General features: G+C 38.3%; 2 protein-coding genes and 3 long non-coding RNA genes across 9 annotated transcripts; 3 read left to right on the top strand and 2 right to left on the bottom strand.

The window, feature by feature from the left end:
* Window positions 1-15,521: 15,521 nt before the first annotated feature.
* LOC121769369 (protein TWIN LOV 1-like) lies at window positions 15,522-18,999 on the bottom strand. 2 transcript variants are annotated; one of them, XM_042166157.1, is made up of 7 exons: window positions 17,926-18,998; window positions 17,416-17,623; window positions 17,240-17,304; window positions 17,047-17,126; window positions 16,807-16,862; window positions 16,658-16,721; window positions 15,522-15,935 (listed from the first exon to the last, which is right to left on the bottom strand). In XM_042166157.1, the coding sequence occupies exons 1-7, from the start codon at window positions 18,491-18,493 to the stop codon at window positions 15,789-15,791; spliced, it is 1,188 nt and encodes a 395-aa protein (XP_042022091.1). In that variant the 5' UTR covers window positions 18,494-18,998; the 3' UTR covers window positions 15,522-15,788. The 2 variants fall into 2 exon arrangements, 1 of the variants encoding a protein (XP_042022091.1); XR_006043539.1 differs by having other exon boundaries at window positions 15,851-15,935; window positions 16,827-16,862; window positions 17,926-18,999.
* A 23,296-nt stretch (window positions 19,000-42,295) lies between these two features.
* LOC121767222 lies at window positions 42,296-45,730 on the bottom strand. Of its 2 annotated transcripts, XM_042163446.1 has the most exons (8): window positions 45,000-45,719; window positions 44,788-44,843; window positions 44,215-44,377; window positions 44,006-44,094; window positions 43,425-43,557; window positions 43,139-43,231; window positions 42,929-43,031; window positions 42,296-42,816 (listed from the first exon to the last, which is right to left on the bottom strand). In XM_042163446.1, exons 1-8 carry the CDS (start codon window positions 45,177-45,179, stop codon window positions 42,509-42,511), a joined length of 1,125 nt encoding a protein of 374 aa, XP_042019380.1. In that variant the 5' UTR covers window positions 45,180-45,719; the 3' UTR covers window positions 42,296-42,508. The 2 variants fall into 2 exon arrangements, with proteins under 2 accessions (XP_042019380.1, XP_042019379.1); XM_042163445.1 differs by having other exon boundaries at window positions 44,788-45,730.
* Window positions 45,731-57,332: 11,602 nt separating this feature from the next.
* LOC121767293 lies at window positions 57,333-69,220 on the top strand. Of its 3 annotated transcripts, none has more exons than XR_006043063.1 (3): window positions 57,333-57,554; window positions 57,670-58,844; window positions 69,197-69,220. It is a non-coding gene; the product is annotated as an uncharacterized LOC121767293 (long non-coding RNA). The 3 variants fall into 3 exon arrangements; XR_006043062.1 differs by lacking the exon at window positions 69,197-69,220 and having other exon boundaries at window positions 57,670-58,507; window positions 58,742-59,079; XR_006043061.1 differs by lacking the exon at window positions 69,197-69,220 and having other exon boundaries at window positions 57,335-57,554; window positions 57,670-57,770; window positions 58,255-59,079.
* Window positions 59,519-62,275, top strand: LOC121768329. The gene is made up of 3 exons (XR_006043352.1): window positions 59,519-59,751; window positions 61,561-61,620; window positions 62,227-62,275. It is a non-coding gene; the product is annotated as an uncharacterized LOC121768329 (long non-coding RNA).
* LOC121768327 lies at window positions 65,894-68,625 on the top strand. The gene is made up of 3 exons (XR_006043351.1): window positions 65,894-66,148; window positions 67,911-67,970; window positions 68,577-68,625. It is a non-coding gene; the product is annotated as an uncharacterized LOC121768327 (long non-coding RNA).
* Window positions 69,221-72,089: the final 2,869 nt, after the last annotated feature.

Below are 72,089 nucleotides of genomic sequence, written 5' to 3'. Positions count from 1 at the left end.
TCTACGTAGACGGGTTTCAGTCACTTAACGACGGTTTACAAAGCATATCGGCTAGGTAGTAGTTCTTAATAGATACACGTAATGTACAAAGTCTATTATATAATGGTTTTTTAAGGTTATGTAATGCATCATTTGGGATTTGTAATGCATATTTTCACTGACTAGTTGAATTTAGGTTTGGCCGTGTTTGATATATCAGAGCACATTTCTTGTTTTACTAAAGGGTTTAGCAATCCCTGAGGCTAGGGTGTAGTATGTTCGAAGTCTTAAAAACGTCGTCAAAGTACACGAGCTGCAGTCATTCAACTAGGGTTTACAAAGCATGGCGGCTAGGTAGTAGTTTTTAACTGATACACATAATGCACATATTATATTATATAATGGTTGATTTGGGTTCTGTAATGTAGGATTTGAGATCTATAATGTACATTTTTACTGGCCACTTTAATTCAAGTTTGGTCGTGTTTGCTTGTTCGGCGCTTGTTTCTTGTTTTACCAAAGGGTTTAGCAATCTCTGAGGCTAGGGTGTAGTATGTTCTAAGCCTTAAAAACGTTGTCGATGTACGCGAGCTGCAGTCATTCATCTAGGGTTTAGACATAATATTGGCTAGGTAGTAGTTTTTAACTGATACACATAACGTACATATTATATTATATAATGGTTGATTTGGGTTCTGTAATGCAGGATTTGTGATCTATAATGTACATTTTTACTGACCAGATTAATTTAAGTTTGGCCGTGTTTGATTGTGCGGCGCACGTTTCTTATTTTCCCAAAGGGTTTAGCAATCCTGGAGCTAGGGTGCAGTATGCACTAAGTATCAAAATTATTACCAAAGTCCATGAGTATCAGTCATTGAACGAGGGTTTAGATATCATCTCGGGTAGGGAGTAGTTTTAAACTGACACACATAATGTACATATTATATTATATAAAGGTTGTTTTAGGTTCTACAATGCATGATTTGTGATCTGTAATGTACATTTTTACTGACCAGTAAAATTTAAATTTGTCCAATGCTTAAAGAGATGGCGATGGAGAAAGAGACGCGGAAGGGCAAGAGGCCAGCTTGACTCAATTTCGATACACATAACATCAATGTATTTTTTTTGTACTGAGTAGTCTTGTGATTCGAATGGATCTCATAGTATTCCAAGTGTCAACATTTACCACATCTTGTTATTGCATTATTACACTGTTTTTGATCATTATTGGATTAAATCTGTTCAATTACTCTATAGACTTGGGAGATTAACTCAGTGAAGTACCAATTTGCTGATTGATACTTCATAATGACAACTATATTGCAAATAATGATAACTTATTGATACATAATGCACATCCTCAATCAAATAATGTACATATGTTTATTCCATTCACCACTTTTCCCACATCAGCCAGTAAGCAGACCCATAATGCAATATACTTGACAAATAATGCATCCCAGAATATAAATAATGTAAATTATTAATAGAATAATGTGCCGATTGATACTTGGGAGATTAACTCTATATAGTTGGGAGATTAACTCAGTGAAGTACCAATGTGCCGATTGATGCTTCATAATGCCAACTATGTTGCAAATAATGATAACTTATTGATACATAATGCACAGCCTCAATCAAATAATGTACATATGTATATTCCATTCACCACTTTTCCCACACCAGCCAGTAAGCAGACAAATAATGCAAAATACTTGACAAATAATGCATCCCAAAACATAAATAATGTATATTATTAATCGACTAATGCGCACAGTGATACTTCACTGAGTTATTTAAAGGAGTTGGCAGCGGAAGCGTGCGCTATTTACCGATCATATAAACTTGATCTATTTAGCAGATTATTTAGACAAATTCTATTCGCGTAATTATCACATGTATCATGCTCATAACTTGAATTAAAAACATGCTTTAGCACATAAAAACCCTAAATCATGCTTACTACGGAATTAGCCAATTTACCTCGTAGATTCAATCTAGAATCGATGATGGCTTGCTCCGTCTCCACGTGAAGATCTTCAATACAAGACCTCGGATCTTCTGACTGGTGTCCCGGACTATACGCTGATATTTGTGTGGGCAAATCTCACCAACGTACTAGGACTCGAATAATGGAAGACAGAAACTGCTCACCGAGGGAGCACAAATTTCGAGCTCTCTCTTTCTAGAGGGGGACGAAAATTTTGTATATTAAAAAGTGTATCTTATGTCTCCTTTATTCTCCTATTTATATAAGTCACATATTGGGCCCAGTCAGGGATCTAAGGAAGAATTTGGAACAGGCCTCACCCAATTAGCTTTTTACTAATTAAATTGAACCTACAATTTAATATAAGCTTATATTAGAATATTACGAGCAGCCACTACAGAAGTAATATTGCACTGCCTTCCAAATCCGAAATTACAAGTATTCCGGGTTTCCTTTAATTGCATTTGATTTATTTCCCGCGCTTAAGATAGAAACATCCATTAATTAATTAATGTCTGCTATAGACTTAATTAATTAACATATTTCGAATTCCAAGAGTGGACTTAGCAAGAAACTCTTATTTATTATTCATAGAGTAATCAAACTCCAACTAGCTAGGTTTCGAATAATAAAACCTCGTTTCGAGCTCCTCTTGTGGATGTTATCAAACGAGACTCTCCTCGCGCACGTTTCAACAAAATAGCAATCCTAACACCGCTAGATAATGATCACCACTACCCAATATACCTGGACCATTGGGTTACGAAAAACCAGCACCTTTGGTAAGTCAAAGTAGTGGATACTCAATGTAGCGTGCTCAATGCTAACGTACATTGATTAAGAAATTAATTATCAAGACCTCGTCTTTCAGTAGATAGCATAAAGACTCGTCTTGCTGTTAGATCCATTCAGTGCTATACCACACCAACGTCATCTTATTTTAATAAGGCTTAGAAATAATCGGACTGACAATACAACCTTTCGCGATAGGTAGTCTAGGGCTATCTAGGTTGTGAAATTCTTATTTTTCTTTGTTTAGAACTGACCGTGTTACCTTAAATTGGACGACGCCCACAACCGGTCTACTAAAACAAAGACTTAGACTTTGTTACGTTTGCTTATACATTTAAATATGCAATAAACAACCATTAAGTGTAAAACATAACAACATTATGATAAAAATAATCTGTTGCATTTATTGGAAAATAACCATTAGAGTTTTACAGTATGCAATCACTCGAAAGGTGATTTCTAGTATACAAAACCCTAACAATCTCCCACTTATACTCAAAACAGCTTTCGAGTATACAAAATGGTAGTGCACACGTCTAAATTTCTCCCACTTATACTGAAAGCGAGTTGAGGTCTTGAGTCGAACTCTCATCCCTTCAACGTGGCATTCGAACGGTTTCACCGCCAAAGCCTTTGTAAAAGGATCTGTCAGGTTGTTCTCTGACGCAATCCTGGCCACTTTTATGTCTCCTCTCTGCACTATATCTCTAATGATATGATACTTCCGCTCTATGTGTTTGCTCGCTTTGTGAGCTCTTGGTTCTTTCGAGTTTGCCACAGCACCAGAATTGTCACAATAAATGGTGATGCTCTTGGGCAGATTCGAAACCACACCTAAATCCATAAGGAAGTTCTTGAACCATACCGCCTCTTTTGCAGCCTCCGAAGCGGCCACATACTCGGCTTCCATGGTCGAGTCCGCGATGCATTTCTCTTTCACACTCTTCCAAATTACGGCTCCACCTCCTAAGGTGAACACATATCCTGAAGTAGATTTTCTCGAGTCCTGATCAGCTTGAAAGTCTGAGTCAGTATATCCCAAAGGACAGAGCTCGGCTGCATTGTAAACTAGAGCATAGTCCTTAGTCCGTTTAAGGTACTTGAGTATGTTCTTTACGGCAGTCCAATGTCCTTGGCCCGGATCCGACTGATATCTTGCCACCATGCCAACAGCAAAGTAAATATAAGGTCTAGTACAAAGCATAGCATACATGAGACTTCCAACTGTCGAAGCATATGGAATCCTTCTCATTTCCTGTATCTCAGACTGCGTTTTAGGGCACATCTCTTGAGATAAATGGATGTCATGTCTAAAAGGTAAGAAACCTTTCTTGGCATCCTGCATGCTAAAACGACTAAGTACTATTTCGATGTAAGATTCTTGAGATAAGCACAACATCTTCTTCTCTCGATTCCGAAGAACCTTGATCCCGAGGATGTGTCCCGCGTCTCCCATATCCTTCATCTCGAACTGGTTCGACAACCATGTTCGAACTGATGACAACATCTTTTTATTGTTTCCAATTAGAAGAATGTCATCTACATATAAAACTAAGAACACTACATTCCACTTATCAACTTTCTTATACACACAGCTTTCACTTGGGCACTTTTCGAATCCAAACTTGCAAACAGTTTGATCGAAACATTGGTTCCACGATCTAGATGCTTGCTTGAGGCCATAAATGGCCTTCTTAAGCTTCCAAACCATGTGTTCTTTGCCCTTTATGGCATATCCTTCGGGTTGTTCCATGTAGATGGTCTCCTCAAGACTGCCGTTGAGAAACGCAGTCTTAACGTCCATCTGCCATACATCCCAATCCATATAAGCTGCAATAGACAACAGTATCCGGATCGATTTGAGCATGGCCACTGGGGAGAAGGTCTCATCATAATCGATGCCTTCCTTTTGGGTATACCCCTTGGCCACTAGTCTTTCTTTGAAGACTTTAACTCGTCCATCAAGTCCACGTTTACGTTTATATATCCACTTGCTCCCAATGGCAGTACAACCTTTGGGTAGGACGTACAAATCGTAGACGTCTTTGTCTATCATAGATTGTAGTTCCGAATCCATTGCTTTCACCCATTCACAATGATCGACATCTGACAGCGCTTCCGCAAAGTTCCAGGGATCTAATACATTGCTGTCCGAGGAGTGATCCATAGATTCTCCTGAACCAATGTATATGTCGGGCTCATGTAAGACCCTCCCACTGCGGCGCGGCACTACAATATTTTGTGTAGAAGTTGAAGTTTCGGAAATTGTTTGTACACTTGGTACTTGTTCTTGGTTAATGGAACTTGTGACAGAAGTTAGCTCATCAAGAGCCACTTCACTGTTGGGTTTATGATTCATTACATAGTCTTCCTCTAAGAATGTCGCGTGAGTGCTCACAATGACTTTCTTATCTCGGAGACTAAAGAATTCATAACCTTTCGTCCCTTTGGGGTATCCTATAAACAAACATACCTCCGTCCTAGATCCTAGCTTAGTTGGATCCTTTTCCAATACATGAGCCGGGCAACCCCAAACCTTGAGATGTGCTAGATTGGGCTTACGCCCAGTCCACAACTCATATGGAGTTTTAGGTACGGATTTTGATGGTAAATTTTCTAAAATGTGGCTTGCAGAAACAAGGCATGTCCCCAAAATGAAATAGGCAGACGTGCATAACTCATCATCGATCGAACCATGTTTAATAAGGTCCTGTTCCTTCTTTCAGCCACGCCGTTCTGCTGGGGCGTGCCCGGCGCAGTCAGTTGAGATTCAATTCTCACTTCCGATAAGTAGTCCAAAAATTCGGCACTGAGGTATTCGCCTCCACGATCAGATCGTAGGCATTTGATATTCTTCTCATGATACTTCTCCACAAGAGTCTTAAAGTCTTTAAACTTGTCAAAAGACTCTGACTTGTGATGCATCAAGTAGACATATCCAATTTTCGAGAAGTCATTAATAAAAGTGATGAAGTATCGAAAACCACCTCTTGCCTCAGTAGACATTGGTCCACATACATCGGAATGAACGAGCTCAAGTACTTCCTTGGCCCTATTGCCCTTAGCCTTAAAAGGCCTCTTGGTCATCTTGCCTTCTAAGCATGACTCACACTTATGAAAAGGTTCCTCCTCTAGACCTTTGATAAGATCTTGTTGAACAAGAGAATGGATCCTCCTTTCATTGGCATGACCAAGTCTAAGGTGCCGCCACAAGTACGTTTCGTTCATCGAACTTGAAGGTTCCTTTCGTTTCTTTGAAATTTTTGATGTTGTATTAAGTTCTGATTTGCGATTATTAAACTGTGTAGAAGTGATTGTATACAGATTGTTTTCCATGATACCACGACAGATATAAGAACCATCTTTCTTAATAACACAGTTGTAATTAAAAGAAATCGAATATCCATCATAAACCAATTTAGAAACTGAAATTAAATTTCTTCTAAAAGAAGGTATCAACAAAACATTCTTCAAAATAAAAAATCTATCACTATTAAAACGCAAATAAATGTCTCCCACTGCAACGGCTGCCACTTTGGTAGCGTCGCCCAGCTGGACTTCGATCTCACGATCATGTAGCCGTCTTGTCACCTGCATTAAGTCAGGATCAAAACAAATATAATCAGTGGCTCCTGTGTCAATAACCCAAGTGCAAATTGATGTCGAAGTCAAACAAGACTCGACAACTAGAGCCTGGTGCATACCTGTAGCCTTGCCCCGTTTAGGACAGTCTGGCTTCCAATGCCCCTTCTCTCCACACTTGAAACATTTCCCCGTGGGCTTCTTGTTAGCCCTCTTCTTCTTCTTTCCCTTAGCTATCTTGGCTGGTCCTGAGTTCGGTGCCTGCCTTTTTCCTTTGCTAGGCTTTAAGCCAGAGGAACGAGGCGCCGAAATCATCATGGTCGCCTTAGCCTGGACCATAAGGTCCTCTGACGACTGAAGTTCAGTCAACAGCTCTGCCAAGGTGTAATTCCTTTTGTTCATCTTGAAGTTGAGCTTGAACTGTTAGAAGCTAGGGGGAAGACTTTGAAGGATGATAGTCACCTGGGACTCGGGATCGATCGTCCCTCCCAAGAGCTCAATTTGGTTGAGGTGGCCCATCATCTCAAGGACGTGGTCCCTCACAGACGAGCCTTCCTTCATTGTCTTCGACATGATACTCCGAAAGGCTTGAGACTTAGCCGTTCGATTTTGAGTACCAAAAAGATTCTTGAGATTCTGCATAATCTCGGCGGCAGTTTCCATAGCAGAATGCTGATGCTTGAGTACTGATGACATAGAAGCCAACATGTAGCACTTAGCCATCTCATTCACCTTATGACACCGTTTGTGTGCATCTCTGACTCCTGCCGCAGCGTTAGCCGGCGGCACTGGAGGTCGCGGGGTGGTGAGCACAAAGATGTACTCATCTGCTGTGAGAACGATGTCCAAATTTTGTTTCCATTCTATGTAATTTTGGCCCTCGAGTTTATTTTCTTTGAGAATTGCAGAAAGAGGATTGAACGACATATTGACGATTTGATTTGCACTGCAAAAACAGAGTATTTTACTATTGTCATAAACTTATGTAAGAAGTTTGATTAGATTAACCATAAAACTTTTCAAAATCTTACAACTGTAAAATTAAAATTTTGTACCCTCCAGAGGAAGTCAATACGCATTAAAATCTTACAATTTTACTGGTCACAACACCGACGAATAGTCCAGAGACCACAGAGTGGCATGACCGCTTAATGTTGCCTAAGCAAGACCATCTCTTTAGCATTACAGAGTCTCATTTCTACAACACACTCCCATAACAATGCTCATGTGCTGCTAACAAGATCAAGCTATCTCATAAATCCTGTGTGAACTTCTGAATCTCGTACTTTCTTAGGATTATTGTCCCCACAGAGCAGTCGGCGATAATATTGGAAACTACATTCTAGTTCATACTATTTATATTTGAGAAGTCCGCCCTCATGAACTTGCTATTTTCTTAGGATTATTGTCCCCACAGAGCAGGTGGCGATAATATTAGAAAAAGGCTTCATAAATTGCAGACCAATTGATGGAGACCATATACAAATGTTGAGTTCGTAATTATAGCTTATATATTTTGGGTTATGGTTTTTCTTTAATTATCCTTAGCCTTAGGGCAGAGAAAGGCTTTCATTAAATTCTGTTGGTATTTAATTTGCTGGATAATTAACTCTTTTATTAATTGGTATCTTCCTTTAGGAAATTATTGTTCTTGAATATAATTCTTATCCATGTCTACTATAAGATATGTCTAAAATAAATAAATTATTTAATTCTTAATAAGACATGAAAAATTAAATTCAAATTAATTCTGTGTTCAAAATTAGGAAGAGATATTTCATTATTTAATGTATTCATACATATCTATCCTTTTTAGGATCTTAGATATATAAATATTAGGAAACTATTAAATTATTCTTATCCATATCATCTAGGAATCAAAATAATATTATTTATTTCCATAGATATAGAAAATAATAAAAATATTCCTTAAATCTAGACAAATATTAGGAAACTATTAAATTATTCTCATCTATATCATCTAGGAATAAAATAATATTATTTATTTCCATAGATATAGATAATAATAAAAATATTCCTAAAATCTAGACAAATCTTCCAAAAAGATTTTTTTCCATTAAATAATAATATTTTAATGTTATCTTTTAATAAAATAATTAAATAATCATTAAAATAATCCTTCATCGTTATCTCATCGTACGAGGTTCGAACGAACGATGAACGACGAAGATCCGACGAATTCGTCATCGAATCACGAAGCACGCAACGTCTCGGACACTAGCGAGCGCCCGTCTCGGTCGTCTCGACCGTCGGGTGCCGACGCGTCTCGGCCAGCTGAGCACGTCGGGTGACGCGGTCGTCGGCCAGCGGCGCGCACGACGGTGGCGCTGCTCTCAGCCAGTTGCTATCGCCCGTCTTGGCCTATCCGAGCGACGATGCTCCGATCGCAGTGGCACACGGTGCGCAACTCGGCGCGTCCGTCTCGGCCAGTGGCGACCGTCGGTTGCCGACACTTCTCGGCCAGGCGCGCACGCGGTGGTGCGTACCTCTCGGCCAGCGTCTCGCACGGTGGCGCGCCCGCTCTCGGCCAGCTCCGACCACCCTTCCTTCCGCCTAGGGTTCCAGCTCTCGACGCCTGGTGTCTCGGTGGTTCTCGGATGAACCACCACTCCGTGCCAGCCTTCACGTCGGCCTTGGTGCGGGGAACGCCTGGGGTTTTGCGGTCTCGGCCAGCGTCGCGCTCGACTGCGCGTCGCCCCGTGATCGCGATCCCTCGGCTCCCACTCAATCGACAACCCTATTTCACGATCGCGCGTGGTGCAATCCATCTCGGCGCAAGCGCCGACGGTTCGCACGTCTCGTACGATCGAGTAATTCAAGTTCTTTGATTCGATAGTTCTTGAGTTCATCATGCATAATTTATTAAACAAAACACCAAGAACATGCTTCGCAATCAAATAATACATGCATACATGAATTTCGCGAAATTTAAATCCAAATAATCAGAGCCAAAGACTGGCTCTGATACCAATTGAAGGGGTTAGCAGCGGAAGCGTGCGTGATTTACCGATCATATAAACTTGATCTATTTAGCAGATTATTTTGACAAATTCTATTCGCGTAATTATAACATGTATCGTGCTCATAACTTGAATTAAAAACATGGTTTAGCACATAAAATCCCTAAAGCATGCTTACTACGGAATTAGCCAATTTACTTCGTAGATTCAATCAAGAATCGATGATGGCTTGCTCCGTCTCCACGTGAAGATCTCCAATACAAGACCTCGGATCTTCTGACTGGTTTCCCGGACTATACGCTGATATTTGTGTGGGCAAATCTCACCAACTTACTAGGACTCGAATAATGGAAGACAGAAATTGCTCACCGAGGGAGCACAAATTTTGAGCTCTCTCTTTCTAGAGGGGGACGAAAATTTTGTATATTAAAAAGTGTATCTTCTGTCTCCTTTATTCTCCTATTTATATAAGTCACATATTGGGCCCAGTCAGGGATCTAAGGAAGAATTTGGAACAGGCCTCACCCAATTAGCTTTTTACTAATTAAATTGAACCTACAATTTAATATAAGCTTATATTAGAATATTACGAGCAGCCACTACAGAAGTAATATTGCACTGCCTTCCAAATCCGAAATTACAAGTATTCCGGGTTTCCTTTAATTGCATTTGATTTATTTCCCGCGCTTAAGATAGAAACATCCATTAATTAATTAATGTCTGCTATAGACTTAATTAATTAACATATTTCGAATTCCAAGAGTGGACTTAGCAAGAAACTCTTATTTATTATTCATAGAGTAATCAAACTCCAACTAGCTAGGTTCCGAATAATAAAACCTCGTTTCGAGCTTCTCTTGTGGATGTTATCAAACGAGACTCTCCTCGCGCACGTTTCAACATAACAGCAATCCTAGCACCGCTAGATAATGATCACCACTACCCAATATACCTGGATCGTTGGGTTACGAAAAACCCGCACCTTTGGTAAGTCAAAGTAGTGGATACTCAATGTCGTGTGCTCAATGCTAACGTACATTGATTAAGAAATTAATTATCAAGACCTCGTCTTTCAGTAGATAGCATAAAGACTCGTCTTGCTGTTAGATCCATTCAGTGCTATACCACACCAACGTCATCTTATTTTAATAAGGCTTAGAAATAATCGGACTGACATTGCAACCTTTCGCGATAGGTAGTCTATGGCTATCTAGGTTGTGAAATTCTTATTTTTCTTTGTTTAGAACTGACCGTGTTACCTTAAATTGGACGACGCCCACAACCGGTCTACTAAAACAAAGACTTAGACTTTGTTACGTTTGCTTATACATTTAAATATGCAATAAACAACCATTAAGTGTAAAACATAACAACATTATGACAAAAATAATATGTTGCATTTATTGGAAAATAACCATCAGAGTTTTACAGTATGCAATCACTCGAAAGGTGATTTCTAGTGTACAAAACCCTAACATTATTCTCCCATGGAGAAAAGCACTTAAAATGGTAAAACCACACGACTGATAATGACAAAAGCAGCAATTCACTCATATACCCAATAATTCTCATAATGCGTATTATATTGCAAATAATGACAACTACTTGATAACTAATGCACAACCTCAATCAAATAATGTACATACTATATTGCAAATAATGAACATACTATGACAAAATCAGTTTGTTATAGCAAAACGCACTTAACCATTTGTTCAAAATATACCACGCCACAAGTTGGTTGTGTCCACTATCCAACATGAGTCTACACAAATTCCAACTGTTTAAATAATCAATCCAGCAATTAATTGTCTCATCAACCTCCATCACACCGGCCTAAAGGCTCACTCACTCCAGCCCATAACTTTCGACCCACTGTTCAAAGTTGAACTTGGCCGGTCGTTCTCTCCAATACCTTGTGGCTTTAGACTGGTTTGTGCCACCTTTGGTGTTGTGTGCACAAGTAAAGAGCGTCTTTGCAAACCTGATCTGGGGCCGTAATTGGGCCTGACTCGGCCAATCGTTCCCTTAATTTTTGCGCAAGAGCAACTAGAATTATATCATCGACTGCGTCGTCGATGTCGAGCCGTAGCTGCTTCTCTAATATGAATCATCAACATAAAACATCAGAAAATTAGCATTAAAACAGAATACAACATGATATGAGCTTTATAATGAATAATACTAACGACAGCATGCATGCACTTATGAATTCAAATAATGCGACATTTGAAGTTCACTGAATTAATTCACATATATACACAGTACTCTTCATAATGACTACTATTCTGTAAAGAATGACCAAAACTTGACCCATAATTCGCAAGACAAATCATATAATGCACATATTTATATTGCATTCAATAATTTTCCCACACCACCCAGCACGCAGGAAAATAATGTACAATACTTGCAAATTAATGCAGCAGCACAGAACATGAATAATGTAAAATTTTTGATAAACTAATAATCAACAATTTTCATAATGCATAATATATTGCAAATAATGACACTTATTTGTATATAATGCACAACATCGGGGCAAATAATACACATAGTTCCATGCAACACTTTTCCCACAACCTCCAGTAAGCAGATACATAATGCAAAATAATTAGCAAATAATGCATCCCAAAACTTCAATAATGGATCATTTTAAACAACAAATGCGCACTTTGAATCTTCACTGAGTTGATTAACCAATATACACAATACCTCACATAATGCCTAATATACTGCAAATAATGACAATTACCTGCTACATAATGCACATATGTAATCTTCAATTAGTTGATTAACCCATATATACAATACCTTTCATAATGCATAATATACTCCAATAATGACAATTACCTGCTAAATAATGCACTACCTAAACCAAATAATGCACATATATAATCTTCACTGAGTTGATTAACCGATGTACACAATACCTCTCATAATGCATAATATACTGCAAATAATGACAATTAACTGCTACATAATGCACTGCCTAAACCAAATAATGCACATATGTATCTTCCAATAACCAATTTTCCCACAACAACAAGTAACCAGGTACATAATGCAAAATATTTACAAATAATGCATCCCAACACATCAATAATGTAAATTTTAGATTAACTAATGCGCACAAAATTGTCATGCAATTACATATGTCTGCGCTTCGGATAAGATACCTGAATCCATCATTCTAAACCCAAAACAATGTATGCGCTTCAGATACAGAGAAAACCTTGACCAAACCAACTACTAATTTATGAATTTCGAAAGTCGCAACCTAGTGGATGTTCAAATCTCTGCTTTTCGTGTCTAAAAATTCATGAATTCGGATTCTAGTCGGCCTTTTCACACATACCTTGTCGACTTGGTGAATACGACAACACCGGTGTTGCCGGTTTGGGTTCGATGTTTGCACTGGTGGACGGTGGGTGACGGGATCTGGAGAGTGATGACAAATTTTTCGTCGGCTTTCGACTCAGAAAACGGCGGCGGCTAGGAAGTACAATAATTAAACAAATCACCAAATCGAGAAGCACAGAATTCAGATCTCAAATTCTAAACCCTAAAACTCAACGTATACAACTTATGTTACCCTAAAAACGAGAAGATACAACAATTACGAGCCGCGATCCAAACATAATAAAACAATTTACAACATATAACTGAATCTAAGGATGTAGAAACACAGAAATCGTACCTTGAATTGAAGGAGAGATTTGGAGAAAATAATTAGGGATGGAAGGTAGAGAGTGTTGAATGAGAGAGAATTAGTCGATCAGATTGCTTAAATTTCGGACCTTCCGTATTCTGGCGGTTCCAATTTTCATTTTTTGACTAAATTACCCTCATAATGCACAAAATCAGTCTTATAATGCAACGCAGATTATAAAAACAAGCATCCATCCGGACCGTTGATGAATTAGATCCAACGACTCATATTTCGAAGAATAAAGGATCTAAGGGATGAATAGGAGAATAACGCTCCCCTATATATATATATATATATATAGAGGTTCATGATAATCTACAAACCCTCTATAATACAAACTATACAAACTTTAGGCGTTGACATTGTTGACATTCCCTCCATTGACAGAATTGTATTAGGCGTTGACATTCCCCCAGTGACAGAATTTGTATTAGGCGTTGACATTGACATTCCCCCAGTGACAGAATTTGTTTTAGGCGTTGACATTGACATATGAATCCCATTGCTAACTGTTGATTACTTACAAGGAGTGTGTAGGATTAAAATTTATAGTTTGTATTATAGATATGAGTTTGTATTTGATCACACCTATATATATATATATATATTATAGATATGAGATTGTAGTTTGTATTTGATCACACCTCTATATATATATATATATTATTAAATGTGTTTTAGCTATAGGAGTTTAGGAAAATGTACAACGACAAGGTGATGGAGAAGGCTCTCTTGGGAGAGAATCAACGCAAAACAACGTAAACTAAACGAGTTGTGATATGGAGCGTGATTGAGACAGTCTACGGCTACGCAAAGCACTAGACACGAGTGCATTCGAAACTCGCTAAATTTGATGGAACTTTCAATGGCTATAGTTGGGATGATATTCACGTTAAGGCTCACACCATGTTCTACAATGAAGAACGTAAACAATTTTAATACGAGCAAGTGTTTGTAATTGTTTGAAGCCATTCAATTTTTTCTGGTGGCGATGCATTCCATCAATGGGGCTTCTTGGTATAGATTTTATTCCATTTTTGTGCTTATAAGCATAAGGAATATAAAGGGAATGAAAATATTATTCCTTGATTGATTCAATTCCTATGTTTGATAATTATAAATAATATACAAATGAAATGGAATGAAATATGAACGATTAATATGTTGATTCCACCAAAAAAAATATTTATTCAAAAATACTTTTGCCAAATACTCCATTTTTCTTCTTTGTGTAAATGTCGTGTTGTATATGTACGTGTGGCGGTGTCGGTCTGTGTGTATATGTGGTGTTGTGTGTGTGCATATGTGGTGGTAGTGTGTGTGTGCATATGTGTTACTATGCATGTGTGGGTGTGGTGAGTGGGTGTATGTGTGTGCGCATATGTGTTAATGTGTGTGCGCGCGCGCATATGTGAGTGTGCATGTGTGTGTGTGATTTTTCAACTATTAAAAAATTTAAAATTTTAATTTTATTATAAAATTGTAATGATATTAAATTTAAATATAATATAAATAATATTTATATAATTTTGTTAAAATTTAAAATAAGAAGAAAGAAAAATGAAATGGAATGGTCATTCCTTAACTAAATGGATGGAATGGTTATTCCCATTCCAAATGAAATGGTGATTCCTAAGAAAAAAATTTATCAAGCAAATGAATGGAATAGAGGTAGAAACGTCATTTCATTCTCACATTCCATTACATCGTACCAAGTAAGGCCTAAGTTCTGGTCCCTTGTTGGATCATATTAGTAAAACAATAATGATCAAACACGTCGGCAATACCTGATATCAAGCGCCAACTATGTATCAAGCTTTTAGAGAAAAAAGTTATATATTTAAACTATGCTTTTTATTTAGTAAATATAATTTTATTAGTGTATAATCTATTAATTTTAAGACTTCAAAGTTCAAACTATGTTTTTTTTTCATTTTTAAGAATGATGTAATTTTTTAAATTCTCATTTTGATTTTCAAACATCGCAATGTAAAATACAGAATAATAAAATTAAAATTTAAGTTGTATAAAACGAGGCTAAAACATTGTGATTGTATTTTCAATCTATGACTAAATTGGACTTGATAACTGAAAACTACAGAATAATAAAATTAAAATTTAAGTTGTATAAAACGAGGCTAAAACATTGTGATTGTATTTTCAATCTATGACTAAATTGGACTTGATAACTGAAAACTAAGTGAAGTTTTGTCAAGCAGTAGAGAGGTTAATGCCTGAGGGCAAAGGTCTCAGATTCAAGTCCTCCGTGACACGACCTTTAAATTTAAAGTTATTTAACCATTCTAAAAAAATATATAAGAAAAGTTTTGACTGAAATGTGATTAAAAATCTAGCCATCAATTCTACCACATTTAGTTCAGACTCAGAATTTATAGTCGTGCATATATGTCATGTATCACATTCATTCCTCCATCAATCATTAAGGGCATAAGGTTAATTAATTAAGCAACAACCATGATTAGCATATTTCGTTCGAATCAGAATTTATTTACTTCTTTGTGTGCATTTAGCTAGAATAAAGGCTTAGCAAACCACACTATTTCTCAACATATATCACATAAAAGAGAGATGGATCACACAATTTCTAACTTGTGTGATCGCATATGACGATTCCAACATTGTCAAGGTTGAACCACAAATGAAAAGATACAGTGAGTTGGTGCAAACCTAAGTATCAGAATTTCCTGTTGCTGCAGATGAGAGGAGATGAGATTGTCTTCTCCAACTACGACGTACTGGCGCCCATTGACAAGCCCCTAACAGCAACTTTGACGGCTCCAACCACACTGAGTTGTCTCATCTCTGGGCTCAACCTGTGTCTCTCGTCATTCTTGCAACGGTCGTCTATCTGTATTCCGACAAAGAATGCTACCTGCATGTTCCAACACCAGTTCAAAGCAAAAACACATATTCTTGGAAGTGGAAAAAGTTCAAAGACTGTATTGTCACAATCTAAGATTGAGACAGCTTGCGGCTGTTAAACTCAACGACCCTCTTAATAAAGATCGTACAGTGGAGAAAAACTCAGTATTGATAGGAGATACAGCAAGTTGGCGCACGTGAAATTAACTTGCAACTCGCATGTGAACTATGTCTGAGCTGATTAACTTTTCATACCATAAATTTCATAATGTAACTCAAAAGAAATGCTTTATAAGAGCACAGATTAACAAGACCAACAAACTTAGCGTGGCTGAACAGTCTGTTTTGTGGTGCACAGAAGCATATCTTTTATGTGACATGATGATATTTATTGTTGTTGAAATAGATTTAGTGCAGACCAGTAGAAAAGTTTAATTTAAAACAGGTAAGTGACAAGAAGCACTTGAAATATAATACTCTCTCTATCCTCCAATAATCGTCCACTTTGGTTCTGGCACGGGTTTTAAGAAATGTAAAGGAAAGTGAGTTGAAAAAGTTAGTAAAATATGTGTCCCACTTTTATATATTAGTTTTATAATAAAATGTGAGTGGAATGAGTTAGTGGAATGTGAGGCCTAGTACCATTTATGGTAAAAAGTGAAAGTGGACAATTAATGGGGGATGGAGGGAGTAATAATGAGCTATTTAACTCATAGACAGAAATAAAATTACCTTTCCTGAAGCGTTCCGCACCGGAGAAATGTGAAGAAAATTCCAAAAAGATGTCCTATCTTTTCTGCAAGAAACAATGAAGAAGCAAGGTCGTATATATAATATTTTTCAATGAAGCAATCCATAAAAATGTAGTATGAGTCGTCAACCTGTAGTTTAGGATACGTACTGTACAAGCTTGCTGGTTTTGAATGCATTCCTTTATCTGCAAATTTGAAGCAAAAATCACACAGCTTCTACTTATGTTTTCCGAATTGGGGCGTGGCCGAAGCTTAGATATGAAGTAATAGAGAGCTATTTTCACAATTATGAGAAGAGCCAAGAATTTCGTAATTATGGGGATGTTTATGATTTAAAAAATAAATAAATTATAGAAAATGCATATGTACCTCAAATTGTGTGGTTGTGTCTGTATGAGTCCCACTCAAGAATCGGCAATTTCGCCCCAGTACTTCATGCCTGGCATAGCCTGTCCAGAAAAGAAGGGAAAGTTCAAATTTGATCAGACTGACCAGATAAATATTCAGAGTATAGAAAATGTCTCATTTGATAAGATAATAGTGATATGATAAATTGGCGTGCCTGTCAGTTTTAGGAATGCTTCACTCGCATATGCTATAGGCATGTCAGGTAAGAGCGCATCCGTTCTGTTCAGTAGCATGTCACCAAGAAAAGGAGGCAGCTAAAGTCAGCAAAATGACCTATCCTAAAGAGTACATTATATGAAGACATGATCTTGTGAATATGAACGAACTCACAATACAAAGCTTTGTTTGATTCTACCGAGAGATATATTTAAGGATGAAACAAGTTGTGCATTCCCAGTCGGGCAACATCTTTTTCCGCCGACCAGTCTGCCTGTATGCTCGCTGTAGTGTGTCAGAACAGACAAAATGTTGTTAATTGCAGTGCTGGCCTTTGCCTTCTCTAGCTCATTTGCTTCACAAGGCTCATTCATCTCATCTTCTGCAATATTTGAATAAGTTGCAGTGAGTCAGCACCCACAGTTTTGTGTATTCGTTACATTACATAGTCTGTGACTGTGGGGAAGGGGTGGAGGCGTGGGTAAATGATCTTCAAATTTCTAGTCAAAAAGGGCGCGTATGAGATGAATCAGCTTGATCATTACAACAAAACTAACTTTACTATACATAGAGAAACAATACATCAGATTTTAACTCACATATATACAATCTTAACAACTTCAAGCCTCAGACCACACCACACAATACAGTTACAAAAACTCAGAAGTCAAAAACAATACTAACCACGATCATCAAGGCTAGAAACCGGCTCCGCGGAGGATGCACATCCCCTTTCCAAGATTGGATCAGAACAAACTTCCCTTCTACAACACCTGAAAACAGTATCACGAACTCCAACCCCATCTTCAAACTCACTCCTTAGCCGGAGTCGAGACAACCTCAGCCTCCTCGAGAGAGGCACCTGAACCCCCAAAAAATGAATCACCCTGTCATCCTCCTTGCTGAAAACAGGACACATTTGGAACAACATCCAAAAAGGGGTCCCATCCTTCCTATAATTCAACAAACTGATCTGCACACCCCTCTCCTCCCTAATTGCTTCACGAATCACCATAACCGACCTCCTATCCGTGTCCGGACCCTGAAACATCCTCCCGTTCCTCCCAACCACCTCCTCTCTAGAATAACCAACCATTTTCAAGAATTCATTAGAAGCAAACACAATAGGGTGACCAGGAGCACAAGGATCGGTTATAGTAAAACAATCAGGGAATTCATTCAGAGCCTCCCTCGCCCACACGGAGTACCTCAAATCAAATGACGTGTCATCCAATCCCAATTGTGATTCCATATCAAATACAGAAACTTCCCCTCAAAGATTGAACCTTTATGCCCAAAACTCAACCCTAATCCCAATCTCACTCCCATGTGTCGCTATCAGTTTCCCAGAGAAGCTAAAACTAATGGTTTTAAGCTTGAACTTTGCAGCCATAAGCAGCCATGGAGAAAATACAAGGTGTTGAAAATGATAATATTAAAAAAAAGGACATAGATTTTTCAGAAATTTGTGGATGGAAAGGAAGATACAATAGGGAGGGATATTGATTGACGGTTATAGCCATACAAGGAAAGGGTGGTTAGGGTGTGTGTTTAGTGTGAGAGCAGAATTGGGAGAATTAAAACTACAAGTTGATTGTTGTGAGAGGAAATATCTGGAGCAGATCGAATGAAGTAAGAGAGTTGAGAAATACCCATCAATCGCTTTAGTTAGACAATAGCGAGAAACATCAATTCTAATTTCTCAGACAGAGAGATAGAGCTGCAGTGACGCCTTCGCCAGCTATGGAGTATATCGATTTTTTTTTTTTTTTCATCGCCTCTTTCACTACGGATTACTAAAAAGTAGATAATCAGTCTCTAAGTTTATGAGAAAAAATTCCATAATCAATGAATACCAAGGTGACAATCCAATTTAGTATGTCACACCCTTAAACTTTTGACAAATAGAAATATATATAACTTCAATTCCAACTAGTCTAGATATATAAAATATGGAAACAATCTAAATATAAATGTACACCATTTATTATATGGAAAATTTATGCATATTCTATACTATATAATAGACACACTATACATAAACACTAATATATATACCCACATAATATATAGTAATTGAAATGACGAGCAATCTTTTTTTGAATAGTAGTTTTAGTTTATAAAAATTTTATTTAATTGCTTTAAATTGCAACAATTATTTTATCTTATTTTTTTGAATAAGTTTTTTCATGATATACTGAAAATGATTAATGTAATTAAATTAGTCTTTTAGATCATCTTATAACTATTATTAATAATAAAATGAGATTATCTTATTATTACTAACTATTTTTATAATTAAACATAATGTACAGTTAATATATACACTATATAATTACCCATATAATTATTTAATTTATACACTACATAATCATTTGTACGTATTAATTTAATTTTTATAGTATTTAATGCCATCAAATTTAAAGTTATAATCACACTTTTTATCTGTCTACATTTTTTTATTTATAAAGAAGAAAAAAAGTAATCTCCTAAAAATCTTAAAATGAGTGTTGTGATTTTTTTTATATTAATTTACGTCTAAGATGTCTGAGTGAATAAATCATTTAATAACGTTTAATTCATCAAAATGATGAACCTATATGTATATATAATATAGTATGTGTGTATATATAGTGTAGTACTCCATAGAATGTGCAATCCTTCCATATAATAAATGGTGTACATTTATATTTGAATTGTTTCCACATTTTATATATCTACTTGGAATTGAGGTTATGTATATTTTCATTTGTCAAAAGTTTAAGGATGTGACATATCAAATAGGATTGTCACCTTGCTATTCCTTGACTAGGGAATTTTCTCTCGAAGTTTATCCGTTTATTTGGCATATATTCCCTCCATCTGCAGTGAACCTATCATTTAAGGTTATTCGTAGTTTAAAGATATAAAGTACTCCAATGGTGCGTGAAATGTTGTCCGATTTTGCCATTTCGATCCGTCTGCAAAATGTTGTCCACTTTACTTTTTTTCCATTTTTGGTAAATGGTCCGCACTTTCCACTAACTCATTACACTCACACTCTATTTTAAAACCAATATATAAATGTGGGACCTACATTCCACTAACTTTTTCCACTCACTTTTCTTCACATTTCTTAAAACCCGTGCCGAGTCAAACATGAAAATATTTTGCTGACGGAGGGAGTATTTTTTTCATTTTTTGTAAATAAACAGCATACTTTGCTAACTAGTTATAGCTTCACCCCATTATAAATGAAACATTTATTTTTCAGCATGAAATTTTATGTACTGTAATGCTGTGAGTTAATGCGGAGATAATAAAGTAAGAGAAATAAAAAAGTAGAGATGATGTAGGAAACGTTTCATTTTTAATGAGACAATCAAAAAAGGAAAAACGTTTCATTTTTACTAGGACAAAGGGAGTTCACATATTACTCAAAATTAATGCTCCGTCCGTCCCTAAAAAATAGACAATATTTGAAACGATACTGATTCTAACGCACAATTGGTAACGTAAGATAGAGGTAGAAAGAAAAAATGATTGGAATATTGTTAGTGGAGAATGAGAGTATGAGACTTATCCTATTAAAGAGAGAAAATTCCCTTAAATAGAATTGGTCTATTTTTTAGGGACATTCCAAAATGACAAAATGATCTATTTTTATGAGACCAATGAAGTATATAAAACTGAGATTTACACCTTATTAATTTTCTACTCATTTATCTTCTAAAGTCAAATAATAAAACTTATGCCGAGTCTAAATATATTTGTAATTGGCATAAGTAGTACTTCCTTCGTTCCATAAAAATAAGGACACTTTCCTCTCTCATTCGTCCTATAAAAATATCTCATTTTAATTTATGGAATGTTTTTCCAAACTCATTACCTACATACTTCAATTTATTTACAACTTGTACTACTATGACTTACTATTATACAATAATAATAAAATGAGTCCACTATCCCTTAACACTATTATAGTTATCAATCTCATTTTCTCTCTTATTTTATCAATGCATTAGTTCACATGCCGTTCAATATATCCTTATTTTTTAGGGAGAGTAAGTAGTAGTTACAATTTTCTTAAAAGACTGCACTAATTTGTGCTTTTTCTTTTTATTCTAATTTTTCCTTGCAATTAACCTTGGAGTGCATAACACTCAATTAGATTATAAATATAAGAAATATTGCTTTACATTAATATTTATGAATAATTTTATATATCCCACATACTTATAATTCAAACCCCAATCTACTATAATGAAGCAATACATAACTTGGAAGTTTTCTGGTAAAGGTTATTTGTAAGTCCTATTTTATTTATAAAATAAAATAATTTTAATACTTCTTCTGTTTCCCATTTTTATGTATAACATAAAATTTTTCATATTTTATTTTTATTATTTTTAATAATAAATCTCATATTCTATTTATGCATTCTAATTTATATTTTATTATAAAATTAATAAAAAATAGTAATCGTATTCTACTAAATTTTTAAATTTATTTATTTTTTATATTTTTTAAAACTCATGTCCGATTAAAACGTCCCAAAATTTGGAGGATGCACATATTAATTTTTTTTGGATATTTAATATTGACAATGTCTTTAATTCAAGATTGAATTAGACAATACAATTAATTTAGATTTATACCAATAAAAGAGAATCACGCGTATACATGGTACCGCATTATTGAAACCGAATTTTGAAGAAATATGAGATTATTAGTAGTAAATTCTGACTTCAGTTTTAACTTAATAGGAATAGAAGAGTAGGTAGAGCAACAAAAATAAAGATAAACAAACTTATACTTATCCATCCACGTATCATTTAGTAGTCTGTAGTCCCCACTCCATTTTATTTTATGTTATTTTGTGGATTGTCTATTTTCATACAAATTCTAATTAGATTAATTTTTTCTATGGTCTTGATTTAATGTGTGCAGTGTGCTGAAATGAGTTGTTTCTAGTACTGTATCTTTGTATCCAATAGAGACATGTATGTATGCATGTCGTATACTGAGAAATTTAGACAGTAAGTTAATGTTAGACGGGACATAAATAATTGGGTAACTTTATTAAAATCCAAATTTTATGTAATACACACATATAATATTGAGTAAGGTAAAGTGATCAAGTTAATCAGCATGCTTGCGAGTGTTTTTTTTACTGATTTTAGTACTCCTTCTATCCCACAAAAGATGTCATATTTGTGGGACGACACGAGATTTTAGAAGGTTCTGTTTTGTGTTTTAAGTGGATAGAGAAGATATAATATTTATATTAATGTGAGAGAAAACTTTTTCCATAAATGAAAATGTGACATCTTTAGTGTGATAAACTAAAATGAAAAGTGAGACATCTTTTATAGGACGGAGGGAGTACTAAATTAGTTCCATGTTAACTTAACCACCTTTTTTTGGATAAGAAAGTTGGAGACCTTCCCTATTACTCAGTGTTGTATTTTTTTTTATACGGAATTTAAGAATGTTGAATAGATTGAATAGAGTTAAAAGAATTTGGAAGAAAACAGAATTGGAGATGGACAAGAGAGTAAGTAACTAGATAGAAGACGCATTAAATAAAATAAATAAGATTTGTTATGTTTTTTTTTATCAAAAAGAGAAAATGACTCAACTAACTTAAAATGGATATGACTCAAGTAAATTGTGACGGAAAATGTAATACTCAACCCGCCCTATAAAAATATGTGCACTTTCCAATTTTGGAAAGTTATCCCAATTTACTACCCATATACATCAACTTATTTACAACTTATACCACCATTAAACATTACTAAGAGCATCTCCAGTGGGCGGATGTCCCACTCGGACATCCACTAGGACATCCCAAAAACACCTCCTGCCACGTCACTAGGACTTCTCATCCCACTGCCACGTCACTAGGACATCCCTTGCACAATCCGCCCTTCCCACTAGGACTTCCCGCAATAAAAAAAATCACAATAATGTAATTACGTAAAAACGGAATTATAATTTTGACACGGAATACGGGAAAGCAAAATACGGGCAAAAATACATAGTCATAAAACATAAAAAAAACATAGTTAGAAAAAAACGCCCATCCCACCCATCCAATTGTACATATAAGGGGACATCATCCCACCCATTCCACCCATCCCCGACATTGTCGGAACTGTTGTCGCATTTCCGCTAACGTTTCCCTCCAGGTCGATGGGAAACGCCGGAGTCTGCGACTCGCTCGTGGCAGGGGAGTTCCTATTGTTCTCCATTAAGTAGAAATGAAATTTGTAGTAAAAGAAGAGAGAAACTTGTTAACACAAGTGGTGCGAATGAAATGAAGTTCAACGAGCCGTATATATAGAGTTTAAAAAAAATTAATTAATTACCGGACGTCCGACCCACTCCACAATGGCGGACGTCCGCCCGCCCGTCGCCCGCACGTCCGAGGACACCCGACGTCCTCACGGGACGTCCGACCGGACGTCCGCCATTGGAGATGCTCTAATAATGTGGGTCTCACTACTTTAACTACCATTCACATCGCGACGGGCAACCGGACGTCTGCCATTGAAGATGCTCTAATAATGTGGGTCTCACTACTTTAACTACCATTCACATCATCATCTCTCTTAATTATTTTGATGGGACGGAGGGAGTATTTATGTTATTAGAGAGTCTGCCAGTAGAATTTGAAGTGGAGTCAAGAAAAAACATTTTGTGTATAGTTCTGTGACACGGCTGCATTGCAGGTGTAGCTGGTCGCAACGTGCACATGCCGCCCCAATCAAGAAGAAATGTGTCTTAGACGATGGCCATCATGGCCATACAAGTTTTTGTTAGGATCGTCGACTGGAATATTAGTTTGATATTGTCCGCTTTGGGTCAAGCCCGCATGGATTTGTTTTTGGGTCACTCCCAAAAGACCTCAAACTAATTGGGGTCACTCCCACAGGTTTGTTGAGGTACAAACTCATCCCACATCGGATGAGTGAGAGAAGTTGTAAGGTGTATATAATTCCTGTCCAACCTCAATTAGTTTGAGGCCTTTTGGGAGTGACCCAAAATAAATCCATGAGGGATTGACCCAAAGCGGACAATATCAAACTAATATTGCAGTCGACGATCCTAACAAGTGGTATCAGAGTCCAGGTGGCTATGGGTTGTGCCTGGATGAGCCCCGGTTAGGGTCGGGCCCTGAAGGACTCGGGTTAGAGTCTGGCCCCAGGATGACCCAGGGGCCAGGGCTGGAACGACCCATATTTGTGTCGACTGCGTTCCCGATGTGGTCTCGGTTTGAGGGGAGGTTTGTTGGGTTACAAACCTATCCCACATCGGATGAGTGAGGGAAGTTGGAAGGTGAATATAATTTCTGTCCAACCCCAATTAGTTTGAGGCTTTTGGGAGTGACCCAAAAAATCCGTGCGGGCTTGACCCAAAGCGGACAATATCAAACTAATGTTGCAGTCGACGATCCTAACAGTTTTCTTATCAGAGAGGAGGTGACGTATAAAAAAAATGGAGAGAACTACATTTTTGGTATATATTTAAACTTTGATATAACTAACATCAAATGCAGCTCTTATTCTTAAAAATATTCCCATATTTCTGTCGACTTTGATGAAATGTCGTTGAAAAGATTTTACACATTTTTTAGCTCAAAATACCCTTAAGCTCTTTATAACATCCGCTATTCAATAAACGAATGACTGAACATGAGATGTCACAATTGAGGTAGGTACCATTAAGCATGGTAAACTTTTAATCCCATAATTTAAATCAAATGATATCTGAATCCACTCAACTCCAATCTCTTATAGCGTTATAAACCAACATTTGTAAGAATATGATTACATAGATTCATGCTAAATTATTTAGTTGTGGTTATTATTCGCATCTATAGCTTTGTGTGACATCCCATACTTTTATAATCTATCATATTATCCATGTATATCTAGTTAGTTAATTTCACCAGTTACCATAGGAACCAAATATCATAACAATTGTCATTCAAATAACTGATTCTAATTCTGAGAGGATCTCTTGTTTTCTCACGTGCTATGGATCCTTAACCTCCTAACCAATGAACAATTGCCATACATCAATATATCCATCCTTCCATGATGGAGCAGGCTGAAGTGGCTTTTCCAAGTCGTCAGCTTTAGCCACTTTTGCAGCCTTGACATCCTTCCTTGTTTACATCATTTTTCAATTTAACATTTCTTGCTCTAGCTTGAACACTATTGGGCTCCAACATAGCTTTGTTAACACTTCCCCTCAATTCAATCCCATCCCAGATAAGGAATTCATGCTCAGCTTTGCGCAGTCAGGAGAAGAATTGACACCCCAAAGGCTTGGTTAAAATGTCTGATGTTTGATCCATAGTTGGAACATATCGAAGCTCCACTTTCTTTTCCTTCACCTTATCTCTCCCAAAGTGAACATCAATCTGAATATGCTTTGTTCTGGCATTTAATACCGGATTACTTTCCAAAGATATAGTGCTCATATTATCCACCCAAATAATTGGAGTTTTTGCATAAGCTACTCCCAGTTCATCAAGTAGAGCTCGATTGGAAATTAGCTTTGATTGTGGTTTCTAAAACTCTACATTTCTTAGCCTACTTTGTATTATTTGTTATTTTGTTTTTATGTTTTCTGTTATTTGTTTATTTATTTATGTCTAGTTTATTAATCCAAATCCAAAAATTTCGTGTCTCTAGATAGTATATGATGCTTAGTATATAATAGACCGTTGCAATCTTATTCTCTGTATTCAATATCCCGGTACTGACCTTCGCTATACTAGATCTACATTGTATACTTGTAAGTATTTTTAGTGCTAATAAATAGTGTATCAAGTTTTTGGCGCTGTTGCCGGGGCCCGAACCCGGCTACCCGCGTGACAGGCAAGAATACTTACCACTAATAAATAGTGCATCAAGTTTTTTAAATTCTGTAAAAAAAAAAACTGATCTCAATTCCTCCACTTTATATTTTGTTTTCTCTACATAACTTACATACCATACTTTATATTCACATCATTTAATCAATTTCTTTGAATCCTACCAATTATTATTGTGTTCAACTGTCAACCAACACAAGGTACGTTCCCTTTTAATTTCTGAACTTTGAACTTGAATTCTTTCATTGAATGACTTTGTTGTTGATATGTGTTGGTAGTTAGGATTGGAGTTTGATGAATTTGTTAGTATTGGATTTTTGGAATTAATTATTGGATGTGCTTGAGTATGTTTGATCTTGGTGGATGAAAATTCAATCACTTTGGCTTGATTGTTAATACACATAGTTCATGTCCATAGCATTGCGAGGCTATTTTATCTTGCATGAATTGTGTATATATTTAAAGTTTAATTGTTTTGCTTGATTTTGGTATATTGTTGAATTTTTTTGCAATTAATTAGGGGATAAAGAAGATAATAAGGAGATGAAGAATCAATCATGATAAGGTAGATAATTTGATTTGCATATTTTATGCCTTGATATGATTAAAGTTTGGGGGATTGCCAAAAGTTACTTGTTATACCCTACTACAATTTTCTTCATTCTATGCTCACATTTCGAAATTGTAGGTACAAAAGACATCCCAAAAAAAATTCCTAAGAATAGGGGGATAATTTATGAGCTTCAAAGAACGTCAATCTAAAGGCGTTAACCAAGCACTTATTGTGAGGCAACCCAACATTGATATCATCTATTTTTCATATGTACTTAAGTTTGTTTGATTTAATTTGTTTTCTTATCGGAACTATCTCGAAACTGACCATGGATAAGAAATTCAACACTTAAGATAATTCTCCAAGCTATCATGAGGATAGGCATAGGGTGGCAGCAGTTTTATGAGGATGTGAGTAGAGGCCCGTACGGTGCTTCGCTTATATTCCAACTCTGGCGCTAGGAGAATAGTAATCACTTCCCTTGTTGGTTGACTCTTTGTCAATGTTATTTATATCTTCATCAAATAATTTGCATCTCGTTTTCTGATGGTCTTCTATAACAGGAGAACACACCGACTCACTCTATTTGGTGTTGTGTGTTCGAACCTTGTCGCAGGCTTGACCCAGGTTATGATCTTCTCCACTGGCACCGTGGAGTTAGATAGGATTATTACCTCATTCTTTTTCTAGGTCTTGACTATATTATGTCCAAAGATTGTATCCAGTTTGTTGAACTTAGGGTCAACAATGTAGTAACATGCACATGCCAGCTTGTTCTCCAACATTGTTGACATAATAGATAAGTAGAAAACATCCACCGAATAGACTTTATCATGTGCACGATTAATGAGAGAAGTATGGGGGTTTAAGGGAAGAAGAGTGTACCAAACTTTTAGGATGCCATTCTAAACAAACTCCGGACCTGTGATAAAATTTGTGTTGACATTTCAATGGATGCGGGAAACTGCAAGTACGTCCATGAACGAGCGATAGCAATGCTCGAAGAATAGCCACCTTCCATACACATCATCCCACGAAAATGGTATCCCGACCTCAGCATTAATAGCATCAATTACCTCACGGAGGAATTCCAGTGGTATCACTGTCTCCTCCCATTTTGCAGTCTTCTTCATTTGGATGATCGTACGTAGCATGACTTTGTCAAGCTCCGCTGTCCATTTGAACTTGTAGAGAAAGACAGTGTGCGGTGGTATGTAGTTAGCCATTGTAACTCTAAGGAAATGGATTTCTTGTGTCTAAGTAACAACACTCCTCCACGTCTTATAAAGAGAAGTAGTGAAGATCTAATCCACGTCTTGATGGGGACATGCGTGAGCAGGATACTCTATTGTTGTCATTTAAAGGTTGCTTTATCATGCCGTGTGTGAATGCACAATACAACACGAACAAGTTTTGACGAAGAAGGTTATTGTGTGTTGAAGACTCACAAATATTTTGTAGCCGAGGCCATATATTTTCCATTTCGGTGTTTATGAAATTTTTTTGGTGAAAGAGTCTTCGAATTAAAATTTGATGAAAGTGTGTTTAATAACTAGCTAACTTTATTTGACAGTTCCACAATTAAATTTGGTGAAAGAGTCTTTGGATTAAAGTGTGTGAAAGTGTCTCTAATATCTAGCTAACTTTATTTCACAGCTCCACCAACTCCAGTTATTAGATTCCTTCACATTTTGTGATTTGCCTATTCACAATTGAGCGCTAATGCTGATTTGGTGAATATGTGAAATATTTGGTCTTTTTACCCTAAGTTAGCTTCACTTGTGTGATAAATTAGGCTTGTTAATTTTATCCTAAGTGACGATATTTTCTATTTATATTTTGAATGTAATGAACTAATGCAAAGCAGTAGTACACAAATACAACCTTCCATAAGTTCCCACATTAATAAAAACCATACTCAAGTCAGTTGGGATGGAATCCAGTACAAAAACAAATATAAAAAGTGAACAACTTGTAATACTAAACCAAAACAATCCCAAATTGTAGCTGAATCATTCTTCAGTAGCAGTGTGTATCATATTTGCTCCATTATGATGACCCAGGTAAAAAAAATTGGAGCCCAAGTCAAATTTATCATGACCATATCTGAAGATATATACACATGCTTAATTGACATGACACTTTAGCATGTGTGTGATATTGTGCACCTAGATAAAATACCTCAGCCCACATATCACAAGCCATTGTATCCCTGTATTGGTTCCACTCCGATAACGGTTCGACAACATCAACAGACTCAATGTTCTCAGTCTCCTCCCCATGTCAAAATATTCAAACAAACATTCGAGTTGTGGTTCTATCAGATTCACAACCATCTCTCCACGTATGAAGTTATGCAACGTGAAACAACACATGATCAACTGAATCTGGACTTGGAGCGGGTGGAAAGAAGGGCTTCGAAGTATTCCCCACCTCATCTCGAGGACCGCAAATGCTTGCTCGATAACGTTACGAGCTTTTGTGTGGCGCAAGTTGAACATCTCATGTTCGTCACGTGGCAGCTCATTAACTGGCCTCATTCCTCTAAGTGATAACGAACTCTCTTGAAAGGTGTTAACAAACCTTCACTATTTGCGTACTCATTATCACATAAGTAAAAATTCCATGAGATTACAAGTTAACAGTCACACGAGAAAAATTAGTCTATCGAGCCTAGAAAGACCATAGTTGAGAGGTATATCAACAATTCATACCTTTAGGCACTCGCAAACCATTTGGACTATTGATTGCACCGGGTAAAACCCTTGCATCTCTAGCAGATCCTTCTCACCCGGGGAGTACATAGACAAATCGCATACGTTGATCACACACAGCCAATGTGTTAGTAGATATATGGCATTTCCTAGTCCTATACCTAGGTTTACCGTCACTTCCAACTAACATGTTTATGTACGTGCCATTGAGTGCACATAGACAACCCTGCATAAAATCACATAAAACAACTAATTCCCCACACTCACCTATACAAAATGTAATTAAGGATTGATTGAAAATCGATTGGGGGGGTAATAAAACAGACCCTGGACTATTTCCACCGCGAGTCGACACAATCATCCTTAACAAGGTCAAGTTTCACCAAGAACAATCGGTGCATGTTTCGCACAACTCGCATACCGGCATGCACGTATGTGGAAATCGTGTGGCCTGATCTCCAAAAGTTGAAGGGTTTAATACATCGTATTTTTTTGTGGTGGCTAATACACTGAGAAATATAGCAACATGTTCCTCAATCCCCATAAACCTCCAAACCTTTAAGGTTCCTAACTATTTAAAAAGCTGACACACCTGTCGATGGCATTGCGGTCCATGCGCAGATTCACCAAGCAGTCAATGTCGAACACATGAACGAGCCTATTCAACTGATGGATTTGGACGAGAATCCTTCCGAGAATGGTGTAGGGGCACATCAAGGCACTCTTTGGAATGACGTACACTCATCGACTCTATGTTTCATAACTAATACTCCCTTCGTCCCTACTAAGTTGAGTCGTTTTCCTTTTTGGGATGTCCCAACTAAGTTGAGTCATTTTTTTAATAAAAAACAAAACATTCAATCAATCTTATTTTATTACATCACATATTTTACTCTCTCTTTATCTTTCTTACTTTATTCCTCTTTCCTACTTTTTAACACAATTTCTTAATCTCTGTACCCAAAAATTTTGACTCAACTTAGTTGAGACGGGGGGAGTATGTCAGAAATTTGCTGAATTTCAAACATACGGATAATGTGATCAACCAAGAGAGCAATAGAGGCATCCCGTTTCACTAAGCGAGGCACCTATCAAGAAATTGTAAAAATCAGAGGCACTTTTAAATTGTTTTTTTTTTCTAAAATGAATAGTTTCATCATATGACATGATTCGTAACACCATAACAAGTGTGAGCATTGTAGCTAGCCATATTTCCACTGAAAAACCAAGTGCTACAATAACTGATTTGGAATATTGATTTGAAAATTAATTATAACAAGCAAAAAGGTGAGTTTTAATATTAAAAAAAACATGAATTTTCTCTATACCTAAATAAATTCAACAATTTTTCATGAACTATTCAACCATTGCTGAACTTTGCATCTTGCTGCTTCTTTGTTTTGTGGCTGTAAAAAAATACTCGTAGTGCATACGAAGAAAGAAAGGCAGGCAAATACATTAAACTTGAGTTTCACATAAGTTCTTTTGATGCTAATAGGGTATTATTATTATCAAACCATGTGTTTCTCTCATGTGAGTATTGATTTTGTCCGTTGTCTGTATTGAAACAAAAGTACTCCCTTCGTTCTAAATTAGTGGAGTCATTTTGCCATTTTGATTTCATAGTAGTTGAGTCATTTCATTTTTTTAATAAAAGTCAACATATTTTTTCTTATTTACTTTGTTCATATTCATCTCTATACCTTTTCTGTTGAATGTAATCGAGCAAGATGAAGAAAAATATGTTTGGAAGAAGATAAACACTTGTATATGGAACCGAATGAAAAACTCTCTTATTCAATGTTTTATCGTGCCTTACAAATTGAGAATCTATATCACAAAACTACAAGCTACAATCTATTTATACTAGCATCAAGTGATTGAGCCTTCACAAGAGCTAATGGAATAGTTACAACATAATTCAACTAACTCTAATCGTTAGCTTCTTTCCTCTTCTTGATCGGCTACTTTGCTCCCCATAATATGTCAACATGCACCAGCATCTGATATGATCAGTCATAAATCCCAACAATCTCCACCTTGGCTGGAATATCAGAATTGTATATCATGCATACCAACAAGTCTACAACAGTAGTCGAACTTCTCTTTGCTCAAGGGCTTTGTGAGCATGTCAGCCGGGTTGTGGGCCGTGTCAATCTTGATCACCCTGACCCTGCCACTCTTAACCTCATCACGAATAAAATGAAGTCGAACGTCGATGTGCTTGCTACATTCGTGAAACATTTGGTGCCTAGCCAAGCAAATCGCTCCATTGTTATCACAATGGATGTCCACACTTGTCTGCCTTATCCCGAACTCAGAGATCAGTCCCAACAGCCATTTACTTTCTTTCACGGCTGAAGTAAGAGCCATATACTCGGCTTCCGTTGTAGACAAAGCAACAACATTCTGCAGCTTCGATTTCCAGCATACAGCCGAACCAAACAAGGTGAAAACATACCCTGTCTGAGACCTTCTAGTATCAATGTTGGCTGCGTAATCCGAATCACAATAGCCAACTAATGGATCCTCCTTAGCTCCACCCTTGAAGTGAAAAGAATCCCACGATTTTTAGCCCCACTCAGATACCTCATCATCCATTTTAGAGGATTCCAGTGCTGCCTCCCATAATCAGCCATGTATCTGCTGGTTGAGCTTATAGCCTGAGCTATGTCAGGCCGAGTACAAATCATCAAGTACACCATACTCCCAACTATGTTAGAATATGGAATCAACTGCATCTCACTCTTCTCCACCTCATTTGTAGCTTTCTGATTTTTGCTCAACTTGAAGTGAACTGCTATAGGAGTTGCTGTCTCTTTCATGTTGTCAACCTTAAATTTCTTCAAGAACTTGCTGATATAGTCTCCTTGGAATAGCCAAAGTTTCCCCTTGCTTCTTTCTCTGACTATATCCATGCCTAGGATCCTTTTTGCAGCTCCAAGATCTTTCATGTCAAAAATAGCCCCAAGCTGTTTCTTGACTTTTCTAATCTCCTCAACATCTTTCCCGGATATCAGCATATCATCCACGTATAGCAGTAGGTAGATAGGCTCCTTATTCTCTTGCTTCCTCACAAAAACGCAGCTATCATATGATGATCTACAAAAACCAAGCTGTGACAGATTTTCACCAAATTTCAAATACCACTGTCTACTGCTTTGTTTCAGACCATATAAGCTCTTTTTGAGTAGGCAAACTTTTCCCTCTGATCCAGGAACTTCAAAGCCTTGGGGTCGAGACATGTAGATAGTTTCTTCCAAGTCTCCATTCAAGAAAGCAGTCTTGACATCAAGCTGCTCCAACTCCCAATTTTTTCTTGCTGCCACTGCCAACAGAACCCTTATGGAGTTGTGCTTCACAACTGGTGAGAATATTTCATTAAAATCCACACCCTCTTGCTGGTTGAACCCTTTTGCTACCAACCTAGCTTTAAATCTTATGTTGTCTGCTTGAGCTGCTTCTATCTTCTTCTTGAATACCCACTTGCAGCCTATCACCTTTCTGAACTCAACCTTATCAACAAGTATCCAGGTCTTGTTCTTAATGAGAGCTTCAATCTCCTCTTTCATAGCTTGAAGCCATTGCTTTGATTCTGGTCCAGATACAGCCTCAGAGTAGCAACTTGGTTCTGAATACTCCAGCTGCTCTGCTATGTGGAGTGCATAGAACAACATGTCAGCATCTCTAAATCTTGCTGGAGGTCTGATATTTGTCCTCCTTACTCTGTCTCTTGCCAATTGGTATTCAGTCAGATCATCACCAATGCTTTCAGTCTGAACTGGTTCTGGATCAGGTTCTGGATCAGGTTGAGATGCATCATTGATCTCTCTTTGACTTTCTTCAATCAGTGGCTCATCCTCCACCTCAAAGTGAGCATCAATATCAACAGCCAATCTTGTAGTATTTTTCTTCTCCAGCAGAGGCATGCTGTTCTCAAGAAAAACTACATCCCTGCTCACTACTATTTTCTGATTATTTGGCTCCAGACACCACAGCCTATAACCTTTCACATTAGGCTGATATCCAAGCATCATACACCTAAGTGCCCTTGCATCAAGTTTTCCTTGTTTCTGGTGTGCAAAAGCCTTACACCCGAATGGCTTGAGCCTGTTGTAATCAGGTGATCTACCACCATACCACCTCTGATCTGGGATTGTTCCACCAATTCCTGATGCTGGACACTTATTGATAAAAAATGCAGCAGTAGAGACTGCCTCTCCCCAAAAATTCTTCCCAGCACCAGATGAACTTAACATGCACCTAACCCTCTCAAGCAAGGTTCGGTTCATCCTCTCAGCAACCCCATTTTGTTGAGGGTTTGCTGGGACCGTTTTGTGTCTCATTTTGCCATTCTCTTGACAGAACATATCAAACTCCTTGGATAGGTACTCCAAGCCATTGTCTGTCCTCAAGACTTTTGGTGCAGTGCCTTTCTCATTTTTAACCTCTGCATACCAGGCCTTGAATGTCTTGAATGCATCAAATTTTTCTCTCAAGACATATACCCAGACCTTCCTTGACCAATCATCTATGATTGACATGTAGAATCATCCCCCACCAAGAGTCTTAGTTGGTGCAGGTCCCCAGAGATCCGAATGTATATAATCTAATGGAGAAGTGGATGTATGCTTACCAGTTGGGTAGCTATGCTTCTTGGACTTTCCCAGCAAGCAATCTTCACAAGCTCCCATTACCTCTTCTCCACCTGCCTCAATCAGTCCCAGATTCACCAAGGCTTTGAGGCTGCCCTCAGCTGGGTGTCCCAATCTCTGATGCCACAACTTCAGAGCTGGTGTGGTAACCGAGTGTGATTCACCATCAATGACTGCAGCCTGAAGATAGTAAAGGCTTCCATTTCTTCTTGCAGTCATCTTCACTTGTGACCCTTTGTAAATCTGCATCTCACCATTCTTGGACACAAAAGAATATCCTCTTTGCTCCAAAGTCCCAAGAGAAATTAGATTTCTTTTAACTTCAGGAATATACCTTACATTTGACAGCATCTTAACAAACCCATCACTCATTCTCAGCATGATGCTTCCAATTCCTTTGATGCAGCATGTCTGATTATTTCCAAGAAGCACAGTACCAGTTGCCTCTTTCATATCCTGAAACCAATCCCTTGTTGGACACATGTGGAATGAGCAACCTGAATCAACAATCCAGAATCACTTCTCACACTTATCAGTCACATTCATAACCTCAGGCACTTCATCATCATCTCCATTCACCAGATTGGAGTGTGAATTCCCTTCATTCGCTTGTTTCTTCTTCCAGCCATAGCAATCGCGTTTTATATGCCCTGGTTTCTTGCACCAGTAGCAAGAACGAGACTCTTTAACACCTGAGACTTCAGCCTTTGGATCTTGAAACTTCTTTTTAAACGGCTTTTTGGACACCTTGATATTCAGAGATTCTGGTTGTGGATCTGTCATTCTGACCGCACCTCTCTGCAGCTCTTTGGCCATTAGAGCAGCATGTACTTCAGCAAAGGTAATTTGCTTATCCCTACCATATAAAATAGCATCTCTCATCTGATCGAAGGAGTCAGGTAGAGCATTAAGCACAAGAATAGCTTTATCTTCATCAGCTATTTTTACATCCACAGCCTCCAAATCATCAATGGACTTAGAGAAATCCTCTAACTGCTCAAGAATAGGTTTGCTTTCCAAGAAAGTGTAGGAATAAAGCCTTCTCTTCATATATAGGCGATTAGCTAAGGATTTGGCAAGATATACCTCATCGAGCCTCTTCAAGATCCCTGCCGCAGTTGTCTCGGATTGAACCTCCCTCAACACCTTATCCCCGAGACACAAGACAACCGCACTATGTGCCTTGAGGATCATCTCATCATGCTTAGCTTTGGCCTTTTCATCGAGGACCGGCCCCTTCGCTTTTGCATCTTCATCGACTGGAACCAAGGCAGAGGCCAAGCCCTGCTGGACAAGAGCAGCACGCATTTTCATCTTCCAAAGGCTTTAGTCATTCTTCCCGGTGAATTTCTCAGCTTCTAGTCGCGTCGCCATGGCTTTTCTTCAAGATCGTCGGATTCGATTCCCACCGGATGGCGCCAATTGTTGAATGTAATCGAGCAAGATGAAGAAAAATATGTTTGGAAGAAGATGAACACTTGTATGTGGAACCTAATGAAAAACTCTCTTATTCAATGTTTTATCGTGCCTTACAAATTGAGAATCTATATCACAAAACTACAAGCTACAATCTATTTATACTAGCATCAAGTGATTGAGCCTTCACAAGAGCTAATGGAACAGTTACAACAGAATTCAACTAACTCTAATCGTTAGCTTCTTTCCTCTTCTTGATCGGCTGCTTTGCTCCCCATAATATGTCAACATGCACTAGCATCTGATATGATCAGTCATAAATCCCAACAATTTCCATTTCCTACTTTATTCTTTCTTTACTTAATTCACTTAATACAACTTTTCTTAAATTACGTGCCGAAAAGAAACGCTTCCACTACTATGGAATGGAGGGAGTAGTATTTATGTTTAAGAATCAGTAAATATATGATCTATGGTTCCCTCACATCCCCTAAGTTCCTCTCCCAATTATTATGTAGGAGTATATAACATCTTCCTCCATTGTGTACATGAACATATTCAATATAATATAGTATATTCAAGGAAACATGAACAGAACCACTCAGTGGTTCTTGTTTCGCATTCCTTGTTCCTTAATGGAACATACATCTTTCCATTATGACATCAAGATGTCAACCCTCCTCTCTCTGCTATGTTTAGTTGCACTTGCACTGCTGCCTAAAAATTGCAGAAATGGATGATTATCTTATGGAGAAGGCTGAGCAAGCCCATCAAGATCAGTAAACAACTTGGGGAGTATTTCCTCTCCCTGTCGACCACATTGACCGATGGCGTGTTGCATGCATGATCATTCATGCGTAAAGTGCATGCAACACAAGATAGTGAGCTACAAAAGGAAGCCGTTGGAAGTTGAGAGTTAGTTAGGAGTTAGTTGTTGTGTAACTAACTCAAGTCAGCTGGCAATCATCACGTGATGTACACATGCTCATGCTGAGGTGGAGATGACGTGGAGTTGACGTGGATTATGAAGATTACGCGGGAGAAATGAAGTATAAATAAGAGTGAAGCTAGTTCATTTGTGTTGTTGAAAATGTGTGTGTATTGTTGTTCTTGCTAGCTGTAGATCGTGGATCTACAGCTCCTCTAGTTTCCAATTGATTCCTTCAATTCCTTGTGTTGTAATTGCGACATTTATCATCAATATACTTCTCAGTTGTTGTTCTTAGCTCGAGTTCATAAATTGTTGATTGTGTGTGTGAAGTTGCGATCACGATTGGTAGATCACGACGTGTGATCGTAACAAGTGGTATCATCCAGAGTCCTCGACCTTCGGATAGCGGAATTGTGACTCGAAACGCTGCGATGGAGAAGAAATTGATGGAAATGATAGATCAGAAGCTGAGTGAGCGAGATCAGATCATACAAGAGCAGGCAACCAAAATTTCGCAACTGACGCAATCAATTGCTACGATCAATTTACAAAATCAGAGATCGCACGCCGCATGGGAGAGCGGTGAAGGAAGCAGTGAAGTACGAACAGATTGGAAATCTACTCGATATGATTTTCCTAAATTTGATGGTGATGGATTCGAAGGATGGACGATGAGAGCGGATTATTTTTTTCAAGTAGCAAGAGTTCCGGAGGAGGAGAGAGTGCGTGTAGCAGCAATTCACTTAGAAGGTAAGGCTCTCCAATGGCACCGAGGCTTTTTGAGTTTACATGGTGAAGAAGCATACGTGGATTGGGGATATTACCTCTCATGCTTGGCAGCTCGTTTTGGAGCTCAGGCTTATGAAGATCCGCTTGCAGATCTGCGAAATCTTAAACAAAAAGGTACGCTCCAATCATATATGGACACCTTTGATGAATTATATCCACGAGCTGGTATTAGAGAAGATCAGGCGCTTAGCTTCTTCCTATCTGGCCTCATTGATGAATTACAAATGCCGGTTAGGATGTTTAGACCTAAAACTCTAGCTGAGGCGTATTCATTAGCTAAATTGCAAGACCTAACTGTGAAGGCTTTAGGCCTTAAGCCTAAGGTGATGCAGAGTAATGTGTATTCTAATAGCAGCTATTACTCGAGTAGTAAGCCTCTGGCAGTCACCACTACTAGCAAACCTGTGGTGAATACTAACAATTGGAGTGGAGGTAATAAGGAGCCTAACCGTTTTGGTGGTGTTAGAGCTAGTACAAATCTTTCACCTAAAGAGTTAGATGAGAAGAGAGCCAAGAAGGAGTGTTTTTGGTGCACTGAAAAATTCACTCCAAATCACCAATGTTCCAAACGAAAATCTTATGTCATACAATTAATAGAGTTGGATGGAGGGGCTGGCTGTGAGGACCAAGGAAGTAACAAGGATGAAGTAGAGGAGGAAGAGAAGCTTGATCTCCAACTGTCTCTGCATGCAGTTTGGGGAAAAGATGGGCCACAAGTAATGCGAATTAGAGGAGTTTGTCATAAGAAAACCTTAAAAATATTGATTGACACCGGGAGCACTCATAATTTTTTGAGTACTAAAGTGGCAAAAGCGATTAAATGTCAGCTCACTACTGTCAATTCCAAGGCTGTGGAAGTTGCCAATGGACAGCTGCTGCAGTGTAATAAAAAATGTGACAAACTGGAATGGGAGATGCAAGGATCTTGGTTTCAAGCGGAGGTTTATTTGATTCCCTTGGAGACTTATGATTTGATTTTGGGAGGCGAATGGTTATCTACATTGGGAGAAATTACATGGAATTTCAGTAAATTGAGTATGCAATTTGAAATCTGTGGTAAGAAAGTGGGATTGCAAGGTGAATTATGGTCACCAAAACCTGAGCAACTCCATTATTTACATGTTTTTAAACCAACAGATGTGGATGCAGATGAGAGGAAGGCTACTCAAATGATGCTTTCTGTGGAGGGTGACATTGGCTACTGCTATGGTGTGAGTACAGAGGAAATCTGGCCAAATCTTAGCTCCATATTACTAGAAAATGAGGCTATTTTTATGGAGCCAGTAAACTTACCACCACAACGGGAGCAAGATCACAAGATTATTTTAAAGGATGGTTCTGATGCAGTAAACATAAGACCCTACAAATATGCTGCCAAACAGAAAGATGTGATAGAGGCCATGATTACTGAGATGCTTAACTCAGGAGTTATAAGGCATAGTGAAAGTTCTTTTGCTAGTCCTATTGTCTTGGTTAAAAAGAAAGATGCATCATGGAGAATGTGTGTTGATTACAGAGCTTTAAATGCTATTACTATCAAGGATAAGTATCCTATACCAGTTATTGAGGAACTTCTGGATGAGTTGGGGGGTGCCAAATGGTTTTCTAAGATTGATTTAAGGTCTGGTTACTGGCAGGTTCGAATGAGACCTGAGGATATTCATAAGACAGCTTTTAAAACACATTCGGGTCACTATGAATTTGTGGTGATGCCGTTTGGCTTGACCAATGCTCCTGCTACCTTTCAGAATTTAATGAACACGGTATTCAGGGAGTATTTGAGGAAATTCATCTTGGTCTTCTTTGATGATATATTGGTCTACAGCAGAAGCATGGAAGAACATGAGCTACATCTTAAACTTGTGATGGCCTTGATGAACGAGCATAAGCTGTTAGCCAAGAGATCTAAATGCACATTTGGGTGTAAGAAGGTGGAATACTTGGGTCATATAATCTCAGCAGAGGGCGTATCTACTGATGAGGGCAAGATAGAAGCTGTGAAAAATTGGCCTAAACCGAAAACCATCAAACATGTCAGAAGCTTTCTGGGATTGACTGGGTATTATAGGCGATTTGTGTATGGTTATGGAGTTATTGCACGGCCATTGATAGATTTAACTAAAGACACCACCTTCAAATGGACTGAAAAAGCTCAGGAGGCTTTTGAGAAATTGAAGAATGCCATGGTAACTGCTCCTGTTTTGACCTTACCTGATTTTTCTAAAGAATTTGTAATTGAAACAGATGCCTCTGGAGTGGGAATAGGAGCTGTGTTGATGCAAGAGAAGCACCCCATAGCTTTCATCAGCAAAGCTTTATCTCCAAGACATCAGGTCCTTTCAGTTTATGAAAAAGAGTTGTTAGCTATATTGATGGCTGTTAAGAAATGGTACCACTACTTGCAATGTAGGAAGTTTATCATCTTGACTGATCATCAAAGTTTGAAATACCTTATAGACCAGAAATTAACCACTCCTACTCAACAAGCTTGGATGACTAAGCTTATGCAATTTGACTATGAAATCAGATATAAAAAGGGTAGTGAGAATACAGCAGCTGATGCATTATCAAGGGTGCCTGAGGCTATGGTTTTTACTCTCACTTCTTTTATGATTCCCCTGGAACTTATTGCGAAGATTAAGGATTCTTGGAAAAATGATCCACAAATACAGCTTATATTGGCAGCAAAACAGCAGAATGCTGAGTCTCATCCCAAATTTAGCTGGATGAATGGAGAATTGAGAAAGAATGGTAAGCTGGTAGTTGGTAATGACTTACTCTTGAAGGCTCAGATCTTGTCCTTGTTTCATGAATCTGCTACAGCTGGACACTCTGGGGTGTTAGGAACTTACAAGAGAATCTCTGCTATATGCTATTGGCCTAAGATGAGAAAAGATGTCAGAGAATTTGTGAGGGTTTGTGTTACTTGTCAACGTTATAAACCAAGTAATACTTCCCCAGCTGAACTCCTACAGCCTCTGCCTATGCCAGCTGCTATCTTTTCTGATATTACTATGGATTTTATTGAGGCTTTGCCAAGTTCACAAGGAAAAGATACAATATTTGTGGTGGTTGATAGGCTGAGTAAATATGCCCATTTTATGGCTCTATCTCATCCATTTACAGCCAAGAGAGTTGCTGAGGTATTTTTAGACTCGGTCTTCAAACTTCATGGAATGCCTGCCAAAATTGTAAGTGATCGAGGTGCTATTTTTGTTAGCTCATTCTGGAAGGAATTGATGGCATTGTTGGGGGTTGAGTTACTTTATTCTACTGCCTATCACCCTGAAACAGATGGCCAATCTGAGGTGGTAAACCGATGCCTTCAATGTTACTTAAGATGTGCTATGGGAGAAAAACCACATTCATGGACTCATTGGTTGGGATTAGCAGAGTATTGGTACAACACTACTTACCATTCTAGCATTCAAATGACTCCATTTGAAGCATTATATGGATTTCCACCTCCTTTACATGTACCATACTTACCTGGAGATTCAGAGATCGAAGCTGTTGACATTGCTTTGAGAGACCGCGAGGAGATGATTATCATCCTAAAGCGAAATATTGAGAAAGCAGCAGCAAGAATGAAGAAACAAGCTGATCTTCATCGTTTTGACAAAGAGTTTCAGATTGGTGATTGGGTTTGGCTTAAGCTTCAAGACTATAGGCAGAAATCTATTCGAGGCAAACACCACAAGTTCGAAGCTAAGTTTTTTGGACCATATCAGATCGTGGATAAGATGGGGAAGGTTGCTTATAAGTTGAAATTACCCTCATCGGCTACTATACATGATGTCTTTCATGTGTCCTTACTAAAGCCTGCTGCACCTCCTCTCGGCCCAATTGCAGATCTACCAACTATTTCTCATATCAATGATGCTATACCGCAAGCTATTTTGGATAGAAAAATGGTGAAGCGACACAATCAAGCGGCTACGAAATGGCTGATCCATTGGAAAGATAGGTCCCCTGCTGATGCTTCGTGGGAATTCGCTGATGTAATTAAAAAGCGTTTTCCTTGGTTCCTTGAGGACAAGGAACCTTAAGTGGGGGGTATTGTTGCATGCATGATCATTCATGCGTAAAGTGCATGCAACACAAGATAGTGAGCTACAAAAGGAAGCCGTTGGAAGTTGAGAGTTAGTTAGGAGTTAGTTGTTGTGTAACTAACTCAAGTCAGCTGGCAATCATCACGTGATGTACACATGCTCATGCTGAGGTGGAGATGACGTGGAGTTGACGTGGATTATGAAGATTACGCGGGAGAAATGAAGTATAAATAAGAGTGAAGCTAGTTCATTTGTGTTGTTGAAAATGTGTGTGTATTGTTGTTCTTGCTAGCTGTAGATCGTGGATCTACAGCTCCTCTAGTTTCCAATTGATTCCTTCAATTCCTTGTGTTGTAATTGCGACATTTATCATCAATATACTTCTCAGTTGTTGTTCTTAGCTCGAGTTCATAAATTGTTGATTGTGTGTGTGAAGTTGCGATCACGATTGGTAGATCACGACGTGTGATCGTAACATGGCGATGCCATCTCCTTCTACGGCTCCAAGCCTCCTCTGCAAAGCCCCCGACAGCCTCGCTGACTCCATCATCCCGAACTGCAAATTCAACAACCACAATGCTGCAAGTGTTGGACAGCCCCCTAGTTGATCATCACCAAGATCAAGAATTCAAGATTCTCTGCTAATGTGGTTCTACTCATGATGCAAGCGACGGTTGCATTCAGTGAAGGTTTAGTGCAGAGAATGCGGAGGTGCAGATGGGGTTTCTTCCACATCATCAGCAACTACTATTCCCACTGGAAAATGTAAGCCGTTGGCAGCAGTGCCAGCCCCACCATCATCAGCCAGGGCAATCGGTACAAGGCTTCAAACAACTTAACACCAAGCAGGTAATAACTAACTTGTTGCAGGTGACTAAGAGGGAGTGCTCTCTCAAGGAAGAGTGGATGCAGTGGCAGTGGCAATGGCAATCTGAAGGTGACGTATTTGTTAATGGAGACTACTTCAAAGCTTCTGGTACCAAGATCAAACACAGACGTTGGTGTGCTTCTACAAACAGACAAATAATGTGTTGCAGGGAAACTGTGTTGATGTGAGAGAGCTTGTTGTGGGAAGTAGTGGGAGAGTTGTACATCTGCATTCAATATTCAACACATACAAAGACGTCCAACAAAAATGTTCCAATCAACATTTTATCATACATGGTGCATTTGCCACACCAATTGAGGGCTTGATTGTTCTGTCAAGTTAACTAATGGAGTCACAAATGACTTATAATCTAAATCTTGATGGTTTTGTCATGATCTTGTATGAGGGCAAGTACTTCTGTTATGCCCTTTTTCTAGACACAGATGGCACACTTTCTACGCTTCCAGAACTAGCTGGTTCTACTCTAGGCACCTGTGGACATGTTCTCCGGTTGTGGCCTCTCTGGCCACAAACACTGCAGCAATGATTCCTTCGAACCACAATCTTCTTTTCGCCTGATTTCGACTTTGGACACGTTCTGCGGTTGTGCCCCTTTTCACCACACAAGCGGCATCTGAATCGTCTATCAGTGACCTTGCCTTGAAGTTCCGGACAGTAGTGTCTCCTGTGGCCTTCATGCCCACAATTTCGGCAGAAGAATTTTACCCCTGAACAGGCATTGACAGAATGCATTGAGACAACAAGAAAATACCACAAAGGGCGTTTTTGTTAAAAAAAAAAAAAAAACTGAAACGGCAATCTGTATATATCTGACATAACCTCTCATTGCAATGCTTCTCTTGCGGCGGTTTTCTGGATCAGAAAAGTAGTTCTTCATAACTTCAGAAGCATGATTCCTTGCAGCAGCAGTCCCCTTGGTTTTCTGCAAATAAACACATTTAAGATTTTGAAATCAAGGATTTGAGATAGAATGGAATAATTTACTATAGTTAACTCAGACTGCAGTAATAGAACTTAGTTACAACAAACCTTGATAGCAGCAACTCTCTGTGCATGAAGCATAGGGTCTCGGTGGATTATCTTCATCCGATTACTAAATATTCCAGTTTTGGCGTTGAGGCTCTGCAAACATCCAACTAAACATAGAAAATTTGTTCATGATATGTTCAATAGATTAGAAAGGAAGAATTTGATGCAAGGATTGATGTTGAACTATGTAACTCTTTCAAGATACTGAACCATGTGCTAGGACATTGTAGACGATGCACTCAGTGAATCAAATAGAGAAAAACATATAACACAGAGGCTGACTAACTTTAAGTGACCTGCTGATCTTCAGATTGACTTCGGGAGCAGAGGATTGATAGACGCGCTTTGTTTTTCTCCTCCGCTCCAGTTTTATATCCAAATTGTCGACTTCATCATCTTCCTTAACTTTTAAGGGAGAACTGGAATACATATACATCTGTGTTGTTAAATACTTCAGTGGTGCACGGAAAATGAAAACATTAGCACCGTAACACCAAAAACTAGCGTAAAATTCATTTAAACTGCCTGAGTTTCAGAAAAAGCGAAGTCTAGGCAACAATGAAGTGTGCCTTAGCATAGAAGTTGAATTAGGAAATGGCTAACAATTTTCCATCTGCCAAAAGACAGAAATTTGTAAAGTTAAAAAATCAAGACATGGCTTGAACTGTTGCTCAATGCTCATGAGTCATGAAGTATGATATACTTGAAAGATTGATAGAGTAATCAGTTCACTAGTCTAAATATAGATACCACTGATTCCCTTGATTAATGCCAAAATGGTGAAATCTGGGAATGAGTTGGCTGATATAAAGAAAAGCAACAACAATAGCGACACACACAATCAGCCATCGTATGCAAGAGATTTACACTGATCGGGCTTTCTCCCATGGCCGTTCATCAATCCACTCCTCCCAAATAACACAATCTCCACTACACTGATTGCAGGTAACTATACCCTGTTACAAATTGAGATTTCTAAAATAAGAAAAGCAAAATGGTGATTTGCACGAACTGTTTAGTGAAATGGACAGTTGCATAGAATTCACAGTAACAAAAACTCTAATGCTAACAATGACCTTTCCACTGCAGAGTGAGCAATCGGGCCGTGATCTTTCTATTCCACATTCTGTACACGGGGTATAACCTCTTCCCCTGCACCCCGGGCAGGGTAATTCTCGAAAATACTGACCATTTGGGCCTATCCATGATCCTGGTTTGGATGCAGCAGAAGCAACATTCCTGGATTAATCAAAAAAAACTATGAGCATTATGTTTCACATATATACGGTTGAATCCCTTCTCCATAAATTTGTTTCCCAAAACAAATTTTATAACTGGGTGCAACAAAATTGTTCTTTTCCACAGAATTATATGCAAAAGACTGCAACTTTATTAAACTTCAGCTCACATTTCATTGAATTTAGAAAAAACAAATCTATGAGCATTATGTTTCACATATATAAGGTTGAATCCCTTCTGCATAACCCAAAACAAATTTGTTTCCCCTCACAACAAAATTGCTCTTTTCCATCAAATCATATGCAAAAGACTGCAACTTAATCAAAATTCAGGTCACATTCATTGAATTTAGAAAAATAACAAGGAAAGGCAATGTGCAAAACCCAAAGAAACAAGGTGGTGGAGATAACCTCGGATGTAAATCAACAGCAAGCCCAAGTAGCTCCTCGGAAGGATCATATCCCAGCTGCAAACAACACCAGATAAAAAGGCCTAAAGAAATAAACAAAGTAACACCATAAAGCAAGAATTTGTTTTTTAAAAAAATTGTTGGGTGTAGAAAAGGAAGTATTTTTAAGTCTCTCAACGGCAAAATGTAAGTAAATAAGGAAGAATGTACTACTTGTGGGTGTTTGGAAGGTGAAGTGTTGTCGTCAGTTGTGGAAGAGGAGGAGATGGAGATGGAGATGGAGATGGGTAAAGGAGCAAAGCTCAGTCTTTTCCTTGAATAGCGCAGCTTAGTATGGTTGTACCTCAGCTGAGGTATCAACACCTTGAACGACGATGAAGAAACAGAGTACATTATTTTTTTTTCTTTTTCTTTCTTACATTCTCAATGGATCAAATGAAGATGGAAGGAGGACATTTGAAGCTGAATCTGGCAAGTGGGACCCACTTTTTGTTTAGTTTTAATTTTTACTATCACCTGAATTTTACTAATCTTTATTCAAGATTGTGTGGATTATTTACCACTTTTTCCTAAAAACCTCAAATAAACCCTCAAACGAATTCAAATTCTAAGGAAAGGGAGAGAAGATTGCCCCAGTATGGTAATCCACAGTTCATGGGCAATTTTAATCCCACAAACACACAGATTTTCCACTTTACCCACCTCAAATCTGTTTCCCAGTAGGAAAAGTTGTAATCTTTACCCTTGCCCTCTTCCATCTCACTCTAAAAATTCAACCTTTTGTGTGATTATCAAAATCACCAGCAGCAGAAGTTTTCCCCTTACGACTCCCCCTTCCCCTCGCAGCCTGGTTAGTTGTAGCTTTGGTTGTTGGATTATCAAAATCAATTCAATGCACTACAGTTTTGCTGCCAATTTATATTGTTAACATCTGGATTAAGAAGATTCTAGAAGAGCTGTAGAGTTTGATGAATATGCCTTGGTACATTTTAATGAGAACTAGTGTCCCAATAGACAATGGAAGTATTTGACCTCCAATTGCTTGTATAGATTGCAGTCTTGATATGATTTGGATTAATGAATCTGAAAGGTATTTTCATTCTAAAAGGGTATGAAGTTTTCTTAAATGTGGCTCATCCAAAGCCATCATTTTGAGGCAAATGAATATGGTTGTTGCCTCCATTGTTGACCGATTGTTATGATAGATACTAGAAGTAACTAGTGAGCGTGCTATTAAGCTTGCCCTCGGCCTTCTTTTTCTCCTAATATCCTAGTATTCGATTGTGTCCCTAGGTATTCTCGTTATCAGTGACTGAAATTGGACACATTATCAGCCTTGGTGCAAGAGACTCTTTTGGTATTTTGGGAACACATTTTGAAATTGGACACATTATCAGCACTAGTTGTTTTCATCTACTAAACAATTTCATTGCTTTATACTTCCTCCGTCCACAATTTAAATGTCTATTTTTGTCATTTTGGGAAGTCCACAATTTATATGCCCATTTACTTTTTCTCACTTTTGATATGCGGACCTCACATTCTATTAATTTTTTCTACTCACTCCGCTATAAAACTAATAGTCCACTAACTTTTTATAATTACTTTTCTTTCACAAAGTCAAACAGTTTCTTAAAACCTTTGTCAAGTCAAAATAGTTTTTAAATGATGGACGAATGGAGTATTTAGCAATCTACTTGACCTAGCATGTGTGATTCTAAGGGAGCAAATATTAATGTTGTACTCCCTCCGTCCAATTCAATATGTTCACATTCTTGAATGGCACGGGAATAGTTTAATATGATAAAGTAGAGTGATAAAAGTGATTGGATATTTTAATGATGAGAGATGAGAGGGAGGAATTTATTTCCAAATAAGAAAAGTGAACATGTTGAATGTGACACACTGAAAATGAAAGGTGGATATTTTAAGTGAGACAAACGAAGTACATCTTTTATTTTTTCTGATGAATCAATAAATAAAATATAATAACATAATTAAGGTACTACAAGCAATACTCACATACTCGAGGGATACATGCCAACTGGCCAAGGCTAGCGAGACAATGTACACTACAAGGAGCGAATATGCCCCCAAAGTCGAGATCAAGATATAGGTAGGCCTAAGCCACAAACAATATTGTGATCAACTAAAAAACATAGGAATCTAGGCCATAGTTTCCGTTCACCTTTTGGTCTAATTCATTCATACGCTTTAACAACCCCTTTGCTTCCATATCATTTGTCCTACGACCTATTGCTACCACTGTTCTATGAAGATTAATAAGCATTTCTTCTCTAATTTCTAGAACACTCTTGACCAATGGTTGAACCAAGCTAAAACTGACAATATAAGAAAATGATCAAAGTCGTTATTCTTTCAGCTTGAACAAGTCATTTAAAACCACCCACAACCACAATACTATTGGATTAGTATAAGAAAGCAGGGCTTCGAACCCACAAGGAATGTATCTCCTCACTTAGCTGGTGATGTCGCCTTGCTTTAAATTGAACACATACTACAACCTATTTTAACTAAATTGCACACTCATATCCTAACTCGAAATAGGCATGAAATTTTTAAACAAACAAAGCGAAAACTAACTCGCAAATGATCAAGTCTGAAAACTGGACAAGTATTGCGCTCAACGGTCCTTTTGGAAAATGACTAACTAACCTGAACTCAATTTAATTCACAAGACTAACATGGAAAATAGAAGTAGGGCTGACTATATATATCGAAATACCACACTTATCGTAATGAAAAAATACCGGAAATATCGAATTTGCTGTATACCGCAAGTTGCGGTACGGTATGATACCATACCGAAAGATTTCGGTACGGTAAAAGTATAGATTTTCCTATACCGCGGTATACCGCACTATACCGCATTTACGATATTTGCCAAAAATTTGATATATATGTTGTATTTAAAATTTATATAAAAAATAGTTAATGTGTTAAAATCACTAATCCTACTTTCATATTTTAGTTCAGCCGCCCCCAACCCCAAACACACTCATGCAGAGATGCAAATCAAGTTCACTATATAGATTTGATTGTGGTGTAGTTTTAATCTTTTTGACATCATTTAAATAGGTGAAATTTTATTTTAAATATTTAGCTATAATAGATTTTTTTTGGTATGAAACACAGGTATAACGGTATGTCATACCTTATTTTGGTGTACCGTACACGGTATGCCATACCTTATTTCGGTATAATGTAAAAGTATGGTATACCGCGATACGGTATGGTACACCGCATAGACGGTATGGTAATGGTATCAGAAATAATCATACCGAAAAATTTGGTAAGGTATAGGTATAACATTTTCTCATACCGCAATTTGCGGTACGGTATGCGGTATGACATTCTCGGTGCGGTATACCGTGTCGTGCCACCCCTAGATAGAAGACTGAAGAGTCACTTGTCGCGACTAACTACTTAGAGTTCACAATACAGATTAAAAGCACATAGACTTCACGCACTTGATCAAGCTAGACAGGCAATGGATCAAACTGACTACTATCTGGTCATTGATATGCGAACGGAGAGACTTAGGACCTTCAAGACCTTAACCCACAATACTATTAGACTAGTAAAGGGAAGTAAGGGTCGAATCCCTTAGGGACAGATGCGAGTGGAGTTGGGTTTGAGACATTGGGAGGTTAGCTGCTGCCACACTTTTCAGTGAGTTAAGTTTAAACTAAGGAATAGGAACTCCTTAACTTACTAAACTAAACTGATCAACCTAGACTAAACAAACTCATAACTAGGGAATAACTAACTTGATCAACTAAACTGCGAATAGAAAGTTAAGAGCATCCACTACGCGTCCCGCGCGGGGCTCGCGTTCCGTCCCGGAGGGACGATTCCGCCGCGGGACGCGTTGCAACGTTCGTCCTGTCCCGTAGCCCGTCCCCAGCCCATCCCGTAGCCCGTATCTGCGAGACAAGGGACACGCCGGCCCGTCACGCGCCCGGGCGACGTGTCGCGCCCCCGATGCATGCGTGACGCCCACTCGCTGGCCCGCGAGTGGGCGTCGTCATGGATGACGCAATAATTCTTTTTTTTTAAATTCAAATTTTAATAAAAAAAAATTAATTTTCAAACGGTAATATTACCGTTAATTTTTTATTTTCCTTTTTTAAATCTTTTTACTCTATAAATAATCCTATTTCATACTCATTTCAAACACAAACACACATCTATTCCTCTGAAATCCTCTCTATCACTCCCATTTCCATCTTAAATCAACTCAAACAAATGGATCCTTTTGAGCAAATGCGTCAATTAATGGAACAATCACTTGAAGAAGATCGATGACGAGAGGCGGAGGAAGCCGCGCCACCCCCACGACGCTCCCGGAAGTACATCAATCGGAACTGGGAGGAAGCCGCCGCACGGTTAGTACGCGACTACTTCTGCGATAACCCGATTTGGGGAGATACCTACTTCCGTCGCCGTTTCCGCATGAGTAAACAGCTATTTCTCCACATAGCGAATACTTTGGCGGCCCGGGAAGAGTTCTTCCGAGAAGGGTTCGATGCGGTCGGTCGTCCCAGCCACACGACGCTGCAGAAATGTACTGCAGCCATCCGTCAGCTTGCGACAGGACAAACGGCCGACATATTCGACTAATACCTCCACATCGGAGACACCAATGGGCGCATGTGCTTGCTCAACTTCTGCAGAGGCGTCCGGGCAGCCTTCAGTGATGAATTTCTCCGGAGGCCAAGCACGGACGATTGTAAGTTCCTCCTCAACATGCACGAACAAGTGCACGGATTCCCCGGGATGCTTGGCAGTGTCGATTGCATGCACTGGCAATGGAAGAATTGCCCGGTGGCTTGGAGGGGGTCCTACATGAGCGGCCACAAAGGCACCCACCCAACCGTTGTACTCGAGGCAGTTGCCGACAACCGGCTTTGGATCTGGCACGCGTACTTCGGGGTCTCTGGCTCGAACAACGACGTAAACGTGCTCCACCAGTCCGACCTCTTTACCGAAGTTTTGGATGGTAAAGCACCGGCCATCAACTTCGTCGCCAACAACCGGCTGTATAAAATGGGGTACTATCTCGCCGACGGCATCTACCCGAAATGGCCGACCTTCGTGAAGACGTGCAGCAGGCCTGCGAACCCAAAGCAGGCTCTTTTTGCGCAGAAGCAGGAGGCTGCGCGCAAGGATGTGGAGAGGGCGTTCGGGGTTCTCCAAGCGCGCTTCAACATCATCAACGCCCCAGCTCGTTCGTGGTTCATGGAGAGCATGGTCGACATCATGTATACGTGCATAATCTTGCACAACATGATTGTCCGAGACGAAGGACCCGATGCGGGAAATTGGTTCGACCCCGAATCCCCCGGAAGCTCAACCACAAGTAGTCCTCCGCGAAGTGGAGCGCATCCGTCTATACAAGAACGGTTGGCTATTCGGGCAAGGACACGCGACTCTAGCGCCCACACCCAACTCCAAGAGGATCTAATTGAGCACATTTGGGAAAACTTTGGCGGAGATGATTAAATTATGTCATTTTTATTTTTTTTGAATTTTAATTATGTCTTTTTTTCTTTTTTTTTTAAGTTTAAGTTGTAATGTTGTTTTAATTTTAATGAATTGTGTTTGTTTAAATTGAATTGGGTTGGAAAAAAAATAAAAAATGAAATTGAATGAATAGTAATTAAGGGACGGAATAAGGGATGGTTAAGGGACGGAGCGTTGCAGGTTCCGTCCCTTAGTTAAGGGATGGAGAAAAAAGGACAGTGGGGCCCTCAAATAGTGGTCAAATAGTAGTTAAGGGACGGTATAGAGACAGCGTAGTGGATGGTCTAAAAGTAACTTGGGACCATTGACACAAAATAAGCGCACTACTAAAAGGATGTAAACAACGGAAAGGTGACAGAGACTTCTATTCTAACGAACTACGACCTTCTTTTTCACTAAGTAGCTAAATAAAAACAACTAAAGCAGATCTAAACAGAGCAATAAACATGAAAACAGAAATAAGACAAATTAAACACAGATCCATATGAAATTTACGTAAAGGAAGCAGATCTAAGGTATCTAACCTATTCTCATGCAATTTGACGAACTAAAATGTAAATCTACCTACGACAAAACATAAACAAGGTAGAACTAATACTAACGAAAGCAATTAAAACAGAAAACATCAGATCCAAAATAAATTGCATTAAAAATTCCATTCCATAAAAGATCTTCAATAAACGCAACTAAAACAGAATAAAAAACAAGATTTAAAGAGCGATTAACAAACGGGAAGGTAACTAGAGTGGCGACTAAGAGAAAAACATTAAAAACAACAAGCTACGGAAAATATAAACTAAAAATAGAGTAGAAATAGTTTTGACCCCTCGGGGTGCAACAAAAACTCAAACTACGAAGACTCCCTCTTTCCTTGACGAGGAAGAAAAGAATGAAAGTAGAGGTGGAAACGGCGACTCCGACTGTTGCTAACTTCTTACTCCATGCTATGAAAATGAGGTGACTGAAGGTGATGATGGTGTCGAACTCTTTCTTGCGTGCACTCTCTCCATATTTATAGGATGATGTTGGGCACAAATCCCTAGGGTAAGCCCATCCTGTCTTGACAATTATGCCCTTGAGATGACATCTTTTCTTGTCTCTCCTGTGACTCATCACTTCATGTGGTGAACTCCACTTGATCAAATTGTCGGCTAGGCAGGCTTCACTGCTTGTACGCAACTGATCAACTTAGCTTCATTTCTGGCCATTTTTCACTCCTTTATAGCCCCTGCACACTCAAATTCACCATTTTTTGACTATTATCAGCCATGTTAGTGTAATAAACCCTACAAAACCATGCTTGTAACGAGCCCTATCAAACTGCTCATATTTAAACCATGCTTGTCCTCAAGTATGAAAGAACAACAAGAAAAGGGCAAGTTACATGCATGGGTCCTTGACCAACTCCTAAAATCTAGACAGACTCACAGATGTTCACATAACTGACTCAAAAACAACACTTAGGCAAATATTTACATCACCATGTTTGAAACTGGCTCAACTTATGGCAATATTCCCCACAAGCTTAAGGTCATTCCAAATACTTTGCAGTCTCAAATTCCTCCCTCCTCTTTTGTTCAGTCTGATCAGCCTATCAGTTCGTCAAGATAGCCCTCTACTCTAGCCAACTGTTGGATTCACTCGGTCACTCATTTCTCAACAGAGATGTTAGGACCATTCACTCATTCATTTTGTCATACCACAGATGCTTGAGTTCCATAGGCACAGACTAGTTCCTTAAGGTCTTTCTTAGGGTTGTAATGGGGCAAGGGGTTATGGTGTAAATAGGTAAGGGTCCTATGGGTCCTAAGTTCATAAAAATCTTGAAGAAAAAAATGAAGGATATGTGAACTTGGGAGCAAAATTGGAGCAACCTCCCTATTACATCTTCAAAACTCCCCAAATACAGAAAATATCACTTGGCCATTTTGGCCTTATTCATCTAACTTTTCCACTACTGGGTCAGGTTACATTATTCCCTAACCTGCCTATACTATAAATATATATATATATATATATATATATATATATATATATATATAGAGTTGTATTCAAATCCTTTTCCTATAGTTCCTCCTTTGTCCTTCTTAATCTTATGCATTTATTTCTCCTAATCCAATGGTTTAAATCATTGGCTGAATTTATTAAATTTAATCATATTTTAAAGTGAAAAGGGCAAAATAGAGATGCACTAATTTAGTTGGTTATGGAAGGTCACTAATTTCCTCCGTCTGCGGTTTTTCACCAAATTATGTTCAGATTTCGTTTCATTCATTCTCCATTACTCCACGTTTTTTTTGTAAATTATTTTCAGATCAGTCGCCGATCCGAAACATTGTTTAGCAGGAAATTCGTCTGGGGTTGCAGCGATTCAGCCACGAGACTCTTGCGCCGAGGAAATCGTCGTGGATCAGATTTTGTTTCATTCCTTCTCCATTTCTCCACGTTTTATTTTGTAAATTATTTTCAGATCAATCGCTGATCCGAAACGTTGTTTAGCAGGAAATTCGTCTGGGGTTACAGCGATTCAGGCACAAGACTCTTGCGCCGAGGAAATCGTCGTTGATCGTCTGTTTGTCGTCGAGCGATAAAATGATGTCGTTTGATTTTTTACCGACGACGCAGAGGTTGGTGAAATCGGAGTCCTCGAGTGACGAGAGGGAGGTGAGGTAGAGCCAAACGCGGCGGTAGAAGAGGTTGCGCTGGTGAGTTGAATTGTTCGACTCGGGGACTTTGAAGTGCTGGTGAACGTGAACTTGGTCGTCGACCCACATAATGTACATATTGTATAGTATAATGCGTAGTTTAGTTTTTCAATTCCATTATTTGTGATATGTAATGAACATTTATACTGACGCGTTTAATTTAAGTTATGTCGTGTTTCGATGTTTGGCGCACGTTTCTTATTTTCCCTAAGGGTTTAACAAGCCTATGGGCTAGGGTGTAGTATGTTCTAAGTCTAAAAAACGTTGTCCAAATACACGAGCTGCAGTAATTCGTATGGGGTTGCACAAAATGTATATTTTGTATAGTATAATGAATATTTTAGATTCTGTAATGCATTATTTGTGATATATAATGAACATTTATCTTGACCAGTTTTATTTAAGTTGTGCCGTGTGTCGTTGTTTGGCGAACGTTTCTTGTTTTCCGTAAGGGTTTGACAAGCCTAGTGGCTAGGGTGTAGTATGTTCTAAGTCTAAAAAACGTTGTCCAAATATACGAGCTGGAGTAATTCGTCTGGGGTTGCACATGCATAACGCCTGGGTATATTTTAAAACAGATATACATAATGTAAATATTGTGTAGTATAATGCGTATTTTAGTTTCTGTAATGCATTATTTGTGGTATATAATGAACATTTATCCTTATCCGTTTAATTTAGGTTGTGTCGTGATTCGATGTTTTAAGCATGTTTCTTGTTTTCCCTAAGGGTTTAACAAGCCTAGGGGCTAGGGTGTAGTATGTTCTAAGTCTAAAAAACGTTGTCCAAATACACGAGCTGCAGTAATTCATCTCGGGTTGCACATGCATAGCGCATAGGTATTTTTTAAAACAGACATACATAATGTACATCTTAGTATAGTATAATGCGTTGTTTAGTTTTTGTAATGCATTATTTGTACTATGGAATGAATATTTATCCTGACCCGTTTAATTTAAGTTGTGCCGTGTTTCTATGTATGACGCATGTTTCTTGTTTTCCCTAAGGGTTTAACAAGCCTAGGGGCTAGGGTCTAGTACGTACAACAGCAACCACGTGATGCATAAAACAAGAAAAATAGTGCATTCAAATAACCAAATAATGTACAGAGTCACTAAAGTAATGAACATACAAATATTGCATTCATTCTTAGACTCATGTACAACAGCAATCTAATGATGCATATAACATGATAAATAATGCATAGAAATAGCTAAATAATATACCAATATTGCATTCAATGTTAGACTCATGTACAAGTTCCGTGACTGGTTCCTTCTGCCGTGGATCTAAACTCTTTATACAATTCAGAAACTCGGTAGGGGTTCGTCGAAAATACAGATGGTCGACGTTTCTACCCCTTAGTTTCCTATCCTCCGTATCTTCCAGAGCTGTACTAGTCCCTGCCTCTGATACTCGCTCCCGGAATTTCTGGCCAATTCCTACTGGCAGTATATCATCGACCGCCTCGTCGATGTCCAATCTTAGCTGCTTTGATGATGTACAACATACAGAATAATAACATACAATTAGTTACATAATGTACAAACTTAATAAATTAATGTGGACAGTTTTACTGCATTCACTTATACACTCTTGTACAGAAGCATCAAAATACTGGCTAAAAACTAATACATAATGCCTTTTAATAATCAAATAATGTTCAGGATAAATCAACAAATGCACCATGAATATTGCAATCACCCATTGTCCCACGTCCAACAATAGTCACATAAAGCAGACAACCATGATAAATAATGCACTAAAATAACTAAATAATGTACAGATCCGGTCAAGTAATGAACATACAAATATTCCATTCACTCTTTGACCCATTTACAACAGCAGTCACATGATGCACAAAATAGGATAAATAATGCATGCACTCAAACAGACAAACAAAGTACTTTGCAAATCAGGTAATAAACATACAAATAGTCCATTGACTCTTTAACCTTATACAACAACAACAACATGCATCATGAAACATGAAATATAATGCATACCAACAGCAGTCACTTGATGGTTCTACCAGCGCACATAATACATTCATATAGGCAAATAATGTAGAGATTATATCAGGTAATGACCAAACAAATATTCCATGTACTCTTTTACAATATAAAACATCAGTAACATGATGCATGATACATGATATATAATACATAAAAATAGACAATAAATGAACATAGTTATTGAATTAATGAGCATAAAACTATTGCATTCACTACTTAACCAATGACCAACGACAGTTGGTTGAAGGTTGTACCAGTGAATATAATGCATTCATAAAGGCAAATAATGCAGAGATTACAACAAGTAATGCACATACACATATTCCATTAAATCTTCGACAATTAAAAACAGCAGTTACATGATGCATGACACAGGATATTGTAATGCATATAAATACTGTTGTAATGCGCAGATCCATTAGAGTCATGAACACACTAACATTGCATTCACTCGTAGACTAATTTCCGGTAGCAGACACATAATGGCTACTTAAGGGTAATTAATGCACATAATTAGGTAAATAATGTACAAACGCGATTACAAAATGCGCATATGAAATTTTATATAAACCCAATACATCAAGCACAGAATCAGTCCAACAGTCCAAGTATTCAAAATGCAAATGAGATTGATTGCTCACCCTATTTCTGCGATTGTTGTGAAATTGACGGTCGTCCTCTTTTAGACATTTTTGAAATCTGCGCAAAACAGCATACAAACATAACCCATTAAGATTTAATAAACAGATTTATGGTGATAATCGGGTGAATCGTGATTTGGGTGGTGGGTTACGTGCAAAAATGAGGGAAAACGCATTACGAAACTCAAAAAGTAAACCAGTACAGTAACATTCGACAAACCCTACCACCTCTTTGACCGCAGGAGAATCTCGTTCAAAATCGGAAGGGTTATTGGACACTAAAGCAGACACCGATTGAATTCCCTAGAAAACGGCGATAACTTGAGAGGGAGCGGCTAGGGTTTTGAAAGGGGTTGGAAATTGGGGAGACGAAGCGGGAGAGAGAGATTGTGAGTTAATTCATTTAGTGATTAATGCTGTGTAGAGTAGATGGACAGTAGTGGGCTTAAATTTCGCACATGACGTTTTAGGCAGTTTTGAGTATATAAATTTACTAATTCACCCCCATGATGCACGAAATGCCTCAAATAATGAACTGCGGGATCATATCTAAGCTTCTCATCCGGATCGTCAATCCTCCTGATCCAACGCTCCAAATTGAGAAGAAACTTAAATCTAAGGGGAGAAAAGGAGAATAACACTACCCTATATATATATATATATATATTTCAGAGTCAGATTACATTTTCTCCTGCCCCTTTATTAAACTATTTCCCTCTCTTTTTTTTCTGGGTCAGGTTATAAGTGTCTGCCCTTTTTTTTCCTTCTCTATCCTCTTGACTATAACTCTCTCTTTCCTATCCCTTCTACCCCCAATTGGTTGGCTGCTCCATTCTATCCTCTTACTCACATGGCATGAAGGTTTATGGTTCCAAAGAAAAAGGAACATTCACATTGTAGGCTCAAATTGGGTAACTAGGGGGTGCCCTTACAATGAGGCGGGTTCTTCTAGTTCGAAAAGAATGATGCCCAACTGGTTATTGTCATGTTGCCTTCAGTCCTCACTAGCCTATGTCATTTCCCTCTCAGCATCAAGTGGCAGCCACTCTAATTTTTATTTCAGTAGAAAGTGTTCTACTCTGGCTTATAACTCACTTTTAGAGGGCTTCAATGTTGGCTAAAAACCTGGGCTCTTCCATCGATCTTACTTCGTCCAGACTAACTTCGACTTACTTTTTAGAAAGAGGGGTCTCACAGTTCAACATGCATTTCTCTTCTTCATTCACTCTCACTAAGGGTTTTATGCCTTCTGTTTTTGCCAGCTCATTCATGGTTTCCTAGCACACTTTGGACAAACACATAGACAGATTTGACATGCTTCGCTCAAATGACTCACTATTCTACCAACTGACCTATCAACTGATCAAGTTATGATTCGACATGCTTCGCTTAGTTGACTCAGATGATTTAACAGGTAGAAAAGGTAAACATAGATAAGTCAAGTCATGCTTATGTCACTACTAGAAAATTAGCCTAAGACTACACTAAATTTGTGGCACTTTTTTTAAACTGCCACTGCAGATAGTCACTCAATACACCAACCTTTAGCCACACTTATATCCTAAACTAATATTGCATCTCCAAATAAATGTCATGAAGAGATTCGTGTAGTGGCACTTGTGCCAAGTGTAATGCACTGAAAAATTTATTTCACCTCAAAATAAAATGGACTCCAAATATGTTTTCCCTCAAAAATTTTCGCCCAACATTTTCTTCAAAAAATTCTCCCAACCTTTCCCCCAAATTTTCAATTTTCAAACTTTTCAGCTTTTCAATTCATTTTGCACTAAAATTTCAAACATCAGCGGAGAAATTTGCATCTTCTATTCTCTATACATTGCAATCTTCTTCCAAGAGATGGTAATAACAAGACGCAAAGCCTACTGTTCTTCCAAATTAATATTCGCTTGATTGTCTCAATTTTTTTTAAAATTTTTGAAGGTTTAAACATTTTGATTGTGTTTAATTTGTGAAGGCTGCAAGGAAATTAGATTCGACCACCGGCAAAGTGCCCCTTCGCTACCGCCCCTGAACTGTTGCTTTTAGGTTCCACAAATTGGAACTACTTCTTAGAAGGTATTCCCTCACTTCATATAAGAATCGACATTTCAATTCTAGTGACTTCACAAGTTTCTGCGCAATCACAAAACAATGATATGATATGTGTTGTGTTCAATTAATTGGATTTCGCTTGTATATATGTTCCTGTATTTCTTTTTTGTAAATGTTCCTTATGAATATCAGTTGATGTGAATATATATTATTAGTACTGATTGTGACTAATTTATGTTTATTGGCTTAGAAAGAGGATTTCTCCTTGAGCGCTCCATATATAATAATGTAATGCTCTTTCAAAACATATTGTGTTTCTTGAATTTGCCTTTTAAGTTAATAGAATGTTGATTCAAAGTAATATATTTTACTATCATTGACCAATATTGAAGATATGATCATTCTCTATGAGATTTATCTACTTTTTGCATAGCTGATTGATCAAGTTATAAACTTATATTTATCACATTACCAACAATTTCTCTTGGACCCTTTCTCTGATGATTAGCTTACCAGATTCTTCATGCTGCCAAATGCAAATGAATTCATTGCAGGAAACAACTCAAAGATTGTAAGGCCTTTTCTAATTTGTTCAATATGCAGAATGCGCAGGCAATCCCCCTTCACTAATAATGTTGATTCAAAATTTTTTCTCAATTTTGAGCTAATGTTGATTCTTCTTTTCGCTGTACAGAAGCTGCTACATGAAATAATGGAGCATTTCCTCTAAGTTGTGGGCAAAATCATGACAACTAGTGAATGTAAAATAGAATTGGATGTCTATGCTATGCATTGTTTATTTGATTGTATATAACTAGAATGCAATTATAAAATATGTTGAGATAAATATGAAAATATTCGTTAGAATAAAAAGGTAACTAATATCTTCACATATTATTATGATCAATCTTGGTTTATGCTTTTCTATTGATTTTTTAGTTCCTGTATTAATTTTCTATGGATGTGATGATTTCTCCTTTATTTGACATATACAGAATCTCTATCAAGCACAGGCTTCGCTCCTCAGACTTACATGCATCGAGGAATCGCCTTAAAGGATCTGATTCGCTTGTGGCTAAGCTTTGTGGGATTGAGAAGGTACTCCAGCCCATCTTCATGAACGATTCAAACTCTTTTATTTAGTAATTCCTTTTATTATGAAAATGAACTCTTTCATTATTTTTGCATTTATCTTTCTGTGAAAGCACTGATCAGATTGTATAATATCATGCATGTTGCTATATGTATATATTGTATATGTGTATTTGTCAGATATTCAAAGAATAGAAGGTAGTGAAAACTTAATTTTTCTGAGAAATTGTAACGACCCGCTAAACCGATATTATTAGAAACTATATTATTAGCTTGATTACCTATATAAATGACTTTTATGCGTTTAAATCCGAGTTTCGATAGATGGTTGTTGTTGTTTGTTTTGACGTTAGGCAAGTGAATAGAACACGTAAATGTATACATATTACACCTATATAATATAAATTTAAATAAATAAATAAGATTTCAAAATCCAAATTTTAATGTTCGATACATCCAACAAAAGTCCAACAAAATTTAATTTATACATCGTATGTTTTAAGAAAGTGGTACTTCAACGCGGACGGCCACGAACTTGAACCGATCATACCTACACCAAATTAAATGAACAAGTGAACAAATACTCAAATAATTATTTCAATAAACAAATAAAATATAAAAAAGAGGGGCAGATTCAGAGGATCTTTTTTTTAACACAGCATTCATTACTGCATTTAATTCTTAGCCTCCAATCATATCTTCCTCTCACACAGATGGATATCATCCTTCGGTTGGAAGATACACATCCCACTTGCCATCTTTTTCTGTACATGTACATTTATACAAATCATTTTCCTATCTTTCTCTGCAAGTAAGAAAATCCAAGACCTATTCTTTTCAAGTTCAATTCAGGAAACAAATATCAAGTCCAAAGAATTACTCCTTTTGCACCCCAAATTCAGATCGACAGCAGGTATGAATCCTCACTACTCAATTTCAAATCATGAACATATGCCTTTGCTCCCAACATAGCATCATACACCAATCTCCCACAATTAATGCGAATAAGCTCTCATCAACACTCAAACTCTAACAATCGAACACCCATCACAGTAATTGAAAGCTAAAAAAACGAAAAGAGGCATAATTTGTTTGAGAACTTATCTGTTCGGTTGTAGTCGGGTTAGTTCCGGGACAATTCGGGGATGATTGGAGAGAATCGGGACTGTTTCGGGGTAAATCGGGGCAACGGATGGAGGAGACTGACCGACGGACGCGGCGTGGCAGCAGCGGCGTCGCGTCTTCCCGGCGTGGCAGCAGCGGCGTCGCGTCTTCCTGGCGTGGCAGCAGCGGCGTCGCGTCTCCCGGCAGCGACAGCAGCGTCTCCGGCGGCGACGGAGCAGCGACAGCAGACGCCTGATTAGCGCTGCTGCGGTGACTCCACGGCGGCGAACCGGCGCTACCGCCGACGGTACAGCGGTGTGCGACGGAGGGGCGAACCGACACGGCGACGACCGCAGCGGCGGGACCCTGACCGGCGGCAGCTGCTGCTCTAACGGGTCGACTGGTGCGGGCGACGACATGAGGCTGAGGGAGGTAGAGAAGGGAGAGAAGAGAGGGAGAAAGAGGCGCCGCCGGAGCGGCGGCGCTGGCAGGACGGCGTCTCGACGGCGACGGCGCTAGGGGGGCTGGTCGACGGGAATTTCGAATTGGGGGAGGGATTTCCCTATTTTGTGCAATTGGGGAAGAAGGGGGTGAATTGTGATTGAGAGAGAGAGACGATAAGTTGAGGGGGGTACATGGTTGAATTAATCTTAGATTTGGGCTTATTCATTGGGCTAGTTCTTTTATTTACTTGGGCCAAATGAGTGAGGAAATTAAGATGAGCCCAGTTCTTTTAAAATCATAATGGCTGTTTTAATTGGAGGAGGCCCAATTTTCGGATTTAATTAATGTGAAAGAGACTTGGCCCAGTTTCGAAAATGGTATCATTTGAGAGAAAATATAATGCTAAATAATAGCCTATGTTTTAAAATAAGATTTCATTAAGGTTTATATTAATTTTTTTTCTAATGATGCAATTAAACTAAAATATTTAATCTTGGAATTTATTTAAGAGTTTTACGTTAAAATTTTAGTGACACATGGAGTGTCACTTAGTCGGAGCCGATATAGCAACAAAGTAGTAATAGATAATGTAGGTTTTAGAAAATTCTTAATGAATTTGTTTGGGATTTAAAATTTTAATTGGAGATATAAGGTGGGGAAATAATTAAGCTTTGGGGCTTTTAAATAAATCTTTGGGTCGATAATTAATCGTGACGAAATTATTTAATTAATTTTGAAATAATTTTGAAGTATGAATAATTTATCCCAAGTCCGGAAAATATATAATTTTTCTTAACAAAGGGAAATAGTTGCGATAATTCAATTATGCGTTTAAATAAATTTTAGGATTTTTTTTGTTCGATTTTATTATGGAGCATACGAGGAGCTAACGGAGGAATTATGGGCGTAAGCGGCCGACCGGCATCGCCCCGCGACGCCTCGGGCGGCCGCTAAGGAAATGGAAAGAAAGAGGGAGCCGAAGTTCTTAAGTCACAGAAATAATTATGTTTAATAAAGAAGTGCTATTAATTAAATTTCCCAATTTAATTAATATGCAAGTTTATAAAATTTTCTAACGGTGAACAAATGATAAAAGAAATGAAGTAGGGGCATGCATTCTTATAAGTATGTGAATTTCTCGAGTCTTATTAGTACGTTGTTTGTTTTCAAAAAGGTTATCTCCGCAAGTAAGGTCGGAGTAAGAAATTCAAGTTAAAGGAACTAAACGAACCAGGTGAACTTTCCTATCCTACATACTAATGTGGATAAAAATGCAAATTATTTTGAGGTGATATTTTATGAAAACACGAACACATGTTCGTGATTCTTAAAGATGTTGTCTTGCCATAAATGTTTTTGTATGATGCCTATCTGTTTGGCTAAGGCCAAAGGAATTATGAATGATGATATAAGTCGAATTCGGGTCCTAGTGAGGGTGGTGTCCCCGCTCGGACTAGTGTACACAAGCTACCTCTGACATGTTGGTCAGAGCAGGTGACCGAGGAAGGTGGCCACCTTCCCGGCACAAGCTACCTCTGTCATGTTGGGCAGAGCAGGTGACCGCGGAAGGTGGCCACCTTCCCGGCACATGAATGTAAGGTGACCGTGGGAGAACACCATCTCCACGGCACAATGTGATCAGATATGGCAAGGAATGGAAAGAACTTAGACTGCGCAGTCGAATAAAGATTTTTAGTAAGCTCGGGTCTTTTAAATAAAACCCTTGAGTGTTACTGTGATGATGGCTTGACAATATTTTCAAAAGTATATTTGTATTTTCGGCAATCTGTTCACCGAGTACTTTTTGTACTCAGCCCTGCATATATTTCTAAATGTGCAGGTTGAGTAGCGAAGTGGTGGAGGAAGTGCTATTGAAACAGGACATTTAATTCAGTCAGATTTTGACTCTCGGAGGTTCATGTCTTCATACATGGAACCGCGTTCATTTGCTTCCGTTGTGCATCTTAAAAGACTCAAGTGTATTTTGTTCAAAACTCTGATTTTATTTCGAGCTATTCCCATTTGTTTCGAGCTATGGTCGATTTGTGTTGATTTTCCCCTTTCTTCCCCGTTCCTTTAATCCTCCCCTAGTCACGATCAACCGTGTTTTTTATCCTTAGAAAATGCGGTCGTGACAGAGTGGTATCAGAGCATTCTTTCTCGCTCTGAACCCGAGAGTCTTCTTTGAAAATCTTTGGTCTAGCCTTGTTCCACTAGACTGTCTAATCGATGAAAATGCTCTTAGCACTCCCACCAATCGCACTCAACGAGCAAAAAGGTAACTTGTTATTTTTCAAAAGAAAGTCAAGATGTTTGAAAGTTTGAAATGGAGAAATAACTCATGCAGTTAATTTGAGTGAACAGATGAAAATACTGTGTTAAAAGAAAGAGTTGATGTTTCTTGATTTGGTAGCATGCTTAAAGAAAGAGTTGATATGTCTTTTCTTGGCTAAAGACTGTGAATGTATGAATAAAAGAAGTAACTTTCCTAAATGGAAAAAAAAAGTACTGAAATATGAAAGTATAAAGTATACTAGTCTAGTACCAATTGGTGAAATGATATCTCTTTTTGAGGTAGTCATTGCATCATGTTGCTAGTATGGGGAAATCAAAATTTCCAAAAACTTAGAATACTTAGTTATGCGTTCCTTCTAGAACACAATATGAACTCAAACTTAGAAGTACATTATGAACATTTCTCGCTTTCCTGAGCGACGAAAAGAAAAGGACGGGATAAGAGAGAAACTTTGTCACGAGAAAAGCAATCCAACATAGAACAAAACGATGTTCTAGAAAGGTGGTAGGGGTTAGATGCCATTTTATACGTCCCAATGACATGAATAATCTGGGTTAGCCATGGTCTATCTTGACAATCCAATCACTCCAAAGGATCATACCTTCGATCCAACTTAGCGATATACACATATTTAGCAAGAGAATTGGCTGCAACGTAGAAAAAGTATCCAGTCTTGCAAATAATAAGTAAACAGAAACAACGTGTTACGAGGATGGGCGTTATGACGAACCGAGAGTACCAAAGAGTCGTAACCCCATATATGGTCATCTGACGTGATCGAAAAGTGAAAGTAGCTTGTGACCAAAGTTTTTCATAACTCAGTTACCATTCTCTATAAAGAATTAAACAAGGGAGTATCACCATTGTACTTAACCAAGAAGATACATCGGCAACGCTTACTTGGATTCCCACGAATTCCATTTTCTCGCATTCCCCCTGATTAAAATCACTCTTGTTGAATTAAGATATTAAATGCCTTCTTTTGCAAGGTAATGTGCCATTATTTTCCCTCTTCTATGTCAAGGTTATGAATCACTTTCAGTTTTGAGCTTGCTCCCCATGTTTTCTGATAACCTCCAGTGACTACGGTTATTCTTTACTCGTTCTGTATAAAAGCAATACTTTGACTATCTGAATTCTTGCCACCGAACTCCTATACTCGGAGCTGCTTTATTTATAGCCTTCAGAATGAACATGTTTCCCTAAACTATTGTCTCTTCAATGATAATATATTCTTCAAAGATCATTAGTAGATCTTTAGTGTTTTCAAATGTGCTTGTTGACATTCTTTAAATTATAAAGAATAGTCCCCTCTTCTGAATTCCACTAAAAATTTTCCATCGTGCTTTGAGCTCTGTAGCAACTCCAAGTCTAAAGTAATTTGCTCTCTCCCTGAACTAGTTTGCTCTGATTGTCTTCTCTACTAGTTAATTTCCGTGATTTGGTTATAAACTTTGTGAATTCATTAACGTGATATAGTATCACGATGTTGTTGACCCAAAAGGGTAGGTTCTTGTTGTTCTTCTTTCTCAAATCCACTTGAGCCCAATCATTTTCGGTCTTACTATATTGGAGCAGCCATCTGGCCAGACCTTAAACCTTTTAATTTGACCCTTTATATTTTCAGACATACTTATTGACAAGCTCTTTCTTTTATATGAGGACTCTCATCTTCTAAATTCAAACATGACTATTGTCTCTTGATTTGAGCTTTTCTGCAGCTCCATGTTAAAGCTGACACATTGCTTCTCCCTTGGCTAGTTTCCTCTTGTTGCCCTCTTTATTAGTTAGTTTTCTTGAACTGCTTATAAACTCTAAAAATTTCGTTGATACGATCTCCTATCACAGTGTTGTTGAGCAAATTGCAATTGTTTATTTTTCCTATTCCTTTCAAATCCATTTGTAACCAACCATCGAGTCTTCCTGTTATCATCTGGGGATACATGAAACTTTTCTACTTCACTGTTCATTTTGATTATATTATTGGCAACCTATTTTTGACATCTACATTCTATTCATCATACCCTCACATTCGCTATTTATTCCATCTGCCAAGCTCTTCTCACAATAAAATTTCCAAACTCTATGGGTATAGCTCAAGCCCTTTGAAGTTGTATCTTTTATTTTCTGGGAGTGGGCATAATGAGCCCAATTGAGCCTAGTCTTTGCACTTCATGAAAACCTTTGTTGCAAGCTATCGGTGAGAGTTTGTGATGAACCAAATTGTTCACGTGATCGAACTAATTAAGTCATTTGTTTCCATGGTTACCTTGGAGCCTACACAAAGCAAGAACGTTTCGAATATTTCTCTTGGGATCCCAAATTCAGTTCCTATCAAAGTTTAAATGGTTAGATCAACTCTATATTTCCTTGCGTGAGACCCTCATGGGAGGCAAGACTTTGACCACCGCAGAAAACGCCAAAAAAAAAAAAAGTAAATAATCTAAAGTTGACATCCATAAAAATAATGCGCCGACCAAAAGTGTCAAGACTAGAACGACAAGTCGAAGGTACGTGTTCGACCCAAAACATGTGATTCGCCACGAAGAAAATCGCCCTAGAGCCGAACCTGAGTTACGAAGAAAAGCCGGTAGAAATACTAGACCGAAAGGTGCAGCAGCTTCGAAACAAGTCGATTACAACAGTGAAGGTTTTGTGGAAAAACCACGGACAAGAAGATGCAACATAGGAGCTAGAGGAGAAAATAAATGAGAAATATCCCGAGCTTGTCTAAGTACTTCCTAAATTTCGGGACGAAATTTCTTTTAAGTGGGGTAGAATGTAACGACCCGCTAAACCGATATTATTAGAAACTATATTATTAGCTTGATTACCTATATAAATGACTTTTATGCGTTTAAATCCGAGTTTCGATAGATGGTCGTTGTTGTTTGTTTTGACGTTAGGCAAGTGAATAGAACACGTAAATGTATACATATTACACCTATATAATATAAATTTAAATAAATAAATAAGATTCCAAAATCCAAATTTTAATGTTCGATACATCCAACAAAAGTCCAACAAAATTTAATTTATACATCGTATGTTTTAAGAAAGTGGTACTTCAACGCGGACGGCCACGAACTTGAACCGATCATACCTACACCATATTAAATGAACAAGTGAACAAATACTCAAATAATTATTTCAATAAACAAATAAAATATAAAAAAGAGGGGCAGATTCAGAGGATCTTTTTTTTAACACAGCATTCATTACTGCATTTAATTCTTAGCCTCCAATCATATCTTCCTCTCACACAGATGGATATCATCCTTCGGTTGGAAGATACACATCCCACTTGCCATCTTTTTCTGTACATGTACATTTATACAAATCATTTTCCTATCTTTCTCTACAAGTAAGAAAATCCAAGACCTATTCTTTTCAAGTTCAATTCAGGAAACAAATATCAAGTCCAAAGAATTACTCCTTTTGCACCCCAAATTCAGATCGACAGCAGGTTTGAATCCTCACTACTCAATTTCAAATCATGAACATATGCCTTTGCTCCCAACATAGCATCATACACCAATCTCCCACAATTAATGCGAATAAGCTCTCATCAACACTCAAACTCTAACAATCGAACACCCATCACAGTAATTGAAAGCTAAAAAAACGAAAAGAGGCATAATTTGTTTGAGAACTTATCTGTTCGGTTGTAGTCGGGTTAGTTCCGGGACAATTCGGGGATGATTGGAGAGAATCGGGACTGTTTCGGGGTAAATCGGGGCAACGGATGGAGGAGACTGACCGACGGACGCGGCGTGGCAGCAGCGGCGTCGCGTCTCCCGGCAGCAACAACAGCGTCTCCGGCGGCGACGGAGCAGCGACAGCAGACGCCTGATTAGCGCTGCTGCGGTGACTCCACGGCGGCGAACCGGCGCTACCGCCGACGGTACAACGGTGTGCGACGGAGGGGCGAACCGACACGGCGACGACCGCAGCGGCGGGACCCTGACCGGCGGCAGCTGCTGCTCTAACGGGTCGACTGGTGCGGGCGACGACATGAGGCTGAGGGAGGTAGAGAAGGGAGAGAAGAGAGGGGGAAAGAGGCGCCGCCGGAGCGGCGGCGCTGGCAGGGCGGCGTCTCGACGGCGACGGCGCTAGGGGGGGCTGGTCGACGGGAATTTCGAATTGGGGGAGGGATTTCCCTATTTTGTGCAATTGGGGAAGAAGGGGGTGAATTGTGATTGAGAGAGAGAGACGATAAGTTGAGGGGGATACATGGTTGAATTAATCTTAGATTTGGGCTTATTCATTGGGCTAGTTCTTTTATTTACTTGGGCCAAATGAGTGAGGAAATTAAGATGAGCCCAGTTCTTTTAAAATCATAATGGCTGTTTTAATTGGAGGAGGCCCAATTTTCGGATTTAATTACTGTGGGCTAAAAATGGGAAAGAGACTTGGCCCAGTTTCAAAAATGGTATCATTTGAGAGAAAATATAATGCTAAATAATAGCCTAAGTTTTAAAATAAGATTTCATTAAGGTTTATATTAATTTTTTTTCTAATGATGCAATTAAACTAAAATATTTAATCTTGGAATTTATTTAAGAGTTTTACGTTAAAATTTTAGTGACACATGGAGTGTCACTTAGTCGGAGTCGATATAGCAACAAAGTAGTAATAGATAATGTAGGTTTTAGAAAATTCTTAATGAATTTGTTTGGGATTTAAAATTTTAATTGGACATATAAGGTGGGGAAATAATTAAGCTTTGGGGCTTTTAAATAAATCTTTGGGTCGATAATTAATCGTGACGAAATTATTTAATTAATTTTGAAATAATTTTGAAGTATGAATAATTTATCCCAAGTCCGGAAAACATATAATTTTTCTTAACAAAGGGAAATAGTTGCGATAATTCAATTATGCGTTTAAATAAATTTTAGGATTTTTTTTGTTCGATTTTATTATGGAGCATACGAGGAGCTAACGGAGGAATTATGGGCGTAAGCGGCCGACCGGCATCGCCCCGCGACGCCTCGGGCGGCCGCTAAGGAAATGGAAAGAAAGAGGGAGCCGAAGTTCTTAAGTCACAGAAATAATTATGTTTAATAAAGAAGTGCTATTAATTAAATTTCCCAATTTAATTAATATACAAGTTTCTAAAATTTTCTAACGGTGAACAAATGATAAAAGAAATAAAGTAGGGGCATGCATTCTTATAAGTATGTGAATTTCTCGAGTCTTATTAGTACGTTGTTTGTTTTCAAAAGGTTATCTCCGCAAGTAAGGTCGGAGTAAGAAATTCAAGTTAAAGGAACTAAACGAACCAGGTGAACTTTCCTATCCTACATACTAATGTGGATAAAAATGCAAATTATTTTGAGGTGATATTTTATGAAAACACGAACACATGTTCGTGATTCTTAAAGATGTTGTCTTGCCATAAATGTTTTTGTATGATGCCTATCTGTTTGGCTAAGGCCAAAGGAATTATGAATGATGATATAAGTCGAGTTCGGGTCCCAGTGAGGGTGGTGTCCCCGCTCGGACTAGTGTACACAAGCTACCTCTGACATGTTGGTCAGAGCAGGTGACCGAGGAAGGTGGCCACCTTCCCGGCACAAGCTACCTCTGTCATGTTGGGCAGAGCAGGTGACCGCGGAAGGTGGCCACCTTCCCGGCACATGAATGTAAGGTGACCGTGGGAGAACACCATCTCCACGGCACAATGTGATCAGATATGGCAAGGAATGGAAAGAACTTAGACTGCGCAGTTGAATAAAGATTTTTAGTAAGCTCGGGTCTTTTAAATAAAACCCCTGAGTGTTACTGTGATGATGGCTTGACAATATTTTCAAAAGTATATTTGTATTTTCGGCAATGTGTTCACCGAGTACTTTTTGTACTCAGCCCTGCATATATTTCTAAATGTGCAGGTTGAGTAGCGAAGTGGTGGAGGAAGTGCTATTGAAACAGGACATTTAATTCAGTCAGATTTTGACTCTCGGAGGTTCATGTCTTCATACATGGAACCGCGTTCATTTGCTTCCGTTGTGCATCTTAAAAGACTCAAGTGTATTTTGTTCAAAACTCTGATTTTATTTCGAGCTATTCCCATTTGTTTCGAGCTATGGTCGATTTGTGTTGATTTTCCCCTTTCTTCCCCGTTCCTTTAATCCTCCCCTAGTCGCGATCAACCGTGTTTTCTATCATTAGAAAATGCGGTCGTGACAGAAATGCACCCAGTACTAATGTTTAACTTGTTCTATTTATATATTACGCAATACTTTATGGAGGAGAAAGATAAGAAGGGTATGAAAGTGAGTATGCGGGTTCTATATGTGTCTATGGATAGATACTTGCAGGGTTCGTTTCTTCTTGCATTGGTGATTTAAAATTTGTTGAAAACAACGTCAGGAAAATGGTATTGGTAAAGTCATTCACAATTTGAGCTTTCTGTGGTGAATTATCCCCAATCTTTGTTATTTTATCCTGATACATATATATTGTTGTTATTTATTTTATTAACTTGAAATTTTAAATAGAAATGTTGTAGGTCGCGTGGCGTGGGAGAGGTACTTTGCCCTTTTAGGCAGGCATGAGAGGCTCACATTCTAAAGAAACAACTTCAAATATGTTGAGCACTTTATAATTTTTACTACTAGTATTGCTTGTGTAGTTTATGTCAAAGATGACCAACACTTAATATTGTTTAGTTTGTGTGTTCAAACACGTTACATTTTTGTGTAAAATCATTTGATGGTTTGAATATTATTCAAATAGTTGTCATTTTATTTGAGTGAGTAGTTTATTACATTTGAAGGATTATAATGAATTTATAAATATTTGAAGGATAAAAATATAAATTATAGAAATATGTGGTGAAAAAAGTAAATTAAATAAAATGAGGAAAAATTGTAATAATAAATATTTATTGGGGTATATTGTATATTTTTCCAAAAGTTAATGTAGTTTAAGAAAATATATCGTGGCATTATCTAGTGACATTACACGTCATGTTTCATGGCACTTTTTGACTGCCATAATACAAGACCTATCCTTACTCGTTACCTATAATTACAGCTACCGATAGTGCACTTGCATGAAGTGCCATTACAGGCAAAGTGCCACAACAATAGTTTTCTAGTGGCAATTTTAGGTGTCATTAAAGGCCCATTTTCTAGTAGTGTGTCCAAATACTCCACACTACCCCCCCTCTCACTTTATCTTAGTTTGCCCTAAAGCTAGCATGATAAATTGGAAAAGAGTAGTAAATGCCGCAACAACAGACACTCTAAAAACATAGAAACCCTATTATCAAATAAAAACTTCTCCCACTTAGACTGAGCATCGGGCTAAGTGGGAGAAATCAACACACCAAACATAGAAAATAAATAAACAAGAACAAACTTCTCACACTTAGCCTGGTGTGACTGGGCACGAGGCTAAGTGTGAAGAAGACAGACAGACACACAAATATATACAGAAACTAAAAAACAAAAACTAAAATTACTTGGTCACCGGGGGGGTTATCTCCATGGCTGATCCGTTCTGGAGTCAGCTGTTCTGAGGTGGGAATCATCTCGACCAGCCGGTCGCCTGCTGCTTGCTCCTTGGGCTGCATGTTGGGGAGTCCTTTGCCTCTGCGGGATTAACTCTCTGGCCATTAGGGACACCATCTCTCGCATCGCGTAGACCGATGTCCTAACATCCTCATTATGTTTCATCTGTATCTTCGTTTGGGATGTTAGCAACTGCGTCTGGGCCTCGGAGGTCAGGGTTATTCTCTCAGTATTCAGGGCTATCCTCTCAACCAGCCCCTCCATTCTGGCTCTCCAATCATCTATATGTCCCACTAGCTCCACAAGGCTGGCATGTCCAGGGGACACCTCAGGTGCATTAGATGTGGTAGCCTCGACCTGTGTTTGAATAGAGGATGTAGAAAGCACAACAACTTTTGCTCGTGCTCTGGTCTCTTTCTCCTTCTCAGCCACAACCACCTCTACCTGTTTCCTCTTAGTTTTCTTATTGACAGCCCCCATCGGCTGGGAACCTGGCCTAGTCACCTCATAGAAATGAAGATGCCTACATTCGTGAGGAATTGTATACCAAACAACTCTGGTTTAGGACAATAGGCAATCCTGGGTATCCTTTTTACCACAGTCATATGCACGCAGTTCTAACGTGCATTGATTAAGAAACAAATAATTATCAAGATCTCGTCTTTCAGTAGATAGCATAAAGACTTGTCTCGCTGTTAGATCCAATTCAGTGCTCTACCACATCAATGTCATCTTATTTCAGTAAGGCTTAGAAATATGCGGACTGACATTGCAACCTTTCACGATAGGTAGTCTAAGCCTATATGGGTTGTGAAATTCTTATTTTTCTTTGTTCAGAACTGACTGTGTTACGTTAAAGTGGACGACGCCCACAACCGGTCTACTAAAATAAAGACTTAGACTTTGTTAAGTTACTTATACATTTAAACATGTAATAAATATCCATTAAATGTAAAACATAACAACATTATGAAAAAATAATCTCTTTTATTCCTTGGAACCTGAAATAAGAGTTTTTACAGTATTCAATCACTCGAAAGGTGATTTCTAGTATATAAACTCTAACAACGATGTGTCGACCTTAGCATCCTTAGCGGCGACCTGGTTCGTCATTTTCTTCCTTTCTGCGCCAGGCCTAGGGCCATAGGAAAGATGTGTCGAACTAACCATCGCTGCCTTAGCTTGGATCATGAGATCCTCCGCCGACTAAAGTTCAATCAACAATTCAGCCAAGGTGTAGTTCCTTTTGTTCATCTCAAGGTTGAGCTTGAACTGCTGAAACCTAGGGGGTAAACTTTGAAGGATGATAGTCACTTGGGACTCAGGATCGATCGTCCCTCCCAAAAGCTCAATTTGATTGAGGTGGCTCATCATCTCGAGGATGTGGTCCCGCACAGATGAGCCTGCCTTCATAGTCTTTGCCATGATATTTCAAAGAGCTTGAGACTTAGCCGTTCGATTTTGAGTACCAAAAAGATTCATGAGATTTTGCATAATCTCGGCAGCTGTCGCCATGGCAGCATGCTGATGTCTAAGCACTGTTGACATGGAGGCTAACATATAACACTTAGCCATCTCATTTTCCTTATGCCACCGTTTATGCTTATCTCGCACTGACTGCGTGGAATTAGCCGCCGGCACTGAAGATCGTGGAGTAGTGAGCACAAACTTGTACTCATCAGCTGTGGGAACGATGTCCAAATTTTGTTTCTATTCTATGTAATTTTGGCCATCGAGTTTATATTCTTTAAGAATTGCAGATAGAGGATTGCTCTGAAAAGAAAATGGATCATGCTCCTTTGGATTTCCTGAAAAATCATCAACAACACATCCTTCCCTTTGCTCTATCACCTCCAAACGCAGCTGATCTTCCCTCTCCACGTTTCG

The sequence above is a fragment of the Salvia splendens genome, chromosome 15, assembly GCF_004379255.2.
Source record: "Salvia splendens isolate huo1 chromosome 15, SspV2, whole genome shotgun sequence".
Taxonomy (NCBI): domain Eukaryota; kingdom Viridiplantae; phylum Streptophyta; class Magnoliopsida; order Lamiales; family Lamiaceae; genus Salvia; species Salvia splendens.
This window is presented reverse-complemented; position numbering and strand designations above follow the sequence as displayed.

What these genes read in the sequence shown, in the direction of transcription:
- LOC121767222 (XM_042163445.1), bottom strand. Translation starts at nt 45,179, where the DNA reads ATGTACTCTGTTTCTTCATCGTCGTTCAAGGTGTTGATACCTCAGCTG. An exon ending in GCTGTTGATTTACATCCGAG is followed by an intron (nt 44,378 to 44,787) that starts GTTATCTCCACC and finishes TGATTAATCCAG; the next exon opens with GAATGTTGCTTCTGCTGCAT. An exon ending in AGAGAGTTGCTGCTATCAAG is followed by an intron (nt 43,032 to 43,138) that starts GTTTGTTGTAAC and finishes GTTTATTTGCAG; the next exon opens with AAAACCAAGGGGACTGCTGC.
- LOC121769369 (XM_042166157.1), bottom strand. Translation starts at nt 18,493, where the DNA reads ATGGAATCACAATTGGGATTGGATGACACGTCATTTGATTTGAGGTAC. An exon ending in TTCTAGCCTTGATGATCGTG is followed by an intron (nt 17,624 to 17,925) that starts GTTAGTATTGTT and finishes CAAATATTGCAG; the next exon opens with AAGATGAGATGAATGAGCCT. An exon ending in AGCATTCCTAAAACTGACAG is followed by an intron (nt 17,127 to 17,239) that starts GCACGCCAATTT and finishes TTTTCTGGACAG; the next exon opens with GCTATGCCAGGCATGAAGTA.